A 72,089-nucleotide genomic window follows, 5' to 3' on the forward strand; every position below is an offset into this window, starting at 1 on the left:
GAGAAGGAGAAGTTTGACTGAAAGGAGAGAGAGGAGAGATTAGGGCAAAGATGAGAAAGAGGAGGAGAGAGAGAATAGATCTGGACACCCGACACGCGGTTAATAATAACTATCGACTCCGACCACGGATCAGGGCGCGATTAGTTATTTTAGAAAGCGTACCTCCGGGGCTTCGATTTGATATATTATACGTCACGTGGATCCTCATAGATCGCCAGGAAATCGTCTCAGAAGTGAACGGCGGTTTAGGAGAAAAAATGACGAAAAAGAGAGAAGATGGAGAGACTAGGGTTTTTAAAAGCTTGATAAGGGATCAGAGGTATTTATATTAGGTTAGATTAGTTTGTTCTGGACTTAATGGGTTAGATTAATGGGCTCACAGGAGGTTAAAAAGAGATTAAAAAGATATTAGAATTGGGCTTAATTAAGAATGTTGGTTTAATTTAAATAAACCGGAATTGATTTTTTACTAACAACCGACCGGACGGGTCGGGGTGTTACAATCTTTCCCCCCTTCAATGGGATTCGTCCCCGAATCCTAGAGAAGAAGTTCTTGAAAGAAAATTCGAAAGCTAAAGACCAAGAGAAATAAAAGCACAAGGGAGGAGAGGAGCTTGGTCGCAGAAAAAGAATGAAGTCAGGAATGAGATCAGGAAATGGAAGCAAGAAATGAAATGGATCCAGAAGAAAGAATCGGAATTGGAATCGGAAGGAGGAACATGAAAAAAAGTTCAGAAGGAGATTAGGAATGAAAGCACAGGGAGTTATGGCATTAGAAAAGATAGATGTTAAGAAGAAAAGACAAGAAGGAAGTCGGAAAGGAAACAAGAAGAAAATAGGAATGAAACAAGAAGGAAATAAAGATGAGGTTAGAAGGAAAAGCAAAAATGGAAGCAGAAGTGGGACTGGAAATAAAATCAGATGGAAAAATTAGAAATGAACCATGGCACTAGGATTAATAATGGCTAAGAAGAGAGAACAAGGAGGAAATCATATAACTCATGGTGCCAAGAAGAAGAAGAGAAAGGATTTCAGGAGTAGAACCATAAGGTCCACGCCACCAAAGAGGAAAGGAAGCTCAGACTTAAGATCATAAAAGATGGAAGGATTTAGAGGAGGAAGCATGATGCAGAAATAATACTTTAAATAAAACTCAAAACCATTTCTTTAGTAATTTTAAAAGGAGGAGTAGAACATATTGTTTTTGAAAATAATAAATGCTATAAGAACACCAGCATAGAATATAATCAACTCCTAAGAAACTTAAAAGCAATCAATCAAACAATAAAAACTCAACTTCTTTTATTCGTCTAAGTACAGCTTTGATCATCCATCAAAAGTCATGATTACTTAGAAAGTTTCGTCTACTGCTTCGGGTATATATCTAGCTCTCCTCAAATTAATAATATTATATATGCTCTCTACGTTTTTAATGATTCTAAATTTTTTTTCGTCCATAGGTTTTGATAACCATGCTTATGCTCGCGAGTTAAGATCTATGTTGAATTCATATCGCCAGGATATGTATCAAAAAAAGATACCTGATTATCGTTACATAACTCCATATGTTTTCGTCAATATCACAAAAAAGGTTGTTGTGCCTTTTTAGGTTATTCATGCAAGTTATAATACTTATTAGTAATTATTTTGTATTTTTAGGTTATCCATGCAAGTTGCTTATAGATCTTGCTATCAACGAGTGGACCTTGCGGACATATAATCCTTTAATCGAAGGTTCGAAGTATTGTATATTAATCTTACAATTTTGTACCTTTCGTAGTGTTGTATCTTAATCTTACAATTTCGTATCTTTACTATATATTAATCTACGAACGTATTCATTTTTTATATAGATCTTGATTATACGTATTATATATATATTCTTGATCAGAAGTTTTTGATCAAAGGAGGTATTTCTGCTCTTCATGTAATATAATTTTGTAAATGATGTATATTAAATTTTTTATATGTGTTTATGTTTGTTCTGATGTTCGTTTTGTGCATTTAGGTTCTGATCATGTTAATTCGAGTGATCATGGTCACAAGACCTTTCTTTGGAATTTTGCGAGGAAAGCTTGGATTATAAATAAAGAATCTAATGGTTTCAATGGTTCGTTTTTTGCTTTGAGCACCATTTTTTCCCTTTTTTAATATTTATTTTTAAATTCTAACTATGTTGTTTTTTCATATGTTTATCTATGCAGAAGATAATGAGTATGATGATACCGAGGTGCTATCTGGCCGTGGTACTGATGATGATTATGGTTTTGAGGATTACATGGGGTCTGATGCCGAGTCGCACGATGATACCGATGATATGGACCAAACAGATGAATACAATTCTGAAGATGATTTTATTGACGACGGTGAGTCTTGTGAAGGATCTGATGGTTCAAGTGATAACTCGGAAGGTGATAGTGGTAATGATGAAGATGAAGATGATGAAGATGCTGATTCGACTGATGATGATGAGGATGATGATGAAGATGTTATGTTGGATGATGAGACTGAGAGTGACGATGATAGTGAGGATCACCAAAATGTCGAACCAAATGATATACTCATCGAAAAGAATATTAGTATATCGGGACACCAGAATTTGGTGTGTACTTATACAATTTCTCTTGATTCAATGTGTTTTGGAGGGTGTGTGTCCCGTTGGAGACCTTCCAAAGATGGTTGTACTATCTTTGTTAAGGTTTTACAGACGTGGGTGCATATGCTAATTTTAAAACATTCTTCCATGGAGCTCATATTATCAGATGAACAAGTATTTATTATATTATGAGAAAAATATTATAAAATTGTGTTGATGTCTAATTGACTGTTTTATTCACATGGTGTTAAAATTCAGGCCACTGTTAGAGATGGTGAGATCGATGTCGCAGCGTCTCGCATAGATGTTGGTAGTTGGATTATTATCAGTCGTTTTTCTGTTATCGAGTGTGAGGATAGTTGTAGACTGATTTCTCATAGATACAAAATATTGTTCCTACCATCAACTATCATTGACAAGACTTCACGTGGAGTGAAAACGCTTATTTTGACTTCGTTGATTTTCAAAGGATATTGGATCGTACCCATGATGATGATTATTTAGTTGGTGTGTTTATTTTCGGTTTAGATGTTGAATTTCGTTATTATTATGTTGCTGATGTTAATATGGTTTAGTTTTTATTGTTTATGAAGATTTGATAGGTCGGGTTTTAAATGTAAGTCAATCTGGGACGTGATGTAGTTTACTCTCTGGAGAGCATCATGTTCCTTCTTATGGCAGTCCATGTAATGATGTATATGATTCCAAAAAATGGGGTGCATATTCAACTGTAACATTCTGTCTGAGGGATAAACGGTATTGTCTGCTGAGTGTTGTTAAACTGTATATTATCGTTTATTTGTTCTGTCTAGCTGATTATGTGTGACATGTTTTAATTTAATGGTGTTAATTTGAGTTGTGAATTATCCGGTGAGATTGCTAAAAGCTTTTATGCATCTTGGAGACGCTGTGATCAGGATGGAACGACTTCATCATCAATTCGATTTAAGATAATAGATGACGAGTAAGTATATCTCAAACTATATGTTTGAAGTCTAACTAACTAATTCTTAACTACATTGTTTGTCAAAATATAGGAAATTTATGCTTGAGTGTGTTGCACACGGTGAGTTGGCAACTGAAATAAGAGATAAGTGTAGAGAATACGAAGGTCCCTTTGCTATATGTGTGTTAACCGATTGGTGTGTAGCAATTGACGGGGGTATGTTTTCTGATGATATATCAATATGTTATTTATAAAATCGTAGTATATAATGTAACAATATTCTAATATATATATTTTAGAGAATGTGTCTATCAAGGATAAATTTAAACCGTTATGCATCTTGGAGACGCTGTGAGATGATGGAACGACTTTATCATCAATTCGATTTAAGATAATAGATGACGAGTAAGTATATTTCAAACTATATGTTTGAAGTCTAACTAACTAATTCTTAACTACATTGTTTGTCAAAATATAGGAAATTTATGCTTGAGTGTGTTGTACACGGTGAGTTGGCAACTGAAATAAGAGAAAAGTGTAGAGAATACGAAGGTCCTTTTGCTATATGTGTGTTAACCGATTGGTGTGTAGCAATTGACGGAGGTATGTTTGTTTTCTGATGATATATCAATATGTTATTTATAAAATCATAGTATATAATGTAACAATATTCTAATATATATATTTTAGAGAATGTGTCTATCAAAGATCATGATGATGATGGTGTGTCCCGTTTTATCACTGATTCACCGATTGCTGAAATTTTAACCTTGCACAATAGGTAAGTATGTTTCTCTGTGTTGTCTAAATTGATTTATGAAGAAGAAAAAACAATATTTAGATCTCTTTAAATTGCGTAACAGTAATTTGCCAACCTTATGTATATCTGTTTTTTGTTATTAAAATTTCAAGATTAGGGAGAGATTAGATGGACTGGATACAGATGATGTCTAATGGATTGGACCGAGTATAAGGATTCAAAATTGATAATCTATATGCATTATTAGTTTTGTTAGACATATTTTTTGATATTTACAAGTCTGTTTTGCAATTATTAATAAATAATAATTTATTCTAATTTTGGTTTAAATTACTGATCCTTCTTCCCAACCATTTCTTTGATTTTTTCAAAACATTATCCCCATGGCTACATATAACTTTGTTGATGAGTTACATGCATCGAGACGAGATTGGAAAATCTGTGTCAAAGTTTTGAAAAGATGGAATAAACCTGATTGACAAGGCTTACCAGGGATGAATTTCATTTTAGTCGACGAAAATGTAAGTATTATCTAATATGAATATATAACTGTTTTGTCTATATTAATTGTTTGTTTGATCTCTTTTCAAAATTCATTGTATATAGGGTTGCAGAATTAATGCTTCATGTGGTAACCTCGCCTTTCCATATTTTTACCGTGTTGGGACTGAAGGACCGTGGTTTGAATTGTATAAATTCGGCTTGATATCATTTGAATGGAAGATTGAGAGAATGACAACGAGACACAATTATCATATCGTTCTCACTACTGAGACAGAAGTCTCAAGCCTACGACCATTGACAATGGATCCCTTTATGAAATTTGTCCCTTTTAGTGAGATATACAGAGTTTCTTACGCTCAGTTGTATCATGTTGGTAAGATTAACTTATAATATTCGTTTTAGTGTTTTCATCTATAAGTTTGTACATATGTAGAAAAAAATATATATGAAGTTCATTTATGATAAAATTTTCTCTCATAATTTGATTTGTAGATCTCATTGGTGTGATGGAAAATGTTAGCAACATTGGAACAGAAAATAACCCTGATGGAGAGATTGTTCAGAAAATAACTTTCACCATCACAGATATCGAGTAAGTTATATTTTCTCTCACGATCACTATGTCTTGGTAACAAAGTTTGTAATTTAAATTGTTTAAATCAAAGGGATGTGAAGTTGAAATGTATCGCATACGGAGAATGCGCCGCTGATATCGAAGAAAGAACCAAAGGATTCACTGGTCCTTTTGCGGTTTCTGTTTTAACCGATTGGAGTGTAAATAAAAAAGAAGATATGGATAATCAAGCATATGTCATTATTATTTTCATTTTGTCCCATATATGTTTTCTACTGCATGTATATTTCCTATAAATCATTTTATGCGTGTAGATGAAATAACTATCCATTCACATGAAGCAATTGGTTTTTCCTGTCTTCTCCTTGATCCTAACACTGATGATACCCTGATTTTTAAGAGAAAGTAAGTAATGTGAAAATGATAATTGGAGAATTTTGTATATACAACAACCTTACAATAAGTATATGTCTCTTACACTTCCAGGATTCGGGAGAGGTGGAGCACATTTTAGACACAAGTCGGAACAAGGATAAAAAAGCACTCCTAAACCAAATATATATAACAATACTTAATGAAGTAGTGTTCTCTTAATTTCTTTGTATAAATATTTATATAACTTAAAACTTGCGTGTTGGATCTTATTATTTCTTTTGATATTTCTTTTTATTATATTTTTCATCTACAATTTAATTATTCTTTATTATTATTACTAATTATATTTGGTAGTTGTTTATTATAATATTACTTAATAGGTACATACGATTTTAAATAATCTAATATACGATTGATATTAATCGATTTAAAATAATAATAATAATAATAGATATTTAGTATTTTTATGATTTATGTTTATATAATATTTTAGTCTCAATTATTGAATATAAAAATGTGATGATTATATTACAAGAATTTCTAAAATCAAATTATAAAAAGATTTGTATGTTGATTGTGTCCGCGCGCCGCTGACAGATACCTAATTTGTCATTAAAAATAAAGATAAAATGGTATTTGGCTAAAGAAAAGGTTCTCCCATTAGAGACATAAGAGACTCAAAGAACCCCATACGTGTCACAAGATGATTGGCTGAAGCATTATATATATATTTTTAAGGACAATTCTTGGGTTCACCCTTAGGGGTGAATTCATTCATTCACCCCCTCTCATTTTAACCAATAAGAATCTGCCATATAATAAAATCAATTAAAGTAACTTACCGAAATAGCACATTTCAAATATTTTTTTTTAAAAAATAGGAAAAAACTAAAGCCTAATTTGGAAATAGTGAACCCAAACATAATATTAAAGTTTATGTAAAATTATTTTTAATAAAAATATATTTTTACATAATTATTTGTTTTATTTTCAAAATTTAAATGGAAAAAACTAAACCCTAAAAATGAAATAGTTAACCCAAACATAATATTAAATTACCTTTTTAATGGAAAAAACTAAATCCTAATTTGAAATAGTGAACCCAAGCATAGTTTATGTAAAAATTAGTTTGAATAAAAATATATTTTTACATAATTATTTGTTTTATTTTTGGAATTTTAAATAAAAAAAAACTAAAACCTTAATTAGAAATAGTGAATCCAAGCATAATATTAAATTTTATTTAAATTTATTTTTAATAATTAAAAAAATATATATATATATTATTTGTTTTATTTTCAGAATTTTAAACCCTGATCTCTAAATTTTAATTTTTAAATCCAAATATCTAATTTTTATACTCTAAATCATAATCTATATATTATTAATATTATTTATTATTATATATATATATTTTAACAAAATATTTGATTGAGTATTTAATCTTTTAATTTTAATTTTTTTATTTTCTTTAAAGATAATATTATATGGCAGATTCTCATTGACTTAAATAAAAGGGGGTGAATGAATGAATTCACCCTTAAGGATAAACCCAAAAATTTTCCTTTTTTTAATTATTTTTGCACAAGCGTTCTCTCTTTCTTTCTCCTTCTCAAAATACTGAAAGCAGCTCCATCAGGGTGTCTTCCCATTTTTTAGCACAGTTTCATATGCAAAAATAATTATATTTAAATAAAAAGCCCAACATCTTTTATGGACCGCTCCTTAGCTAAGGAGCACAAGAGACAGTTTCGTTGGTGACGTGGAGGAACATCATTGGTTTTTTCCTTTTTTATATATTTTATTGCTTAAAGACACTTTTTTAATTGGGAAAATCATTTTTTTATTCTGGATTTTTAGAGAAAATTGGCCAAATGGGTAGTTTTAAGTTTTTAATTTGCTGAAAGGGTGTGTTTTGAAAAAGTGTATGTGTTTAGGTAGTTGTTGTGTGTCAATAACAATTCTATCCTCCTAAGTTCAATTTATTTACGTTGTTATGTCATTATAATTAATTAAATAAAACAAAGAGAGAAAGAGAGAAAACAAAAGAAAAGAGAAGAGAGAGATACGTGAGAAAAATTAAGAAAAACAGATTTTTATTAAAAAAAAAATTATTTTCTCTTTATTCTTAACTTTATTTTTTCTTCCTCCTATAATTCATTCATTCCTATATATTATTTTAAATAATAAAATATATATTAATATATATCTTGAAAATATATAGATTTTTTGCTACACATTTTAAAATTTAAATTTTTTAAAACAGACAAAATTTTAATTTTTTCTAATATTTAAGTTATGTATACATTAGTTATGTATAATTCAGTCATATATACTTTAGTTTTATATAAATTTATATACATGTGGTATTTAATTGAAGGTATTAATTTGACTTTCAATCGAAAGTATTAAATTGACTTTTAATTGAAGATATTCACCATTTGGTGTACATCAGATAGTATACTTGATAGTTGTACACCAAATGGTGAATATCTGATAAATGTACACCAAATATTGAATATTTTTGAGTGAATACCTTATAGTTATACACTGCATGGTGAATACTTGATAGTTGTACACTAAATGGTGTATACCTTAAAGTGAATACCTTATAGTGTATACCAAATGGTGAATACTTTCATGTGTACACCAAATAAATGAACACCAAATGGTGAATACCTTTATGTGTACATCAAATAAATGAACACCAAATCATGAATACTTTGGGATGAATACTTTCATGTGAATACCTTCGAGTGAATACCTGATAGTTGTACACCAAATGGTGAATACTTTTGAGTGAATACATTTGAGTGTACACCAAATGATGAATACATCATATTTGTATATAATGCAAAAAAAAAGAAACAAATATTTATCCGTTTTAAAAAATTCAAATTTCAATATGTGTTAAAAAAAATCTTTATATTTTTTATATATATATATATATAAAATAATTAAATGTTTCATTATTATGAATAATGTACAATAATTCAATCAAAGGAAAAAGATAATATAAAAAAAGAAGAAAGAGAAAATAATAATATTTAAATACATACTTTTTTCTCATTTCTGACACTCTTTCTCACGCACTCTCTCTCACGCTCTCTCATTCACTCTCACGCTCTCTCACTCTTTCTCGCTCTCTCTCTCACGTTTTCTCTCTCCTACTTTTGTCTAATAAAGGCTGTATTGCCATTTAAAATTAAAATTACCAGATTTACACATGAATTCACAAACACACCATTTTGACCAATTAAAAACTTAAAACTACCCTATTTGCAAAGAAGCTCTTAATTAAATCCTATGAGACTCAAAATGAGTTACACTAGTAGAACTGCTCTGACGAAAACGTTTTTCTTTTTCTTATTTAAAAACCTCCCATTGGAGGATTAAAAACTTAAAAATTATTATAGAAGCTTTTATAGGTGTAAGTAACACAAAAAATATTAGAAAAATTGGTGAGAGACTCGAATGGTCTTTTACCATTGGAGATGGTCTAATAAGTTATATGAATTTTGTCCTGTAACAAAAAAAAAGGTTTATCAAAAAAAAAAAAGAAAGCAAGCTCATAGAAAACGCAGTAAAAGTTCTATACTTAAGTAGAAAACTGGCACAACAGTAAATATTCGGGGAAGAAGAGGGTAGTTACGGAATAAAGAGAGATAACGGTAACAACTAACTAACTAAAAAGCATAAAAAGCATAAAAAGCATCTTCGCTTCTTCTTCTTCTTCTTCTTCTTCTTCTTCTTCTTCTTCTTCTTCTTCTTCTTCTTCTTCTTCTTCTTCGCTTCCTCTCCAAGAAACGACTTACTTCTTGTTTCCCTCTCTAGATCCGATATTCATTCATCACTGCGAAATCTTCTTCTTCTTCTTCTTCAATCCGATCAATCGAGTTTCATCACTTAAAGAAGAAGGCATGGAAGAAGATCACTCTGTACCAGCTCCAGCTGAAGACGATGATGATGACGAAAGCGAATCAGAAGAAGAAGAAGAAGGCATCACACACTATGTGTTTTCCGAAGATGATAATGAACGATTCGAACCAGAAGACGAGGTAATAATCTCGAATTATCTAAAGATGATGATCAACAATGCTAAGTCTTGGCCTAATCACTACTTCCTCCGAAACGAAGTCGTAGACGTGTACAACCGGAATCCATGGATTTTCTACGTTTTCGTCGAAACCAGAACAGAGGATTGTGGTAGAACCGACGATGGATGTGAAGCGGGTTGCTGGAGGATCATAGGTCGTGATAAAGTGATCAAGTCTGAGGAGACAGGGAAGTTTCTAGGGTTCAAGAAGATTCTTAGGTCCTGTGAAAAGCGGATGAGACGATATGAAAAGAGGACTTGGGTAATGGAAGAGTATAGGCTCTTCGATAAAAGGAAGCAAGATCAAGTGATATGCAAGATTCGGCTTTTGCCCGAACCTGAAGTTCGTTCCTTGCTTGCCAAGCATTTCTCGTTTCTCTCGAGTTCTCGAGGAAGAGTGTTTCCAAGGTGGTATCTCGGTCGACCAGTAGAGGATGAAACATTAGCATACTCTCTGAAGGTGTTGGTCGATGTGGATCCTAAAATCCACACTCAGAGATTTAGTTTTTGGTTTAGTGAGAAAGATGATGGGCAAGAATTCTGGCAGAGACTAATGTAAAGTAAAAGACAGAGCTCGACGAATTGGATTGTATTGATCAAGTAATGAGTTTACAAAGGAGTTTTTTAGCTGGAAATTAGATGATCTTTTACATGGAAACAATGTACTATTTATACTGGGTAGGTCGTTGCGAACTACTACGAGATTTCTGGGATGCTTCGATCTCCTCCTCTCCGAGATCTTCGGGATCTTCTCTTATCCACTCTTCCTTATCCTCGTAGCCTGCTGCGTCCTACCGAATATCCTTGCGAGATCCTCTTTTTGGTTAAGTTTGCAGGCCTTAAAGCCCATAGACGCTTGTGCGTTGATCTGTTTAAAACGTGGGCCGGATCTGGCTAAATCCAACACCAACATTTGCCCCCCAGCCCATCTAGTGAGATGCTTATTGGAAAGCTTCGGCTTCCCTCTTCTTCATGATTTTATATGGACGGTCCAAATCGAGTTTCCCATAAATAGAGGGTCGAGATCTTTTTAGCCGCCCAGGCTAAGATTTTCCTTGATTCGATGTACTCGAATCTTACTCATATAACGAAATCTTGATGAGATATAATGAAATCTTGCTCGCAGATTAAGATGAACGGTCAGGATCCAATTTTCGCGAGAATTTCGTCAATCTCGATAGCGATCATAAGTGCCACTTTATAAAGATCAACTTCCCACGTCTTCTCATCATAATTGCACGCTTCCCACTCTGCTTCAAGGTAACATTTCTCCTTCTGTTTTCATTAACTGCTCTCTTTGTTTTAAGCTCTTTTCTCTATTTCGAGAAATATCGTTTTCGACCTCGTTTCAAAACTTCCGAGAAAACTCCCTTTCACCGAAATTCAACAATGGAGCATCCAGACATTCCGACAATTTTGATCATCTCGTCCAAAGACCTAAATCGTCTCCGACGGATCCACGACATTCCTTCTTCAATCGAGCTCGTCGTCCCAGATAGAGGAGAAACGCCGAAGACGGTTCGGGCTGGCTACAGCATCGCCTACACTCCGTTCTTCGACGTGTGCGGGCTTTCTTTCCCCATCCCTCCGAGTCTTCTCACAATCTTGGCGGATTTGGGGCTGGCGTTTCCCCAAATGAACCCTAACTTCGTCCGTCACGCTTTGGCGTTACTGGTTAGGTCGACCGAAGCAAGAATCCCCTTCGGAGTCGAGCAACTCCACCGGATGTGCTCTATCAAGAGCAATTCCTCTTTTCCGGGGTCTTTCTACCTATCTCCTCGAAAGACTCGCGGTGTTTTCGAAGATATCCCGGCTTGCGATGACCGTTGGAAGGAGAAATACTTCTTCTTCCAGGTTAACGCGTACTCCGTCGGATCTTTCGATTTTAATTGGCTGCCCACAGTTTGGGCTCCGAGAGTTGGTTAGCATTAGGATGCTTAATTTATTTTTTCGTTAGGTTAGTAGGCTCGTTGCTGACTATTTGCTTTTCCTTGTTCTGCAGTTGTTCCGACGAACACCGGCCTAGACAAACCACTGATCGCTGCTCTGAAGAACGGTGATTGCTCTTGGCCCAACTTCACAAGGGAGATGATCCGTTGCGCTCTTGGAACTGATAGTCTGCAGCCTGCTGTTGCTCCGGAGCCTGAAATTGATCCGTTCAACCCGCCGTCCATTAATCGTCCGGCCAACTTTCACCAGATCCCGATTGGTTAGTCCAACCGTCTCATATTCCTCGAGCTATACTTTCGATCTGTCGGACTATTAGATAATCCGTCGTTTTTGTTTCCAAGTACTAGCTGTCGGGAAATTCCGGACGCTACCTCTTCAAGCACTTCCACCATTCCTTGATCTGCAGAGCATCTAAACGAAAAATGACGCGGAGGCCATCAGCTCGCGAGGCCGAAAAGGCAAGGAAGAACCGGGCTCAGGCTGGGAGCTCGGGAGCTGTTCGCACTGGTGAGATTCGTCGCGCTGTGAGCGACGCACTTGAGCAAGCCTCTGGGGCTTACGAGACTCCGGCCACCGGTCTTCCCGCCGACCCCGCATCGAGGGCTATCTCGCTTAGTTCGCGAGATTCTGAGAGGACTTCGCGTCCCAAGAAGCCAATGGTGGAGGACCCAGCTCCGGATAGGAGGTCGAACTCCTCGAACGGGTCAGGTGGATCGATCCCGTATGGTCGGACATTCAACCATACCAAAGGGTGCCCGATCGCTGACGATCCGGAGGGGGTAACCTTCATCTTCCGGCACTTCAAGCCTCCAGGTTGCGTGCTGCCTCCGGTTCGGGATATGGCGGAACGCGCCGCCTATGTGAAGATGATGGCAGCTCACGGCCGGGTACGTGTTTGTTTGTTTTTTTTTGTATTTCTGGTGTGTGCTCGTGCTAACAGGCTTTCTTATGATCAGGCTCTTGAGGCTGTCAACGAGTATTCTGCCATACTCGAAGACAAGTCTTTGACCATGCCTACCTCCGACGAGCTCGAGGTGATGAAAAAGACTGTGTTCGACCTCTCTTCGAAGGTCAAGAACGCGGAAGAGAAAGAGAAGCGTCTGGAGACCCAGCTTCGGTCTGCGAAGACGGTGGCGGACTCTGCAAGCCGACGTGCTGATGATCTGACCGAGCAAGTTTGTGGTCTCAAGGGAGAGGTTGATGCGAAGGTCAGGCGGGCTGTTAGGGAAGCGAAGCGGGAGTTTGCTGAGAAATATCTGGCGATCTTCCATTCTCTCAAGGATAAGTGGGAGAAGAAGAAGGTCGAAGCTGCATGTGAGGCGGAGCTCCAGGAGGTCGAATCCAACTTGGATCTCATTAAGGACCTGATCAGCGGAGCTATCAATGCTCCAGACGAGAAAGCTCGCCTCGAGGAGAAAATTCCCGAGCTCACTCAGAAGCATGCTGACGCGGAGGTGTCCGACTTCTCTCTTGCGAAGCTCGATCTTCCACAAATTTCGGAGGCATCCGTGAGGCCGATGGAGGTCGATCCGGTGTCGCAGGTTCCGCTTGGACTCGACCAGTTTGGAAGTAATGCTGCTGCTGGAGGTGGAGATGAGTTGGCGGATGACTCAGCGATCCCAATGGAGAAGGAGGGTGGCGAGAACGAGCCTAAGGAGTGATCCTCCTTTTTCCTTAGCCCCTCCTCTATTTCTTTTTTTTTTATGAACTCAGTTGCCTGTAAGGCTTTTCTTTTGTTTCCTCGCACTTTCGGTACTCTTATTGCCCGGGAGGATTTTAATCCATACTTGGTCGTTTTGCCTGGAGGGGGCTATTTTATGCTTGCTTTTGAATTAGTTTTTGCTTTTCAATTTCGTCTAAGTTATCGATTTATTTGATCGTCTTTTGAGACTTAGAAAAAGTTTCGAAAAGGCTTTTTGTTTAATTGGTGCCGAAGTGATTACTATGTGATCGTTTGTGAAGATCGCATCATAGTGTTAGGTTGCGAGTAACGAACTGTGGTAGTGACTTTATTTTGTAAGCGCTAAGTCACTCAGCGAGCTACGAGCTGTACGATCATTTTAATGGATCGTTTTATTGATAACTTACTGCGAATGACGGAGTTGCTATAGTTTTGTTTTATTCTTTGTTAGCAGACCTTAAACTATAAGTTATGAGACCGTTTGGTGGTCGTTTGAAAGCTACCTAAAGTTAGCAGCGAACTAAGCTGAGATTGTTCGGCTCAATCGATGCTTAGCGGGGTATGAGCCTCGAGCTGTGAGATCGTTTGAAGAGATCGAAAGAGAGTGTTTGGAACAAGGGTTTTTATTCACAAAACTTTTGGTTACATACATTTTTACAAAGTATTTGAGTATGTAGAGATAATGGCTGGACTCAATGTCGAGCTGCCTACGTACCCCGTCAAGGGATCAAGCCTGAACGTAGTTCGATTATTGTCAATGCTCAGAGATGGTAACGCTTGAGATTCATAACGTTCCATGGTCTTGCCTCTGGCACTCCGGTTTTATTGTTTGCGAGCTTGTACACGCCGCTGCGCACTACTTCGGTGACTCTATACGGGCCTTCCCAGTTTGTGCCTAGCTTGCCGGCGCCTCGCTCCTTAGTGTTGTCGAATACCTTGCGTAGCACGAGGTCGCCAATACTGAAGCTCCGGTGTTTGACTCCGGAATTGTAATAGCGAGCTGCGGCCTGCTGGTAACTCTGGATGCGGACTAGGGCTCGATCTCGTTGTTCTTCGATCATATCTAGCCGATCTCTTAGCATTTCTTCATTGAGTTCTCCGTTATCCGGACAAAAGGTCCGGCGGATGCTCGGTACCGATGCTTCGGCCGGAATAATAGCTTCCATGCCATAGACTAGAGAGAAAGGTGTTTCTCCCGTAGCTCGATGGGGCGTAGTCCTACACGCCCAAAGTACCCCGGGTAGCTCGTCGCTCCACCGAGATTTCTTTGAATCCAACCTCTTTTTGAGATTGCTTAGGACTGTTTTGTTAGCAGCTTCTGCCTGCCCGTTACCTTGTGGGTATCGGGGTGTGGAAGATGTGAGCTTGATTTCCAAGTGTTACAGAATCTTGTGAATTTTCTTGAAGTTAGGTTCGTCCCGTTGTTCGTTACGATCTCGTAAGGGAGGCCGTGTCTGCAGACAATGTTTTTCCAGACGAAATTTTTGACTTCGGATCCGGTGATTTGCTGGTAGGCTCGAGCCTCTATCCATTTAGTGAAGTAGTCAGTTAGGACGAGCAGTAAACGGACTCTAGCGCGTCCTGAGACCACTAGTGGTCCCACTACATCCATTGACCATCTCATGAATGGATTGGGTGCGGATATCGAAGATAGCTTTTCAGCTGGTTGATGGATCATTGGTGCGTGTCTTTGACACTTGTCGCACTTTGTGGCGTAGTTTTCGCAGTCTGCAATGATAGTGGGCCAAAAGTAGCCTTGTCTTTTGATGCAGACTGCCATAGCTCGTCCCCCGGAATGGCTTCCGCACATTTCTTCGTGCATTTCGGCCATAATTGTTAGGGTCTCGATACCGTGCACGCACAAGAGGTAAGGTTCTATCAAGCTACGCTTGTATAGTTTACCTTCCATTATGCAGTATCGAGCACTTTGAGCTTTTAATTTTCTTGCTGCCCATTTGTCGGTGGGAGCTATACCGTTCTGAATATACTCCATGATAGGAGTTCTCCAGTCTGGTCTGTCTAAGAACTCTTCGCAGTCATCCAGTTCAGGCTCGGGCTCTGGATGAGCAGACTGGTTCTCGGGATCAGGCGGTGCACTGATCGAGTTGTCGGGCTGGTTAGTCGTGGCGCCTGGCCCCGGTCTATTGGATGGCCCGGCCTCGTCTGAGGTGGTTACTACGTTGACTGCCTTGGGAGCTAGGTCGATGCTCGGTTTTTCGATTCCTTCTAAGGGAATCACCCTCTTGACCATTGGGTCGGAGGTGGATGCTAGGGCTGCCAAGGCGTCGGCAGAGGTATTTTCCCCCCGAGGAATTCTGGTCAGCTCAAACGAGCTAAACTGATTTGCTATTTGGCGTACGATGTTTAAGTATGCTTCCATCCGTTCGTCTTTTGCTACGTAGTCGCCATGAAATTGGCTGGTTACGAGTTGAGAGTCGCTGAATGCGCTTATTTCCCGAACTCCGATCCCGAGGGCTAGCCTGAGACCGGCTATGAGGGCTTCGTACTCGGCCTCATTGTTGGAGGCCTGGAACCCTAGTCTGAAAGACTGTTCGAGGACTTCATTTTTTGGGGAAACCAGTTTGATCCCAACTCCTGATCCTTGTTTTAATGACGCTCCGTCTACGTGGAGTGTCCACTTCTGGCTAGACGGTGGTGCATCGTCGGGATCTGGGGTAAGCTCGATGACGAAGTCCACTAAGACTTGGGCTTTCGCGCAGGTCCGGATTTTGTAATCTATATCATAATCGCTTAGCTCGATGGCCCACTTCGCAAGCCGTCCGGATTAGCTCGGACTATGCAATATAGTGCGAAGGGGTTGGGAGGTCATTACTACTATGGAATGTGACTGAAAATATGGTCATAACTTTCTGGCGGACATCACGACCGCTAGAGCCAGTTTCTCCATAGCAGGGTACCTTGTCTCGGCGTCTACTAGCGTTTTGCTTACATAGTAGATGGGTTTCTGTTCGTTCTGTTCTTCTCGAACGAGCACACCGCTTACTGCGGCTGAAGATACCGCTACGTAGAGATACAAAGGTTCTCCTTCGACTGGCTTGGCTAGTATGGGCGGTTCACTCAAGTATGCCTTGAGTTGTTTGAACGCTGTTTTGCACTCATCGTTCCATTGGAACTTTTTGTTTCCTTTTAGTAGTTGGTAAAAGGGTAAGCACTTGTCAGTTGACCTCGAAATAAAACGGTTAAGGGCTGCTATTCGCCCTGTTAACCTTTGGACCTCCCTCGCGGTTTTGGGGGATGGCATTTCGAGGAAGGTTGCAATCTGTTTAGGATTTGCTTCTATTCCTCTTTCGGTAACGATGTAACCAGGGAATTCTCCAGATGGTACTCCGAACGAGCATTTGGTCGGATTGAGTTTCATTCCGTACTGATTCAGTATTGCGAAGCACTCTTTGAGCTGTGCAACATGGTCTTCGATATAGACTTCCATGGTCTTACCGAGCTGTTTAGCAAACATTTTATTGACTAGGCGCTGGTAAGTAGCTCCCGTGTTCTTTAGGTCGAATGGCATTACTTTGTAGCAATATGTGCCACGGTCTGTTATAAACGCGGTCTTTTCCTGATCATCAGGGTTCATGAGTATTTGGTTGTACCCTGAGAAGGCATCCATGAAAGACAATAGTTCGTGTCCTGCTGTAGCTTCTACCAATCGATCTATGTGAGGGAGTGGGAAGCTATCCTTCGGACATGCTTTGTTTAGGTCGGTGAAGTCTACACAGACTCTCTACTTTCCGTTTTTCTTGTTTACCACGACTGGATTGGCTAGCCAATCTGGGTACTTGACTTCCCTTATTGAGGCGACTTTTAGTAGTCGGTCCACCTCGTCATTTACTGCTTTGGCTCGGTCTGGACCGAGCTTGCGGCGTTTTTGTTTAACGGGTTTGAAGGTCGGGTTGACGTTCAGTTCGTGGGAAGTTATTTGCAGGTCAATCCCAGGCATGTCCTCTGTGGACCATGCGAAGGTTGCAATATTCTCCTTGAGGAATTTTATGAGTTCGTCGCGGACAGAACTCGAGGGTTCCGATCCGATGTTGACTACTCGGTCGGGGTGTTTTTCGTCAATGCAGACTGGGATGACGAGGTCCTTGCGTGGACCACGAGTTGTGGGGTCGTTTCCCCGTTTTGCCCGCTGCTCGGCGAGCTCTTCTTGTTTTTGTAGTTGCTATAAAGGGGACTGTTCGATCTGTTTGTGTCCTGTCATGTAGCAACTTCTGGAAGCCCGTTGGCTTCCGCGGACTGTCTTGACTCCTTCGGCGGTTGGGAACTTCACGCATTGGTCGTATGTGGAGGGTATTGCTCTCATATTATAGAGCCATGGCCTCCCCAGTATGGCGTTGTAGGGAGCGGAGCGATCTACAACTTCGAATACTGTCAATTGTAGGACTCCGCCGGCTACTTCCGGGAGTGTGATAGTGCCCATCGAATAAGTGGTTTCGCCTGCGAAGCCAGTTAGCGGCGATCTGGTGCCGCAGAGTATGTCGTCACCGAAGCCCATTTGTTTGTACGCGTTATAAAATAACTCGTCGACCGAGCTCCCGGTATCGATCATAATCCTGGATAGCTCGCACCCCCCAACGTCTAGACGAACTACTAGAGCGTCGTCGTGTGGTTTGTCTAGATCGAGTGTTTCGCTTTCAAGGAAAACTACTTTGTGGTTGGGACCTTGTAGGGGAGCACCCGTCTATCGGTCTCGACCCTTCTTTGGTAGGCTTTTATCGAATTTATTGAATTTCGACAGTGTTTGGAGCCTTCCGATACGAAATTTATTCGCTTAGGCTTAGGTTGCTCGAAGAGTTCCAGGATTCCCTGAATTTTGTCGAGTTCCGGTTTTGCGGACTTGCGAGCTTCCACAAGCTGGTTGCTAGTTTTCGGCTTTGCATCCTTTTTGGGAGCGGGTGGAGGTGAGATCACCGACTTCATGGATCCTCCGCACCGAGTTATTCCCCTAAATATGAGATCTAATCTCTTTTTAGGGCCCGGAGGAGGAGAGCTCGGATTTTCATCCGTGGGAGCTCGATCTCTTTTCTTACTTGAAGTTTTTGAGTTTTCCGGCTCCTCGTTTTTCCCTGTGGGCTCCCCCTCTTGTTCTGCGGCCTTCGCGGCGAGTTTAGCCTTTTGAGGCAAAGACTGTGCGGCATTCTTCTGTGGAATGTCCCTTCTTATTGTGATGAGTGCAGAATTTGCTACGGAGAGTCTAAAAGCTTATTTCTCTTCGTCATTGAGGTGAGCTCGGGCTACGGAGAGTCTAAAAGCTCGGAGGTGAGCTAGGGGATCTGCCGTTCCGTTATATTCTGGGAATCGCATTTTCCCGGTGTCTTTGATCTTAGCGTTAGCTATGCGATCGGTGAAGGGAGTCCTTCTGGTTTCGTCCAATACGCGATCTATGTCTGGAGCCGCGCTCGTTGCTTTATGTACTGCGACGTACATGCGTTTAAGCTCGGCGTTGTTTGCTTCGATGTATCGCTGGAGCGCGTCGAAGTTGTTTATCGATTGCGGGTCTATGATCCTTGGAGGATCTTCCACGCGCTTCTTATTGCGCGCATTTCCTTGTTGCTGATTCTCGGTTTGGAAAGTGTCGTCTGCAGCTCGTTCTTCGTTGGATCGCCTGTCTGTAGGCGGGTTAGCATGGTTCGTACTACGACCGTGCGATCCGCGGAAGAGCGGGTCGTGGCGATGGTCAGCTACTGGGGTTTCACGCTCCGCTTGTCCGGATCCGAACACGGGCAGATGATTGGTCACGTCACTAAACAAAGGAGCGTTGTTGCTCCGCGGTGGAGTGACGAACTGCACGGATGGTTCGCCACGTGCGAGGTGTTCGAACTCCAAGCGAGTTGTTGGGAGTGGACTCGGCGTCGGATTCAGATCTTCCTCTTCGGATAGATCGTCCGAGTCCTCGTCGTCGGTTGGAGCTGGCTGTGCCCGCTCCTTTCGGATGTTGGCTATTTCCTTCTCGTTTTGCGCGAGGATAGCCCGTTGTTCGCGAGCTTGCTCGGCTAAGAAGGGTAGCATCCTTCGAAATTCTGCCAGGTCGTCACCGGTTATCGTTTGGGATGGTCCAGTCCGGGCTGGTTCAGTTGGGTCCGAACTGGTGGATCCGGCCTGGGATGTTCCGGATCGTGTCCAGGTCCGCGAGTACGTGTGTATTGGCGGTCTGGGATCCGGGCGAGACACCGTGGTTGTTCCGGCAGGTCGTGTCACGCTTGTGGTAGCAGTGTGAGTCGGGCTGGGTGTTGGACTTACGACGCTCGATTCACCTGTTTGCTTCTGGCGAGGTGAGCTCTGCGCTCCAGTGATTTTGACATCTCCAAGTCGGAGAGCCGATATGCTGGGGTTCAGCGCGGGGCTAGAGCTTGTCTTTGGCCCAGATGTTTCGGTATTTCTTTGATCCATTTCGTTCTTACTTGTCTTTGAGATCGGTCTCAGGTGTAAGAATTCCTTTGTTCCTTCCCCACAGACGGCGCCAAAATATGGATCCTAAAATCCACACTCAGAGATTTAGTGTTTGGTTTAGTGAGAAAGATGATGGGCAAGAATTCTGGCAGAGACTGATGTAAAGTAAAAGACAGAGCTTGACGAATTGGATTGTATTGATCAAGTAATGAGTTTACAAATGAGTTTTTTAGCTGGAAATTAGATGATCTTTTACATGGAAACAATGTACTATTTATACTGGGTAGGTCGTTGCGAACTACTACGAGATTTCCGGGATGCTTCGATCTCCTCCTCTCCGAGATCTTCGGGATCTTCTCTTATCTACTCTTCCTTATCCTCGTAGCCTGCTGCATCCTACCGAATATCCTTGCGAGATCCTCTTTTTGGTTAAGTTTGCGGGCCTTAAAACCCATAGACGCTTGTGCGTTGATCTGTTTAAAACGTGGGCCGGATCTGGCTAAATCCAACACCAACAGTCGATCGTCCAAAATATTGGCCTAGCTTTTTCGTGGAAAGCAAACATTTTTACGGTGTAGTGCCATGGAGACTTATGTATGGTCTTGAGAGCTCTAGCCTACAGGGAGGACGCTTATTCTTAGTTAACCGGACAGAGAATTGTGGTAGAACCGATGGATGCGATGGTGGTTGCTGGAGGATCATGAGACGTGATAAAGTGATCATCTCGGAGAAGAACAAGATTCTTGGTTTCAAGAGGGTTTTCAAGTTCTGTGAAAGCGATAGGTATAAACGGAGTTTCAAGTTGACTTGGATAATGGAAGAGTATAGGCTTGCTAAAAAGAGTACGCAAGGTAAAGTGCTTTGCAGGATTAAGCTACTTGATTCGACTTTACTAAGAAAACTTTGATCTGGAGATTGAGGATTCGATGTTTTGTTTCTGGGGTTTCATGTAGATCTAACTCATACTCCAGATTGATTCTATACCTTTATTTCGTTTTTTTCTCTTTAGATTCTATATAACTGATGAGTCTATTCTTTGTTTTTTTTTTCCTGTAAGTTTTGTTGTGGGTAACACAACTCCTACAAGGCTACAATTTGTAAAACACGCATTGTTTACCTTGATAAAAAACTATGTTTTTTCTGCGATAGAACTACTCTTTTTTTTTATCCTAAATTTACCTTGAAAATGGATACACTGTTGATCATCATCTTCAGAAAATGGATCAAAACGATACAAATAGAACCTTAGCAGAGCTTTCTGCAAGCTAAGGAGTGAAAAGTCTATTGTTTGCCAAGCAAGGAGTTCTCATATTTGAGAAGTGGTCAAAAACAACAATATTAAAAGTGTTTGTCTGCCTGATCAGATGAGCGAGATTTCAGCGTTAAGTGTTACCAGTCATACACAAGGCAACATCAACAGTGTTATGTCTATGTGCTCATAAAAGCCACAATTCACAGGCCTAAATCGCAAAAGCAAAGTTCTGTCTCTTTTCTATGTACACATCTTGTTTCTTTTCATGATTGTTGGTGTTGGATTTAGCCCAAATCCAGTCCATAAAGCACTTTGAGTGAACAAGCCATTATAAGGGAAGTTTTGGGCCCTATAAGCCCGTAACTAAGGCAAGAAAAGCATCTCCAAGGAATATACTCAAGTACAAGTCAATCTAAGAGGACGCGGAAAGCTGGATAAAAAGAGATCGCGGAGATCTCGGAGAAGAAGAGGTCGTGGAGAGATAGATAAGAGGAGATCGCGGAGATCTCGAAGAAGGAGAGAACGTATCAACCCGCGGATCTCGGAACAGTTCGTCTCGTTCTGTTTAGTATGTTTCGTTCTATTTAGTATAAATAAGAGTTGAATCTCTTGTAAAGGGCATCCAATCTTGAACACAAAAACACTTTGTAACATTCATCTTTCATCAATACAATCCAAATTCGTCGATCTTTGTCTTTATTTTTACATCACTCTTACCAGAATTCTTGCCCAAATTCTTCTACCACAAAATCAACACACTAAATCCTTGAGTGTGGATTTTAAGATCCACATTTTGGCGCCGTCTGTGGGGAAGAAACAGAGAAATTCTTACACCTGAGACCGATCTCAAAGCCAAGTAAGAACGAAATGGATCCCAGAAACGTTGAAACAACTGCCTCAAAGACAAGCTCCGGCCTCGCACTAAACTTCAGCATCGCAGGACGATCTGGAGGTGCCGAGATCACCGATCAACAAAGCTCGTCTGCCCATAAACAGATAAACGAGTCGAGCGTCGCAAAACCGACAACCAGCTCGACTCAAACTGTTTCTTCGAGCGTGATGCGAACTACCGGCATGCCCGCCGTGTCACGCTCGGAGTCCGGAACGGCCCCAATATTCACATATTCGCGGACCTGGACAAAATTTGGAATTCCACCGATCGGATCCAGCAGTTCGAATCAAACTGAATCCGTTTGGGTCGGATCGTCTCAGACGATAGCTAGCGACGACCTAGCGGAATTTCGAAGGATGCTAGCCTTCTTGGCAGAACACATTCTCACACGAAATGAGAAAGAGATAGCTAGCTTGCGACGAGAGCGGACAAAACCAACTCAGTCTCAGGGCGAAGATCACGACGATCTATCCGAAGAGGAAGATCGAAGTCCGCCCCTGACTACTCGATTGGAGTTCGAACACCTCACAAATGACAATCTGTTAGCACAGTTCGTCACTCCGTCGCGAACTAACAACACCCCAATATTTAGTGAGATAGTCAATCATCTGCCGATACTCGGATCCGGAACAACGGAGCATGAAACACCTGCGGCAGACGATTGTCGAAATCACCTATCAACACCTCTATTCTTCCGCAGATCCCAAGGTCGTAGTACGAAACGTGCTAACCCGCCAACCGACAGGCGATCTAACGAAGAACAGATTGTCGACGACACTTTCCAAACCGGAAGTCAGCAACAAGGAAACGCGCGTAATAAGAAGCGTGCGGAGGACCCTCCAAATATCATAGATCCGCGATCTATAAACAACTTCGATGCGCTCCAGCGATACATCGAAGCAAACAACACCGAGGTAAAACGTATGTACGCCGCAGTACATAAAGCAACGAGTGCGGCTCCTGATATAGATCGCGTGCTGGACGAAACTAGAAAGACCCCCTTCACCGATAGCATAGCTAACGCTAAGATCAAGGACACTGGGAAAATGCGGTTCCCAGAATATAATGGAACAGCAGATCCCTTAGCTCACCTCAGAGCTTTTAGGCTCTCCGTAGCCCGAGCTCATCTCAACGATGAGGAAAAAGAAGCAGGCTATTGCTGGCTTTTCGCCGAAAATCTAGTCGGATCCGCCCTAGAATGGTTCGCCGGGCTAGAAGAAGGATCCATTGACAATTTCCAACAGCTCGGTTCGGCCTTTCTTAAGCACTATTCGGTGTTTATAATGCCCAAGGCCACGGAAGCCGACCTATGGACCTGCAGACAGAATCACCAGGAGCCCCTGCGGTCTTACTTGGCTAGGTTCAAGGAAATAAAATCCAGGATACCCGAACTAAACGAGGGAGTAGCGCTCTCCGCACTCAAACAAGGGCTATGGTTCGACTCACCTTTCAGACAGGAACTATCGGTTCGCTGTCCGGTGTCTCTAGACGACGCTTTGCATCGAGCTTCGCTCGCTACGAGGAAGAACAAAACGTCCTCCGAGAACAGTTCGAAGCCGGGTTACTAACACCCAACCTCTCTACCTTTGCAGACACGGACTCCCTTATGAGATCGTGATAGACATTAGTACTAAGTATCCGCCGGACCCTTTTGTCCGGAAAACGGAGAACTTAACAAAGAAATGCCAAAAGATCGGCAAGGTACTCCGCACTCAAACAAGGGCTATGGTTCGACTCACCTTTCAGACAGGAACTATCGGTTCGCTGTCCGGTGTCTCTAGACGACGCTTTGCATCGAGCTTCGCTCGCTACGAGGAAGAACAAAACGTCCTCCGAGAACAGTTCGAAGCCGGGTTACTAACACCCAACCTCTCCACCTTTGCAGACACGGACTCCCTTATGAGATCGTGATAGACATTAGTACTAAGTATCCGCCGGACCCTTTTGTCCGGAAAACGGAGAACTTAACAAAGAAATGCCAAAAGATCGGCAAGGTATGATCAAAGAACAAAGAGATCGAACCCTTAATCCGAATCCAAAGTTACCAGCAGGGCGCGGTCCGCTACTATAATTCTGGTGCAAAACACCTGAGCTTTAGTATTGGCAATCTCCTGCTACACAAGGTATTCGATAACACTAAAGAGTGTGGCACCAACAAGCTGTGCTCTAACTGGGAAGGTCCTTACGGGATCGTCGAAGTAGTCCGCAGCGGTGTCTACAAACTCGCGAATATCAGAACCGGGGTGCCAGAGATAAGAACGTGGAATGTTATAAATCTCAAACATTACCACCTCCGAGCACTGACAATAATCGAACTACGTTCAGGCTTGATCCCTTGACGGGGTACGTAGGCAGCTCAACACCGAGTCCAGCCACTATCTTTTCTTACTTACTTAGTCAAAATTATAAAATGTATGTAACATCGTGTTTGTGAATAGAAACCCTTATTCCGAAGCTCGCTCACTTCAAGATCTCTTAAAACGATCTCATAGCTCGAGGCCCCGAGCCCGCTAAGTAACTATTGAGCCGAACAATCTCAGCTTAGTTCGCTATCATATTGGGTAATTAATAGTCATAGTTTATAGCTCGCTAAACGATAACGAATTCTACCAAAGTAGATTAAAAAGTCGTTATCCGCAGTAAACTATCATAAATTGATCTAAACAGAACGATCATCAAGCTCGTAGTTCGCTGAGTAACTTGGCGCCTACAAAATAAAAGTTACTATCACAGTTCGCTACTCGCTACTTGACACCATAATGCGATCTCTCTAAAACGATCGTATGGTCACAACTTATAAAACTTCGGCACATTTTTAACAAAGAGCATTTATAATGCCTTGTTCGAAATCCTGATCCCATGATCAAAAATTACGCGATATAGGTCGTTCAGGTCTCATGGGGTGAAAAATTCTCCATAAAATAGTCCGCCCCTTTAGTTCGTTTCTCACTAAACGGGCTGGGGGGCAATTGTTGGTGTTGGATTTAGCCCAAATCCAGCCCATAAAGCACTTTGAGTGAACAAGCCATTATAAGGGAAGTTTTGGGCCCTATAAGCCCGTAACTAAGGCAAGGAAAGCATCTCCAAGGAATATACTCAAGTACAAGTCAATCTAAGAGGACGCGGAAAGCTGGATAAAAAGAGATCGCGGAGATCTCGGAGAAGAAGAGGTCGTGGAGAGATAGATAAGAGGAGATTACGGAGATCTCGGAGAAGGAGAGAACGTATCAACCCGCGGATCTCGGAACAGTTTGTCTCGTTCTGTTTAGTATGTTTCGTTCTATTTAGTATAAATAGGAGTTGAATCTCTTGTAAAGGGCATCCAATCTTGAGCACAAAAACACTTTGTAAACATTCATCTTTCATCAATACAATCCAAATTCGTCGATCTTTGTCTTTATTTTTACATCGCTCTTACCAGAATTCTTGCCCAAATTCTTCTACCACAAAATCAACACACTAAATCCTTGAGTGTGGATTTTAGGATCCACAATGATTAAGATTCAAAAATTTCCACCTAGATAACTCAGTAAACCCCTCATTGATCTCTGATTTATTTACTCATACTTTCAAAGGGAGACTCTGAGGTGAGAAGGGTACCAAGTCCTCAAAGCAACTTCACCAGGTCGCTTACTTCAAAGGGTACCAAGTCCTCAAAGCAACTTCACGTCGTACTCCGAAAACGCAAACATCGGAGCTCCGAACGGGTTCTCGGGTTACGGATCCGGGTCAAACGTAGTCAAATCGGGTTTTACCGGGTACGGAGAGACCGCGAACGGAGCTGACGACACCGCGAGACGAAACGGTGCGTTGGATCGTCAAATTCTTCCGAACAAAGATGTTTTTGCCCCTAGCTATAGTTTCGAATTTACCTTTTCCATTTTCCGAGAGAGGCAAGATACAGAGAATCTTCGGCGCCGGAGAGAATTCGTCGATGGCGGAATGTGAAAGACCGCCAAGCCACGGCGAGACGAAACGGTGCGTCGGATCGGCGGAGGACATGATAGATTTCGCCACGTCGGGAAATGTCGTCGGGTCAAAGAAGAAGATCGTGATCGGGAAAGTCCAAGGAATCAACGGTGATAATGTGACGAGAGCGGTATCGTGTCACTAGAGTCTCTATACCCGTATTTACCGTATTATTGCCACTCGGTGCCTCGGGTACGGGTTTATGATACGGATATTATCCACCCGGATATCCTATTGAAACGTCAGCATGCAGTCCGAGTCATGCAGCGCTTTGGCGTCGGATCCGGGTCGGATTCAAGTTTTCCATTGGATCTTTGAAAATGATATGACGTGGACTACCGTTGACGTTGAGTAAAATTTTGGCAATTTCTTACCGTTTGGCCATTTTCTTTTCTTGAGATTTGTTTCATCAGTTTTTTCTTTTCATAAATTATGCAAGGCAAATTTATAGAAAACTCTGTGTACGTTTTATACTAAAAAATTGTGTTCACAAAAAAAGTTTATACTTAATTAAAAACTGGCACAACAGTAAATATTCATGGAAGAAGATGGTAGTTACGGGAGTAAAGAGAGAGAGCGGTAACAACTAACTGAAAGCATCCATCTCTAGTCTTCTTGGTCGTCTTCTTCTTCTTCGCTTCATCTCCAAGAAACAACTACTTATATTCATTTCATCACTGCGAAATCTTCTTCTTCCTCTTCTTCTTCTTCTTCTTCAATCGTATCAATCATCGAGTTTCATCACTTAAAGAAGAAGGCATGGGAGATCACCCTGTATTAAATCATCTGAATATGATGATCGATGACTCTTGGCCTCACGAGTACGTGTACAACCTGAATCCATGGATTACCTTCAACAATACTACAAACCCTAAATACATGGTGTTCGTCAAATCCCGAACCGAGGCTAGTGGTAGAACCGATGACGGATGCGGAGCGGGTTGCTGGAGAATCATAGGTCGTGATAAGCTGATCAAGTCTGAAGAGACCGGGAAGATTCTAGGGTTCAAGAGGATTCTTAAGTTCTGTGACAAGGAGATGAACCGATCAGATAAGAGGATTTGGGTAATGGAAGAGTTTAGGCTCTTCGATAAACGTAAGCAAGATCAAGTGATAGGCCTGATTCAGCTTCTGCTCCCACCTGCGGTTAGTGCCTTGCTAGCCAAGCATTTCTCGTTTCTCCCCAAGTAGATGATTGCTTGGATAATCCTAGGGTTCCTCTCACTTAACTACCATGGTTCGACGTTACTTAGTATCTTTACGCTGGAGATTGAGGATTCGATGCTTCTTTACGTTACTAGGATTCGATCCTTACGTTTCTAGATCAAACTCATATTGCAGATAGTTTTTTACTTTTTTTCTTTAGACTCTGTAGAACTTGATGATGACTGATAAGTCTGGTGCTTCTTGCTTTTGTATAGTTTCTTAGTTCTCTACTCAATTTGGCTGCGGTGGTGAAATACACCTCATGCAATTTGTCAAACACACATTGTTCACTTTGTTAAAGAAGTATACGATAGAGCAACACTCTTTTTATATTTTTGTGAATGGTTTTCGATTTAGCTTGAAAATGGTTACAATGTTGCGATCAAAACGGTACAAATAAACTCTCAGCAGAGCTCTCTGCAACGAGTAAAAAAAAAGAAAGACAGCAAACGGTACAAAATGCGCCTTGAGAGTGAGTGTTAGGCAACCAAGCATTGAGCAGTTTCAGAAGCCAAATAGAGATACTTTAGTCGATGTTCTGTTTCTGATATGAGTTTAACTTCAGCGAGCTGAGGAGTGAAATCTTATTGTTTGCCAAGTAAGAAGTTCTCATATTTGAGCAGCTGAGAAGTGGTCAACAGTGTTTGTCTGCCTGATCAGATGTGCGAGATTTCAGCGTAGAGTGTTACCGATCATACACAAGACAACATCATCAGTGCTTTTCTCTGCGCTATTATTAGCCTCAGTTCTCAATACACAGCCCCAAATAGCAAAGCAACATTCTGTCTCTTTTCTATGTACAAATCATGTTTCTTTTCATGATTAAGATTCAGAAATTTTCACCCATTGATCTCTGATTTCTTTACTCATAACACACTTTCAAAGGGAGACTGAGAGGTCAGAAGGGTACCACACTTTCAAAGGGAGACTCTGTTGGCAAGTCCTTGAGGCAACTTCACCAGGTAGTACTTGCCATGTGACTATCTCTGTAAAGATCGAAGATGATTGAGCTGATGCATACCACAAATTCTCCTCGTCTGATCTGTCTTCTCCAATGCATACCACAAAATTCGGTGCCTTCCCTTTTTGAACCATTCTGCTAAGAACTTTCCCAGTGACAAGACCTTTGCTTACTCCCTGTTCCTCCAAAGATATTAGTTCAGGTCTAAGTAAAAAACCAGACAATATAAGGATTGCGTTGACTCTATGCAATGAACCAGGGACATTATAAATCATACAAGATTTGGTGATATTAACAAGGCATTAGTTTAGGTCTATGTGAAAACCAGAAAATATAAGGATTGCTTTGATTTATCGCAATGAAAGAACGCCGCAATGAAACAAGGACACTGTAAAATCATAGAAGATTTGGAAATTTCTCTATGGATCATTGTGTTTTGGGTTCTTTATTGCTTATCATCCTTTGCTTGACAAGAACCAAAGACTGCATTTTGGTGATGCCACACCAAAGAACTTTCTTTCGCTTCTATATTGGATCCATCAGTAGTTTCTGTATATAGTATCAGATAGGTTCCACGATTTTCTTCCATTCAAGGTCATCAGATAAGCCGCTTGTTTCCCAGTCAGAAGACATATTCCACCTGCATTACAACGATTGTGTTCTTACTTTTATTCTCTGTGCAAGAAAAGTTTCAGGACACTATCAGAATTAAGACAAACCAGCAACGTGCCTTGTGGAAGTATCCGTGGTAAGACGCTATTCCAAGATTCTCACACGGCGCAAAGCACTCACTTAAAAGAAACTTCACCCTCTTCCTAAATGTAGTGTCTTTAACTTGAGCAGACATATCGAGGTCTGGTAATCAAGAAATACTAACACTGTTGCTCGGATTTTGAGAAAGCACTAACAGTTTTCTCAATGTACAGCCTTCTGAGACTAATGGAGAGGGCGAGGAGCCTAAAACCCATACTCCAACCTAAACACGAGATGCCCTATCCACATCCTGAAAAAATCTGCGGATCCAATATGCTACATCATGTTTACTAATGAAGTTACAGTGTTTTTTAAATGTTGTAATTGCTTCTCAAAATCAAACATGGTAATGGCAGAATATATATCTACAGCATCAACGTCCCAAGGATTAACCTTAATCCTCTTCAAGAAGGTTAGCAAGCAATGAACTCTGACAGAACAAGTGTGGTTTGTGTTTATCACTTACTCCTAGAGATTTATATCACCAACAACGCATGTATACGAATGAATAAGATAAAAAAAAAAATTCTAGAGAAAACCATCTAAACAGTCAACGAACCAGAAATTTCCCAAAACTTCACCATCCCGAATCGTTCACAAAACCAGCAAACTCAACTTATCATTTCACAATCAACACAAGTGCTTTTCCAAGTTCGCTGTTAAATTCGCAAAATTTGAAAACTTTACCTGAGTAAAAGACGGTCTATCAGAACCCAGAATCTCGAAGTGCAATCACGTCTAATTCACAAATAAATCTACCGGAAAACTCCGAATTGCGGCGAATAAGATTCTTCTGATTCAGGGAAGAAAACATGTGTCAGTCTATTTGGGATTAGTTGATAGAGGTGAGCAAACGACAGCGTATTAGGTTTTAGATTAGTAGATGGAGCTATGAAAACGACAGTGAAGTTGTTTATTGCGTCCCACATTGGTAAAATAAAGATAGAACGTGGTGTTTATAAACGTGTGAGAGGAAAGCTGAGTTCATGACCTTACTTGAACAGGATCTAAGCTATAAACTCGTACCTCTGTTAAAATTTTTTTTTTATTCTTGCCTCTTAACTTTTTGTTTCTTCCATTTTCACCTTGAACTTTTTAATGGTAACGAAAAACCCCTTCTGCAGTTGGATCGTGTCAATCCCATAATCTTTTTTTTTTAAAAAAAAAAAGGAAATTGTAATGAATAATAGTCTGTAGAAAAAAATTTGTAAGAATAAAAAGTAATTTTTTAACTCTTGTGCAAAGACACTGTTCATTCCCAGCTTCCAATCTCATGTCATAAAAATTGCATCATAACAATAAAAACTTTGCACGTCTGACACAATTTTATCTTTTTGTTTCGTCATTTTCTTTTTAAATTAAAAATTATTTCTTCCTTTCATACACAGGATTTCAAAATCTGAAATCAAATTCTTAATTTCCAAATCCTTTTCTTATATCCTCTTTCTTCCGTCTACAGAACCATTTTTCACTTTGACGACATGTATCGAAACAACGTTTTTAATCCTGAATCCACTTCGCCGGAGAATCATTCCCAATCTTTGCTACCAGTCGAACGTGAATTCTTACTATCTTCTTTGTCGAGCAGCTGTCCTCCAATCCTCAACATCTTCGCATCTTCTCCTTTGGTGTCTGAACGCAGGTTCTCTAATCTACTAATTCTTTCACATTTTTTAGTTATGTAGTAGAACTGATGTTTGTTTTCATCTGAAATCCTCAATCCTCTTACATTTGATTTCCGTAGAAGACCCATAGTCTTCGTCTTTTCTTTTCTTTTTTTCAGCTGTGCCTAAAATCTCATACCTCTTCACCAGAATTTGTCGTTTTTAATTTTTTAGTTAGTTAATTAGATAAAATCCAAATCCAGATTTACAAAACTTCCGAGCCACAATTACTTGTTATATTGTAATTAAATAGTCGCCTTCTAGTATTGCTGAAGTCCAATACAATAGCTTCTATTATATAGTCAACTTCTTTTGTTAAGGTAAACACACTAATGGGTATATTGTTATAAAATAGTTGTCTACTTATTAGACAGCTAAGTATAGTCAACTTGTTTGCATATAAGTAGTTCTTAACTTGATACATGTAGGGTCTAGGGAACAATTCAGGAACAGATCTCTGTGTCATTATTTGTCTATTAATAGTTGTCTACTTTTCATTTAGTTTTCAGAATGGCCAACATTCCTTTAGGTACAGACGCATCCCCTACTGAAGCTCTATGTGTCTCGGTGAATCATGTGCTTCTAAATATATTGTGGTCAACTTAGATGTTAGTTGTTGTCTATTAATAATTATCTACTTTATTTTTTTTCAGCCGCTTAGATCTGATTTACAGATGTGTTTTCTCTGATTTACGTTTTCAAATATATTGTGGTCAACTACAATCATATAGTAGTGTTAAATCTGCATTTTTTTCATATCCGTCCATTACAAAGTAGTGTCATATCTGTCTATTTATGTTAACATTGCTAATCAACTACAAAAGCGAAACCAAGATGCAGATCATATGTTATTTATTGTCTACTAATAGTTGTCTACTTTATATTTATTTATCAGAATGAACAACTTTCTACTAATAGTTGTCTACTTTAGATTTATTTATCAGAATGGACAACCTTCCAACAAAAGACACATCCACTTCTGAACATCTCAACGTCTCAGCAAATAATGTGTTTCTCCAGATTCGGGATGTACTGCTTGATGTCTTTGTAAGGCTAAGGAGAGAATGGGTGGCCGATGCTATTTCTTTTGGTTGTTATCTGGAAAAAGCATGTTAAACCAGTTCTTTTATATTTAGTTGTTGTCTCTTGTTTTAGTAGAATACATATGGGTAGATGTCTATGATTTACATTATAATTATGAACCTTTTACATATTTTGCAGTCAACTACTATTATGAACATTCGATTTTGAATTTGTAGCCAACTATTTATTAGATTATGTTTCAATTTAATTTTCAATAGTAGTTGGTATTTTTGTGTAACTGACTACTTGGAATTACTATTAAGAGATATCCTTACTCAGAAAGTCAGAAATACCTCTTATTCTATTGTTCACACTAGCCTCCTTCAAAAACACTAACATAGCGATTTCTCCTTTGATCAAGTTCGTATTCATATAATTGAAATCAAATATGTTGTAGTCTTATATTTTTATTCATGTCAGATTACTTTACATGTTACCGAATATATTGCAGACCTCCCAGAACCGAATTCGGAGTCTGGAAAGGTCAATGTTCATAACCATCTACTAGTAGACATCTACTATATAGTCAATTTATTTCATGGGTGATGTGTTAATGTCAACCGAGGAGATTTCAGACCTCCCAGATCTGAATGTCGAGCCCGCTAAAGATCAAGTTCGTATTCACCTATTAGTAGCGGCCTATTTTATAATCAATTATTTTCACTTATCTTGTGTTACTGTTTAGTCCACCCTCGAAAATGCAAATATCCCAGACCCAAATTCCGAGATTGATAAAATACAGGTTCGTATTTAGTTATTAATAGTTGTCTATGTAGTTGATATATGTACGCGACTATCTTTTCTATTTTATTGTGTTTGTTGACAACCAAGGATAATGCAGACATCCCAAACCCGAATTCCGAGATAGACAAAAGACAGGTTTGTAACCATATATTAATAGTTGTTTATCTAATTGATATATGTATTTGACTATGTCTCTTATTCTTTTGATCGTTCAGACTACAGATGTGAATGTTGGTCTCCCCGATCCCAATTATGAAGTAGCTAAAGAACTGGTATGTAATCGACTTTTAATAATCGTCTATTTATGTAAGACCTGTAATCGAGTGTCTCTTATTGTAGTACACTATTTTATAATCGATTATTTTTACTTATCTTGTGTTACTGTTTAGCCCGCCCTCAAAAATACAGACATCCCAGACCCGAATTCCAAAATTCATAAAATACAGGTTCATATTTAGCTATTAATAGTTGTCTATGTAGTTGATATATGTACTCGACTATGTTTTCTATTTTATAGTGTGTGTTCAGACAAACGAGGATAATGTAAACATCCCAGACCCAAATTCTGAGATAGACTAAAGACAGGTTAGATAGACTGAAGACAGGTTTGTATCCAGCTTTTAATAGTTGTCTATCTAATTGATATATGTATTCGGTTATGTCTCCTATTTCTTTTGATCGTTCAGGTTACCAATGTGAATGTTGGCCTCTCCGATCCCAATTATGAAGTCGCTTAAGAACATGTATGTATCGACTTTTTATAATCGTCTATTTATGTAAGACCAGAATCCAGATTTTTTTATTGTAATACATTATGTTTACATATTTTACATATATATTACAATTCTCAGTTCAGTATGTAGTTAACTATATTTTAACGATAATCGACTACTGTAAGGGATATTGAACCCAGTACTAGACGATCCTCTAGCTTTTCTCATTCATAGTCAATCCTCCAGCTTTTTCCCTTAGTTTTTTTCTCTTGGATTATATTTTAATCATAATCGTATACACTCTAATCGATGCATAAAAGTAGCCACTGCTACCGTTCTAAATTTGATGGTAGCATCTTCAACTTTACAAAAAGTAGACGTCATTTTCATGTCAGGAAAAAGCATTGTTTTGGATAAGGAAGCAAGGGGTTTTTTATATTTTCCCCAACTTCTAGACGGTTGACTACTGCTATTTAACTAATTAACTGTTCTTGTATATTATTTATCTAACTGTCAGTGTAAAAGGTATTATTTATGCAAATCACCTTTTTAAAAAGAATTAAGTTACATTTCGCTTTCTTCCTCGTTTACAGAGCAGTCGAGTGTGCAAATTTGCTGAGAGTTTCGTTTTGTTGCTTTGTTACTCTCTCAAATTTGAAATTTAGATGGGGTTTTTTTTTTTTTTTAATTTTGATACTTGAACATACTTATGGGTTTTGTTATGGAGAGGGAGAAATCTAAGGACCTTGTTATGAAGAAGCTTTTAAGTTTTACCCAAGAAGGACCTTTAGTTTGAGAGTTGAGACTATTGATGATTGTCAATACAGTTTTGAGATGATTGTCAATACTGTTCTGAGTTCATTATCCTCTCACTTTCAAACTCATTCAGACTATCTTGGACTATAATGATCTAAATGGTTAGTTTCAGCGACTATGCAACCTCTACAAGGCTAATTGGGAATGTTTTCTCTGGAATTACTGAACAATTTGATTATTGGTTTGATGTTTATGTGTTCTTGCCAAACATTTAATTATAGCTCTAAATTTGAGAGGATTATGAGACTCAGATTTCGAGTTTAGAGTATAAAGAGTTGATCTGTTTGGACCTTGAGAATATGTCTTGCTTGGAAAAAAGAGACGTATCTTGAAACCAAGATAATTTAAATATCTGTAATTGGTTCACCAAAGGTAGTATGATTGGCACAAATCTGAGAAAACGAGCGTTCCAGGCATGAGCCTCAACAAAAAGTTCACAAGAGCCACCGCATTTATTAATTATGGGTTGTGCAGAGAAGCTATGTGATGTTCTTTGTGTTTCTTGTTATAGAGAGAAGGAAAACGATTAGTGCAATGACTGATTCAAATGATGTATTTTCTTGGAAAGACACATAATTTATCCTTTTAAAAAAATAAAAAGGACACATAACTTAACATTTTTGCTTTGTGTCATTGCCTGATTTCCTGACAGATTCTTAGGACATTCTTACACATTAAGTATGGAGATCCTGGTACACTTCATCGAGCCTTTTCTTCTGAAATAATTGTATTCAGTCAAAAAAGTACAAGGCAAACAAAAATGTAGGATAGTATTTAAAATGAAAAAAAAAAAAAAAAAAAAAAAAAAAAAAATCCTAACTCAACCTCTAACATGTGAGAATGTCCATGATGTTTTGAGTTAACTTCTATATATAAATTTTACAAAAGATATAACTCAAAATTGTAACTCAAACATAACACACAACAACTTAAACTCAAACTTAAAAAGTTCAAACTCAAAATTTTTAAACTAATTCATTATTGGTAACATTTTTGATTATTCAATGAATTACACCTATATAACTCAAACTAATGCAAATATAGCTCATGTCAGAAATCAAAGCCTAGACATACAGTAAAGCAAATTTTATGACTAAGAAAAAAGAGAGAAAGCAAGTTTATAGAAATCTCAGTGTAAGTTTTATACTAAATATTTGTTCCAAAAAACAAGATTTCTAGTACTAAATAGAAACTGGCACAACAGTAAATATTCGTGGTAGAGGAGGGCAAATACGGGAATAGAAGAGAGAGAACAGTAACAAGTAACAACTAACTATAAAGCATCTCTTTTCTTATTCGCTTGATCTCCAAGAAACAACTTACTTCTTTGTTTCTCTCTAAATATTCATTTCATCACTGCGAAATCCTCTTCTTCTTTTTCTTCTTATTCTTCTTCAGTCCGATCAATAGAGTTTCATTACTTAAGCAGAAGGCATGGAAGAAGATCACTCTGTATTATCTGTAGACGATGATGACCAACGAATCGAACCAGCAGACGAGGTAATCATCTCATATTATCTGAATATGATGATCAACAATGGAAAATCTTGGCCTAGCCACTTTTTCCGAGACGTATACGGGCACGTGTACAACCGGAATCCATGGATTTTCTTCAATGCTCAGAGCCCTAACTACTTGATTTTCGTCCAAACCCGAACCGAGGCTTGTGGTAGAACCGATGACGGATGTGGATCAGGTTGCTGGAGGATCATAGGTCGTGATAAAGTTATCAAGTCTGAGGAGACAGGGAAGTTTCTAGGGTTCAAGAAGATTCTTAAGTTCTGTGAAAAGGAGAAGAACAGATCAGAAAAGAGGATTTGGGTAATGGAAGAGTATAGGCTCGTCATTAAACGGAAGCAAAATCAAGTGATATGCAAGATTCGGCTTTTGCCCTCACGCAAAGTTAGTTCCTTGCTAGCCAAGCATTTCTCTTTCCTTGATAACCGAAACGATTGGCTTAGCGATTTCTTCGTGCCGTGGAGGCTTGTGCATCCTCGTCAAAGCTCTTACCAACTACACAAGGGAAGCTTCTTCTTCGTTAACCGGATAGAGAACTGTGGTAGAACCGATGGTGATCATCTCGAAGAAGAACAAGATTCTTTGTTTCAAGAGGGTTTTCAAGTTCTGTGAAAGCGATACGTATAAATTCGTCAAACCGGTTTTTAAAAATACTTGGATAATGGAAGGGTATAGGGTTGCTAAGAAGAGGATGCAAGGTAAAGTGATTTGCAGGATTAAGCTACTTGATTCGACATTACTAAGAAAACTTTACTCTGGAGGTTGAGGATTCCATGTAGAAAACTCAGTGTAAGTTTTATACTTTTAAAATTTTGTTCACAAAAAAAAAAAGTTTTAGACCTTAGGTCCTTAATTGAAATTCGGCACAAGTTACAACAGTAAATATTTGTGGAAGAAGAGGGTAGTTACGGGAATAAAGAGAGAGAACGGTAACAACTAACTGAAAGCATCTCTCTTCTTCGTCGTCGTCTTCTTATTTGCTTCATCTCCAAGAAACAACTTACTTCTTTGTTTCTCACTCTACAGATCCGATATTCATTTCAACACTACGAAATCTTCTTCTTCTTCCTCTTCAATCCGATCAATCGAATTTCATCACTTAAAGAAGAAGGCATGGGAGATCACTCTGTATCATCCGAAGGCATGGGAGAAAACTCTGTATCATCCGAAGGCATGGGAGAAAACTCTGTATCATTCGAAGATGATGATGACCAAATCGAACAAGCAGAAGAACAAGGCATGAAAGTAGAGTACTATATATCATCTTCAGAAGATGATGATGAACGAATCCCAGCAACAGACGAGAGAGTGATCTCACATCATCTGAATATGATGATCAATGACTCTTGGCCTCACGAGTACGTGTACGACCTGAATTCATGGACTACCTTCAACAATACTCCAAACCCTAACTACATGGTGTTCGTCAAATCCCGAACCGAGGCTAGTGGTAGAACCGATGACGGATGCGGAGCGGGTTGCTGGAGGATCATAGGTCGTGATAAGCTGATCAAATCTGAGGAGACCGGGAAGATTCTAGGGTTCAAGAGGATTCTTAAGTTCTGTGACAAGGAGATGAACCGATCAGAAGAGAGGATTTGGGTAATGGAAGAGTTTAGGCTCTTCGATAAACGTAAGCAAGATCAAGTGATGTGCACGATTGAGCTTCTGCACCTACCTAAGGTTAGTGCCTTGCTTGCCAAGCATTTCTCGTTTCTCCCTAAGAAGATGATGCTTGGATGATCCTAGGGTTCCTCCCACTAGACTACAATGGTTCGACGTTACTTAGTATCTTTACGCTGGAGATTGAGGATTCGATGTTTGTTTCTGGGTTTCATGTAGATCAAACTCATATTGCAGATAGTTTTTTTTCTTTAGACTCTGTTGAAGTTGATGATGACTGATAAGTCTTTGCTTTTTGCTTTTGTATAGTTTTCTTAATTCTCTATTCGATTTGGCTGCGGTGGTGAAATACACCTCATGCAATTTGTCAAAACATACATTGGTCACTTTGTTAAAGAAGTATACGAAAGAGCAACCCTGTTTTTCTATTTTGGTGAATGGTTTTCGATTTAGCTTGAAAATGGTTACAATGTTGCGATCAAAACGGTACAAATAAACTCTCAGCAGAGCTCTCTGCAAGGAGTAAATAAGAAGATGACAGCAAACAGTAAAAAATGCGCCTTGGGAGTGAGTGTTAGGCAACCAAGCATTGAGCAGTTCAGAAGCCAAAGAGAGATACTTTAGTCGATATGAGGATGCTCTGTTTCTGATTTGAGTTTAACTTCAGCGAGCTGAGGAGTGAACTCTTGTTGTTTGCCAAGTAAGGAGTTTAGCATATTTGAGCAGCTGAGAAGTGGTCAACAGTGTTTGTCTGCCTGATCAGATGTGCGAGATTTCAGCGTAGAGTGTTACCATCGTGTTATGGGTTCTTTATTGCTTATCAACAAAAGATGGGGGTGAAAAAAGCGTATTACCTGAGGCTTAACATCAACGATCTGGTGGCCTCTGTTGACAACAACCGGTTCATTCAGGAGAACGGTTTCTAGATGGTTCGGTAGTTCCTTTGCTTGACAAGAACCAAAGTCTGGGTCTGCATTATGACGATGCCACACCAAAGAACTTTTTTTCGCTTCTAATATTGGATAAGCACTTTGTTTCTCCGTCAGAAAACTTATCCCCCCCTGCATTATAACGAATGTGTTCTTAGTTTTATTCTCTGGCAACATAAAGTTTTAGGGCAATATCAGAATTAAGACAAACCAGCAACGTGCCTTATGAAGTATCCGTGTTAAGACGCTATTCCAAGATTCTCACCTAAATATGGTGTCTTTAACGCTGACATAACTTCAACAGACATATCGAGGTCTGGTAATCAAGAAATACTAAGGGTTTTCTCAATGTACAGCCTTCTGAGACTAAAACCCATACTCCAACCTAAGCCCAAGATGCCCTCTCCAAATCCTGAGAAAATCTGCGGTTCCAATATGCTACATCATGTTTACTAATGAAGTGAGTGTTTTTTTTTAATGTGGTAATTGCTTCTCAAAATAAAAAATGGTAATGGCAGAATATATCTTCAGCATCAACGGCCCAAGGATTAACCTTAAACTTATTCAAGAAGGTAAGTAGCCTATAAACTCAGACAGAACAAGTGTGGTTTGTGTTTATCACTTACTCCTAGAGATTTATATCACCATAATCACCAACAACGCATGTATACGGAAAGTATTGAGATGAATCCAGTTATCCCATTGTTTTGCCTCAATTCAGACCTTCGAATGAATAACATAAAAATCTAGTGAGAACCATAAAAAACAGTCATTGAGCCAGAAATTTCTCAAAACTTCACAATCTAAATCTTTCACAAAAGCAGCAAAATCAACTCATCACTTCACAATCAACAAGTGCTTCACCAAGTTCCCTGTTTAAATTCGCAAAATTTGAAAACTTTACCTGAGTAAAAGACGGTCCATCAGAACCCAGAATCTCGAAGTGCAATCATGGCAGATTCATAAATAAATCTAACGGAGAACTTCTAATCGCGGCGAATAAGATTCTTCTGATTCAGAGAAGAAACCTCCGTCAGTCTATTTGGGATTATTAGTTCATAAAGGTGAGCAAACGACGACATATTAGGTTTTAGTGCATTGAGGTTCTAAACGACGACGTATGCAGGATTAGTACATGGAGCTGTGAAAACGACAGCGTATCGGTCCTATCGGACATGTGAAATTGTTTATTTCGTCCCACATCGCTAAATAAAGATAAACTGTATTGTTTATATACATGTGAGAGGGGAGCTTAGTTCACGACCTTACTTGAACAGGATCAATTCTATAGGCTCGTACCTCTGTATCCTTGATTTCTAAGGAGACAGGCCCTCAATCCTGGTTGATGATTCAAAACCGTGCGATCTGAGTGTGATTGACGGCCACGATTCTCTTCGGAGTCTCTGCGCTGTAGAGGATCGCTACCTGGTCTGGGCTTGACCTAGTCAGGGTGGTCGCACGGTTGTCTGACAGGTTCCTTTTTTTTTTTTTTTCACCTCATAACTTTTGGTTTCTTACATTTTCACCCTGTAATTTTTTAATCGTCACAAAAAAATCCTTTCTGGAATTGGATCGAGCCTGTCACATAATCTTAATCTCCATTAAAAATAACATAATCATAATGTTTAAGTTCCTTTTCGCTTTCTTCCTCGTTTACAGAGCAGCCGAGTGTAAAAATTTGCTGAAAATGTTAAGAGTTTGTTTTGTTGCTTTGTTATTCTCTAGAATTTTGAAATTCATATGGGCTTTTTTTTTTAATTGCTGATAATTGAACATACTTATGGGTTTTGTTAATGAGATGGAGGAATCTAAGGACCTTCTTATGAAGAAACTCTTTAAGTTTTACCCAAGAAGGACCTTTTAGTTTAAGAGTTGAGACTCTATTGATGATTTTGTAGGAATCTGTGCTGAGGTATATACATTTTTATGTCGACTTCACAAATTAGGGATGATTGTCATTACAGTTTTGAGTTCAGTATCCTTTTAAGTTCAAGCTCATTCAGACTATCTTGAACTAAGTGTGGTTATATAACTTAAGAAATCTCTCTAAGGTTAATTGGGAATGTTTCTCTGGATTTACTGAAAATTTTGATTATTGTTTCGGCATTTATGTGTTCTTGCAAAACATTTAATTATAGCTCCAAATTTTAGGATTAATGAGACTTAGTTTTCAAGATAAGAGTATAACGAGTTCATATATTGGTTTGGACCTTGAGAAGGCCAAAATATGTCTTGCTTGCCAAAAAAAAATAATACATATATTGAATCCAAGATAATGTAAAGATCTGTTTGGTTCAGCAAAGGTAGTATGGTTGGCACCAATGTGAGAAAACGATTGTTCGAGGCATGAGCCTCAACACAAAGTTCACAAGAGTCACTGCATTCATTATTGGTTGTGATTGCAGAGAAACTATGTGATCTTCTTTGTGTTTTTTGTTATAGAGAGAAGGAAAACGATTAGTGCTATGACTGATTCGAATGTTAGTATTTTCTTGCAAAGACGCATAACTTAACATTTTTGCTTTTCTGTCATTTTGAAAGGTTCTTAGGACCTTCTTGCATAGGAAGTATGGAGATTCTGGTATACATTTCATCGAGCCTTTTCTTCTGAAATAATTGTATTCAGCCCAAAAAAATAAAAAAATACAAGGAAAAACAAAAATGTAGGATTGTATTTAAAATGAAAAAGAAAAAAACTCCTAACTCAACCTCTAACATATGAGATTGTCCATGACGTTGAGTTAACTTCTAATTTATAAATTTTACAAAGTATATATCTCAAAATTGTAACTCAACCATAAGACACAATAACTTAAACTCAAACTTAAACAGTTCAAACTCAAATTATTTAAACACACAATAACACACAATAAATTTTGCCCTCACGCAAGGTTAGTTCCTTGCTTGCCAAGCATTTCTCGTTTCTCCCTAAGAGGAAAAGACCACGTCCTCGAAGAAGACGGGATCTCTATGGACCAAGAATACCAGAAGATGAGAGAGATTTGTTAACCGGACAGAGATTTGTGGTAGAACCGATGGATGCGATGGTGGTTGCTGGAGGATCATGAGACGTGATAAAGTGATCATCTCGATGAAGAACAAGATTCTTGGTTTCAAGAGGGTTTTCAAGTTCTGTGAAAGCGATAGGTTTAAATTCGCCAAACCGGATCCAAATGGAAGAGGATGCAAGGTAAAGTGATTTGCAGGATTAAGCTACTTGATTCGACATTACTAAGAAAACTTTACTCTGGAGATTGAGGAATCGATGTAGATTCTATTGCCATTTCGTTTTTCTCTTTAGATTCTGTATAACTGGTGATGACTAATGAGTCTCTGCTTCTTCTTTTTTTCTGTAAAGTTTCTTAAATCTCTATTCAATATCGTTGCTGTGGGTCAAGCCATGATCATGTGACACACATGTCTCTGCGATAGAGCAACTCTTTTTTCTTTCTTTTTTTTAGTGAACGGTTTTAGATTTACCTCTTACAAAGATAACTGTTACGATCAAAAATGGTACAAATAGAACTTGGAGCAGTTTAGAACTTCAGAAGTAACTTGAAGCAGTTCAGAAGAGAGGTACCTTAATTAGTCAATAAGAGGATGCTCTGTTTCTGATTGTTTAATCGATAGGTTTCAAAGATTTTGAGTTTTACTTGTGAAAGCTGAAGAGTGAAGTCTATTGTTTGCCAAGCAAGGAATTCTCATATTTTTAAGACTCAGAAATTTTCACCTAAGATGTCTCAGTAAACCTCCATTGATCTCTGATTTCTTACTCATACCACACTTTCAAAGGGAGACTCTGAGGTGGCTTTGGGCTCCAAGTGCTGTTGGCATTGGCAAGTCCTTGAATCAGCTTCACCAGGTCGCTTAGGCATCAAGGTAATCCCATAGTTTTGCCTCAATTCAAAACCTCAAGAATGAATAACATAAACAATCTAGAGAAAACCACAAAAAAAAAAGTCATCGAGCCACTATTAATGGAATTTTGATTCAAAAACAAATCTTTTAATCCTGAGCCGAGTTCACATCAATGGGCTGAGCTCATATCAATAAATTGTCCGCTCCTGATATTAATATATATATATAAAAGGGGACAGCTTCAACAACAAGCACCAGTGGTCTAGTGGTAGAATAGTACCCTGCCACGGTACAGACCCGGGTTCGATTCCCGGCTGGTGCAACGAGCGGTGAGGATTTGGCTTTAGCGATGGTTGGGTCCTTCGCACTACTCTGATATCTCGGATGTGATATAGCCCTTTGTCTGAGCTCTCTTTTTGTAAATTTTTTTAATTAACTGTATTATGAGTTGACTAAAATAAAAATTAATCTATAAGTTAATGCTAATAGGCTATCTTACAAAATTTCAAGAGGAAAAGCCAAATCTTAACCAGCGAAAGAGGTAAACAAAAGGGTGATTTTGAAAAGTATTATAATGTCAAGACTCCTCTCCAATGTTATTTGGGACAGTAAGGCTTGCTTAACCAAGTGTACCTAGGGGCAAGTCTATCTCTTGATAGATGGTCTCGGTCCACTCTTGTGGACACATCAAGCGGTTGTATGATCTCATGAGCGCCACCTTTTGGATTCAGTGAGTTTGAATGTTGAACTCTGTAACAGAGACTTAACGTTAGTAATGGACAAATTCAATAAACCCATCGACTTTGTTTCTTTTTTTTTTGGGTACATTCTGCCATTAACACTCATATTTAGTATGTCGAAACTTTTGATATTGTTCATCACTGTTTTCCAGATTAATTGGAAGAAATTTTTGAGGAAACCAAGTGGTTAGTGGATAAGGTTTATGATACACCGCATCTTGATATGGGGTCACGTTTAATTTTTTTTTAGCTTTTGTTCTCTATGAGCTTATTTCAATTGAGTTTTCAAGTGTTTTATGTTTGATATTATCTTCTTCATAAAGTTAGGGTTTATTCGAGTCTTCCATTTGGTTATTTTCAGTTTACGTGAGTTGTAGGTGTCACACTGATTACTTCACTTGAATGAGTTATTAGAGATCTAATCGTTTATGCTCTGTTTCGTATTTCAGGTTTGTGCAGAAAAGAAAAGAAAGAGAGACGAGATTTACAAGTTCGCAAGGCCTAAATACCGGCCGAGGTACGTCTTGGAGAGCTTAACGTCAGCTCTCAAAGCTTTTACTATGTGTATTCCGAGTACAAGAAACCAGGAGAAGAGATACTATAGAGATTACAACCTTGAGTGAGATCAGCTATGGAGAAGATACACTTTCTCTCTCTACTCTCTCTCTAGTTCTAACTTTCTCTCCTGCTTGTCACTCACACAACCGTCACACCCACCTGAGTAACGTCGTTATTCCTTTTGTATCAGGTCCAACTCATTCTCGTTGAGCACCTTGCTTTTTGGCTGTTTCCGTAACAAACCTTATCACCAGCTTCAAGCATCTTTGACCTGTTGACCAACAAACAAAACGACTCACTCCGTGACCAGGTACTGGGCTCCTTTTAAGCTCTATCCCGTTGGGCCTATATTTAATTCACCAGCCCAACAAATAAGCTTAAACCCTATAGCCTGAAACGCATCGTTTCTTCACATTCTCCACCTCGATACGATTCAGACCACCAAAGTAGATCTTGACCGACCCACTTCACTCTTCCTCCGACACTTTCCCTTGTCGGAGATCTAACTCGATTCCGAGCTAGATTCAGTCTCTGAGTACCCTCAGATGACTCCTTCCATCTTCGAACTTCGCAACTGGTACCGGCTTCGTAAGAATATCCGCCGGATTTATCTTCGTGTCAATCTTTGACACCACCAAATCACCGTCATCGATCACATCTCTGATAAAGTAGTAGCGAGTTTGGATGTGCTTCGTTCTCTCGTGGAAGACGGCATTCTTAGCTAAGCAAATCGCGCTCTGTGAGTCACAAAAGATTTCAACCATCTTCTGAGGAAAACCCAACTCACTGGTAAGTCTCTTTAACAATAATGACTCCTTTGTTGCTTCTGCTAATGCCATGAATTCAGCTTCCGTTGTTGACAAAGCAACGATCTGTTGTAGGCCTGAGCGCCAGCTCACAGTATTCCCTCCGACCTGAAATGCATATCCAGTAACAGACCTTCGACGATCCAGGTCAGTAGCATAATCACTGTCGCAGTAACCCCTGATGTCAAACTCTTGTGACTTAGTGAATGTTAGTCTGTAGTTCGAGCTACCTTTCAAATAGCGTAGAATCCATTTAACCGCATTCCAGTGCTCTTTGTTAGGTGCATTCATGAACCTACTGACCACTCCCACAGCAGGAGCAATATCCGGACGCGAGCCAACCATGGCGTACATCAGACTACCGACGGCACGAATAAGGTACCTTCTTCATCTGCATCTCAGCCTCTGCTCTATCTTATGTGCTAGTGCTAGATAACTTGAAATGACATCCCAAAGGGGTTTGAACTGTCTTTAAGTCATTAACACTAAAACACTTTAGGATCTTGAAACACCCCATCCCGAACTCTAAGCCCGCGGAGGTTGTTCCCGGTCGGACCGCTATACGGCTCCGACCCCAACAGTCCAATTTTACGGTCAAGTCTTTTGTTTAAGTCATATTCGATATGTGTATTCTTAGAGTCGATATGTATTATTAGAAGACAGAAACGGATATTTTATTGATAACTAAAAGGATTCATTACAACTTATGAGTCTGCATATAAGCTATTATAAGAGTACATGATCCTATCCATCCGTTTCAATACACCACTCATCCGCTTGGCTAACTGGTCCGCGCGCCTAGGCCAAATCCCTTCCTGGATCACCATCCTTTCCTGAAAGGTCAATAGTATAAGTCTATGCAATTTTGATTAAGTATCATTCATGCACATGAATGCATTTCATGCTTATGATTCCCGACCCTGTTTCTAACCCACGGCGACTACTTCTAATCCGGTTCATAGGTCGACCTTGGGCTGACCGAGTTTGGCAAGAACCGTTCTGTCTCCCAAGCCACTCGGCTGCCGCACCAACCGGATTCGGTCAATAACTAACACGACTCTATGCGTACCATCACCGGCCCAGTCTTAATTCCATGGCCGGCGATCTTTTGAGATTTCGGCCGAGATACATGGTCGGATCGGCCTAGCCCATACTTCGGCTGATCGTCGCATATCTTCGGTCGAATCCGTTATTCCTTCCACCGCCACTAACCATCCGTTCGGCCTAGCCCATACTTCGGCCGATCATCCGAATAGCGCGCTGAAATAACAACTTAACCGTACGCTCCTATCTATGAACGCACCTTAGAGATTCACAGTCGTTTTTCCCTTGCCGCACCGCGCTCTCTCGTCCTTCTTTCCTACCGCGACCCGAACCAGTCGCTCCGCGCGGTTTCCCTTCTGCCGGACTCTCGGTCACTGCCTTCGTTCTCTCGGTCACTCGAAATTTGGGCAGAGTTTGTCCCTTAGTTTGTGCGTGCCCGAAAATGTGGCCCAAGGGGTCTATTTATAGACTTTCCCTTGCGGTAACCACTTTGGGCGAACAGGTGCGAGTTTTTGGCTGAAGAGGTACATTGATTGGACGCTAGACTTTTCAACCCTTCGGCCATAACCGCCCATAACTACCCCAGTCCAGCTAGTTCACTGGCCTCTCAGCTAGACCAACTGTCTTACTCTTAATCCAGCTGAGCTGAGCTTCCCGGCAGCTGGTCCAGCTAGCTTAGCTCACCTTTCCAACTCTTTTTAGCTCGGCCCTCCTTACTGAGCTATCTTTCTCTCTTTTTCCTGGCTAAGTCCCACATTAACTAGACTTAACCCTCATTCCGGACCATGGCTCGTATTTTCCTTAGACTCTCGGTCACTATTCCCCACTTCACGGCCATGGTCTGTCCCGGCGACCCTATTGCGGATCGGGGACGTTACAGATCTTCTCAATATAAGCTTCCTGAGACAAATATAACACACCTTTGGCTCTGTCTCTAATGATATCCATGCCTAGGATCCTTCTTGCTGGTCCTAGGTCCTTCATCTCAAATTCACAGCTCAACATATCTTTAACTCTTTGAACTTCCTTCAAACTCTTAGCCACAACTAACATGTCATCAACATAAAGCAGCAAATACACGTACTCACCATTACCATAGCCCTTGAAATACACACAAGTATCCAACTGACTTCTAGAAAACTTCTGTGCTTTCATAAATCTGTCAAACCTCAAATTCCATTGACGTGGAGACTGTTTAAGACCATACAGGGATCTCTGTAGTAGACAAACCTTGTTTCCCTTAGAGTATCCTTCCGGTTGTTCCATGAGAATCCTCTCATCAAGATTACGTGTAGAACGCAGTTTTCACGTCAAGCTGTTCTAACTCAAGATCAAAATTAACCACCATCAACAAAACCAACCTGATAGTAGTATGTTTAACCACTGGTGAAAACACTTCATTGTAATCAATACCTTCAACCTGAGAAAACCCCTTTGCAACCAGTCTTGCCTTGAACCTTGGTTCCTCCAACCCTGGAATCCCAGGCTTAAGTTTGAAAACCCACTTGCAACCAATAGTTCTCTGTCCCAATGGTCTATCAATAAGCTTCCATGTATGGTTCTTATGTAAAGAATCCATTTCTTCATCAGTTGCCCCCAGCCACTTATCTTTGTCTCTACTTCTCATAGCTTCTTGAAACGACTTCGGTTCTTCAATCTCCATCATTTCTGCTACACTTAGGGTATAAGCAGCTACGTCTCCATCGTCAAACCTACTTGGAGGTTTAATGTTAACCCTTCTTACTCTATCCCGAGCAAAGAGATAATCATCAAGTCCAGATGACAGATCCTCAGACTCAGAATCTTCCTCTGAGTCATCCCTGACTTCCGACTCTAAGACAACTCCACCTTCACCCGAAGTCCCTTCTTGAGTCTCATCCTTTTCTTTGCTTACAATTGTCTCGAAAGTAACATTTTCTTTTCCAGCCTGTTTACTTTCTTGACCGGCAATATCATGCTTCTTCTCAATGTCTTTGAAAAGAGTGTTTTCCCAGAAAACAACGTCACGACTAATGACACATTTCCTGTCTTCATAACTCCAAATTCTATAACCTTTGACTCCTTGAGGATATCCCATGAAGACACCCTTTTTAGCCCTTGGCTTCAGTTTACCCTGATCAACATGGTAGTATACAAGACACCCAAACCTCCTCATATGAGAATAACTTGGTTTCACACCGGTCCACACCTGTTCTGGAATTTCCAAGCGCAGAGGTATAGACGGAGACCTGTTGATCATATAAACCACCGTGGATGCAGCTTCTGCCCAAAATGCTTCACCCAAACCAGTCTCACTTAGTAGACTTCTGGCTTTCTCTAGGATTGTTCTATTGAACCTTTCTGCAACTCCATTCTGTTGTGGAGTATATGGACAAGTCTTATGCCTCAGAATCCCATGAGTCTTGCAATGATCATCAAAGGCCTTATTACAATATTCTAACCCATTATCGGTCCTTAAGGCTTTAAGTTTCTTGCCACTTTGATTTTCAACAAACACCTTCCACTCCACAAACTTTCCGAATGCTTCATCCTTAGTCCTGAGGAAATAGAGCCAAACCTTTCTCGAGAAGTCGTCCATAAAAGAAATATGGTACTGGCATTTGGATAGACTCGGTGTAACATTTGGAGAACCCCACAAATATGAGTGAACATATTCCAATTTGTCTTTTGAAATATGTTTACCCTTTTGATAAGACAATTTATGAGACTTACCAAGAACACAATACTCACATTGTTTTAGATCACCAACATCTTCTGACTTCAATAGCTCTTTCTTGACCAAAACTTGTAAGCCTCTTGCACTCATATGTCCCATTCTACTATGCCATAGCATTGTCTTATCATCCGACTTGAATGCTGCATTAACCTGCTCATTTACTGGTTTTCCATCAAGGATATAGAGAGTATCTCGATAATTTCCTGCGATGACTTCTTTCTCCTTATAGAACACTTGTAGCCGAAAGTTCTTAGACTGAAACCAACAGCCCTGAGATTCAAGTTTTCCTAGTGAGATCAAATTCCTCTTTGCAGTAGCTGAAAATCTCACTTTTGTTAATACAACAACTGTGTCGTTGTAGTTAACTATTTTCATACTCCCCATAGCCGTAACAACACAGTAAGTATCATTTCCCACAATGATCTTACCACCATCAATTTCTTCAACATCAAACAACAGATCCTTCCTATATGTGAGGTGATACGAGCAGCCGGAATCAAGAACCCACTCATTCCTGGTATGGACTTCTGAAGCAGTTAATACTAATGGTTCATCTACCAGGACTTGTCCAACATTTGCCTGAGAATTACTCGTTTGACCCTTCTTTGGACAGTCTTTTTTGAAATGACCTTCAGCTCCACAAATCCAGCAAGCCTTCTTGTTTTTGACTTTAGCTTTCCCTTTGTCTTGCTGTTTACTCTTAGCATTATTCTTCTTGTCAGCCTGTGGTTTTGACTGAACGTACAGGCCTTCATTACTTGTTTTTGACAGGTAATTGCCTTTCTGCTTCAGCTCAGTCTCCAGAGAATAGGCGGCTGTTGTGACTTCCTTGAGAGTTATAGTTTGCTGTCCACCTCTGTACTTGAGTGTGTGAACCAGCTGAGCAAACTGTGAAGGCAAACCGTTTAGAAGTATCACGGCCTGGTCTTCATCGCTCAACTCAACATCTAGACTAGCCAGATCTGAGACCAGTTTGTTAAAGGTATCAATATTCTTGTCTAGATTCTTTCCCTCCTCCATCCTGAAGCTATAGAATCTCTGCTTTAGGTAGAATCTATTAGGTAGAGACTTATCTTGGTACTGAGATTCCAATGAGTCTCACATAGCCTGAGCCGTTTTGTGCTTTAGTCCAACTTTTCTCAATACCATATCCGATAGGCTCATGCTTAACAGATTTCTTACCCGACGATCCTTTTCTACTGCTTTAGGATCAGCTTTCTTGGCATCCTCATCTTTATCCTTTGGATCTGGTAATATCGATGATGACGAATCTTCGTCAGTCCTTAACACCGAGTCAAGGCCAAGAATCTCCAGCTGAGCAAGCATTCTATGCTTCCAGATCGAGAAATCTCCATCTCCATCAAATTTCTCAACCTCCCATTTACCCTGTGTCGGCTTCACCATTTTGCTTGATCAGATCCGATCTCAAACCACAAACAAAATACCAACAACAAGCAGATCAACCACAAAATAAAACCGGATGACCACACAAACTAGGAGACGACTAGAACACCACAGATCCAGACTCGGAAACCAGGTAAAAGATTCTTTACCTGCCGAGCATTACTTGATCTGAAAAAAACTAGATAACCTTCAGGTAATCAGTAAGTCGCGAGAATAAACGTCCCTACGCTGCTCCAACCTTGAGCTCTGATACCACTTGTAGCGATTCTCACACTGATTACTTCACTTGAATGAGTTATTAGAGATCTAATCGTTTATGCTCTGTTTCGTGTTTCAGGCTTGTGCAGAAAAGAAAAGAAAGAGAGACGAGATTTACAAGTTCCCAAGGCCTAAATACCGGCCGAGGTACGTCTTGGAGAGCTTAACGCCAGCTCTCAAAGCTTTCACTATATGTATTCCGAGTACAAGAAACCAGGAGAAGAGATACTACAGAGATTACAGCCTTGAGTGAGATCAGCTATGGAGAAGATAAGTTTTCTCTCTCTACTCTCTCTCTAGTTCTAACTCTCTCTCCTGCTTGTCACTCATACAACCGTCACACCCACCTGAGTAACGTCGTTATTCCTTTTGTATCAGGTCCAACTCATTCTCGTTGAGCACCTTGCTTTTTGGCTGTTTCCGTAACAAACCTTATCACCAGCTTCAAGCATCTTTGACCTGTTGACCAACAAACAAAACGACTCACTCCGTGACCAGGTACTGGGCTCCTTTATGCTCTATTCCGTTGGGCCTATATTTAATTCACCAGCCCAACAAATAAGCTTAAGCCCTATAGTCTGAAACGCATCGTTTCTTCACAGTAGGGTTCAACAGCTTTTAATTAGTAAACAAAATAGAACATTCATGTCCACGGTTCATCAATCATTTGAGCATCGTTTCGATCCTCATGTCTTGTTCGGCTATCCTTTGTGAATCAACGATCTGTTACATTTATGATGCGCCAGTCTGTAACGTCTTGTCAAATTTATGATAATATGTAGTTTTGCGTATCTTATCGCAACAAGTATTGATCTTTGTCATGCTTGGCTCCTTTACTACTAATTTTCTGAATCAAACTACAAATAGTGTCAATATGCAAGAACTTTTGGTTTCATTCGTGGCGAAAATTATTCCTTTAGCGCCAAGCAACACTGGAGAAAAACACACAACATTTAGGAATCGTAGATTGAAATAAAAGTTTACCAAGAGTCCAAGACAGTGGAGTGAGAAGATATGCACGTCACTTGAGCTAGGGTTTACCGATTACTTATTGTTTGAAAGGATATTGTCGGCACGACTTTATTAGTATGCTTTTTGCGATAGTTGTGGGATGGGTTAAAGTTGAATACTACTAAAAAAAGCTGGTGAAAGACCCACAGGTTCCAGCAAAGCCAAGGAAAGAGGGGATTTTTAGATATACCTGATGGAGGAAGACCTACTAAACGATGAGCACTAGCGATGAAACCTATTGTCGTGCCATCTTCCTTAGACTATTATTAAACCAAACTTGCTCCCATGCTGCAAACAGTCAAATTAGAACTGAACCTTGTCGCTCTTCTTTCTTTCCTCGCGGGCAGGAAGCACACCAGCAGCGTGCGGGATGGGACTGACCGCCTCGGAAATAGATACAACTGCTTGGTGATCCTCGGGGGCGGGCAGAAGCAGCATTCTCAGGGGCTTGGGTAACCATCAGATAAACGCCAGACTTTATGTCGACTAGATGTTTTTCACCTATAATGAGGCGGACTGGTTGAAAGCTAAGCCGGAGTGGATGGAAGATGCTATTGGCTATGCCTTTCTTTACCAGCAATCCAGTAGGTAGGAGTAGGTCAGCTATTAACGTACCGGTGGCGAAGGAAAGAAGAGGGTCTAGCTCAATATTTTTTTCAGGAGTTACCTTTTTTGTGTATGGTTTAGGCACATTTAGAAGAAGTGGTTGTCTTTACTTCAATTATGAAATCAGCAAAGAAGATTGATATGGCATCCTAACATAGTAACATATGATTGAATCGTCCATATTATTAGATATATATACGGTTTAGGAAATTTTATTGGTTGAATTGGTTGTGGCGAAGTTAATTTTAATCTTAACACAATAAAATCTAGTGTTTTATATGAGTCTTGTAAAGTAAGCTTTACTTAAGTGTTTAAGGAACTGCGTTTCCAAGGCAAGTCCGAGTGTAATTTTCTTTTATTTTGAATAAAAAGCAGGGAGACTTCCATCTCCCTGTCCAATTACCAAAAAAAAAAAAAAAACTCATATGTTTTAGCCTTTTAGGACTTATTATGTTGATAAGGGAATATAAACATCGATAATAGTAAGTTTGACAAATACTGTTGTGAAATCTTACAACGAAACTCATATGTGTTACGATTGATTATCTGAATCTCTACAACGCAAGTAATATAGAGAATGAGTTTCCGAATGGATTCAGAAGTATAGGAGTTAAATGGCAACCAACTTATTCTCGTATATTTTGAGATTCCAAAAACCAAATGTCAAAGTACAGATTCTTTTCTGTTCTTTCCTTCTTAAATCAATAAAGACAACCACTTACAAAAGTTTAAGTAATGGATAATAACACATAAGTTTACAGAGCAATGCTACTCTCGGGAAGGTGATGGACAGAAATAGATACCAACGGCACAGGCACCAGTTTTTGACACAAGTAGAAGAAGAGATCAGAAAGGCTCATCAAGGAAGACTAAATGGTACAGAAGATATTCCACTCTGGAGAAGAAAAGAAACAGGGGACTTGCTGAGAAACCCGAACGCCAATTGGGACCCCTCTCAAAGTATTTGGTTCTCTAGTGCCACCCCTAAATACTCATTTGTGACCTGGTTAGCTGCCAAAAAAGGCTCTCAACGGGCACTCGTATGCAGAAGTGGAATATAAATATAAGCACAAGTTGCTCTTTTGCGATGAAACAATGGAAATTCGGGAAGATATTCTCTTTACTTGCCCTTATACAAAGGCTGTATGGGAAGAGCTCGTTAAGGGACTCATGGGAGCAGCATTTACGTCAAAGTGGTCGAAACTGCTAACCTGTATAACTCGCCCACCTTACAACGCATTTATACTGAGGTATGTACGTCTTCCAAGCATCAATTAATCCACACCATTTGGTGCGAAAGGAACAGCCGCAGGCATGGAGAGAAGCCAATACCTAGTGAGCTTCTAATAAAGAAGATAGACATCATGATGCACAATAGGCTCAGCACTTTGCGAAGAGAGGGTGTAAGGAAATATGAGGTTTGGCTTGTGCACTTGGTTTGCTAGAAGAAGGAACTTATAGCTCTTTGTGTTTTTATGCTTCAAAATTTCATCAAAACGTTAGAATAGAGTTGTAAAAAGTGTTTTTTTTTTGTTTCCTTTTGAATAAAATTTAACATTCTGTTTTAAAAAGCACATATGTTTATAGTTTTATAATAACAGTTTTGAGTCGAGGACAGAAGAAACGTAATTAATTAGTCATATGATTGCGAAACTAAGCACGAGACAGAGTATGACGACAGTGTGCAAAAGATTCACAAACGCTTAGCTTTGAGACCCATATCATACTTTTCAGCAAAGATGCTAAAAAAAATTAGTCCTTACTCCTCAGAAACACCAAAAACTGACTTATTTAATGAAAAAAATAATCGAAATGAATTATCAGAAGGAGCAGCTTTGCACCCTCTCCTTATTCAGTTCAACTCTGAGATTCCAAACAGTCTCCTCCAATGAAAAAGCTTTAGTTGAACTCTCTCTTTGTTCAGCTTCTTGTTCAAATCAGCTTTGAGGTTTAACACCGTCTGCTCCAGCGACAGGAATTTAGCAGCAGATTTGTCCTTCTCCTTGTTCAGTTCAGCTTTGAGATTCTTGATTTGTTCCTCGAGTTCTTGGACTTGAGTACTAGCAGCATTTGCTTTCTTCCTCTCCAAGGAAACTTTATCAAGCTTTTCCTTCAACCAGTCTAGCTTGAAGCCTGCTTCAGTTAGATCAATCAACTCGTTCTGAGCATTGCTAAGCCCAGTCTCGGATAAGCTATGTGGAGTTTTGTTCAGTGTATCGATGAGTCCGAGGAGGATATTCATGTATGTCGTCTTCACCAATTGGGTCTTTGGTTTGAAATTCACTGCAATGTCCGGGTGTTCCATGAAAATCCAACTTACTGGAATAGCCTGTCAACAAGAATCTTCTTATAATTAATAAAATAAAACAACAAGAAGAAGTTTCATCTTCATAATAGTTAGTTATACCTGAGAATAAAGAACTTGGAAACCTCTGACATCTAACAGCTCCTTCCCAGTTACTTGTGCTTCATCAACAACTTCAATTACTTTTACTTGGACTTTTACGATCAGTTTGTTCTTCTCCAAAAAACCTTTTTCTTGAAGCTTTTTAAGAGGCACCGCCTTTGGAAAACCCCATCCTTGTACCTGAGCGCAGAACAAGATGCACGATGATTCTGTAAGACAAAAACAGAATGATTAATTTAAGTTTTCTTCTTCATCAATCATATATATATTTTTTTGGTTAAATCAATCAATCATATATATGCATGGAAGATAAGATAATTACCACTAGTTCTGTGAATCTCTTTGCCTGATTGATTCAACAGAACGAATGAATAACTAGCTCGCCTTTTCCATCCAAGTCGCAGTGATTCAGAATTCGCGACATAGAGGAACAGAAGTGATCATCAATACGATATCCTTTGGGATAGACTTTGACAAACCTGAAAAAAAAACAGATTTAATTACACAGTTTGTAAGTTGAACATCTTATAACATCTAGCTTTAAACGAAACAAATTATTTATTGAATTAGAGGGATAAGTGCTTTTATTTTTTATTTTTTGACGAAGGGATAATCTAGACAATAAGTTAAGAATCAAAACACAAAACACATATAATATTTTATTTTATACCATTCGCAGCCGCCGCTTGAGAATTGTGGAGAAGGTATCACAGATTCCTTCTCAGAGAAGTTATCTATTTTAAACGTAAAACTCGTCTGCTTTTGATCCTCCATATTCTATTCTTAGGCTTTGTAAATTGGGTCTTTGTTACTTCTTCACCCATAAACCCGTATATTTATAAAGTTTTTCAAAATCTTAATTCGAAAGAACTAAAGAAAACATGAAAAAAGAAAATTACTCCCTCCGTTTCACAAAGAGTGTCATTCTAACATTTTTCACATTTATTAAGAAAACTATTAAAAATACTACTTTGCCCTTTATTAATACATTAAATAACTTTTTTTCTTTAATTAATACATTAAATCAATGAGGTCAAAACTGGAATATTATTTTAAATTCTGCATTGAAAATATAAAACGATACTCTTTATGAAACAAAAATAAAACCTTAAAACGACACTCTTTATGAAACGGAGGGAGTATATATTAGTTAACTTTTCCGTGCCTTGCGCGCAGTGCCGTGCCTAAAATTTTAGAGGTCTTAGGCTAAATTTAAAATGTGGTCCTTTCAATGAAGTTATATAAAAAATCACTAATCAAATATACAGTAGTATTAAGATAAATTAGTGAAAAATGTTTATACGTTTATGGTGCAAAGATCAAAATTGAACAAAATAAACATATGCACCAGACAAATAACCAAAGAAACTATAATGCACTTGTAAATGTGGCCTCTAAACTTAATATATAAGATGTGGCCTTAGGCAATTGCCTTTTTCATTCCATTGTAGGCACGGCTCTGCTTGCGCGGACTGATATAATTTTCTATTTAATTGTTTGAAAATCTAATAGTAGTTTAGATTCATTTATTTTTTTATTTTTTATTTTTTAATATATTTGTTTGTTAAATTATTATGCATGTTAATGTTTGAAAATAATATCGTGAAAACAATATAAAAGAGAGTAAATAAAAACATATTAGTATACAAATAATTTAGTTTAAATAGTTTTGAGATCTTTTGACATTATTCTATGTATTTTAGACATAATTTTTTAAATACCGTACGAACTTATTCGATTTTGATCACTGTTTTATATATTTTAGACATCACAAATACCATCATTTTATTAGATATTCCACTATTTGATTTTTACTTTTTCGTTAGAATCGACTAGATATCAATTTTATTAATTATAAAAAACAGTATTGACAATAAAGTGAATTATTAAACCATATAATTTAGACCGATATGATTTAAGTTATTTCTTATTGAATACTTATTTAAAAAAATATTAGTATATGTTTACCTGATGATTCCATGAATTTTTAGTTCGAATGAAGAAGAAGGAAGAGGTTAGACAATTTTGAAAGTTGTGAAAGAATTAGAGAAAAGTGGTTGATATTTATACTAAATTATAAGAAATCGAAAACTATATAAACTTTTTTTTAAAAAAAAATTTGTTAGATTTTTTTTGTTAAATTTTGTTTTTTGTTTTTATTGTTTACATACGATATTTCATTAATTTTTAAATAGATTATATTTTTGTTTCTTTTAACATTTTTGTTAGTTTTTTGTAAATTTTGGAAATATAAAAATGGTAATCACTAAGAGATATAGTTTCCATATTTTTTTTTTTAAAACATTTTTGTGGTTTTTTTAAAAATATTTTTATTAGTGGCTGATATTTATACTAAACTATAAGAAATCGAAAATCCTATAAACATAAGAAATCGTAAACACTATAATATTTAGCGATATTCTAGCCTAAATTTCCTTAGATTTTAGTTAACACTTTAGTTAGGTTTTTTGTTTATTTGGAAGACATTAGAAATGGTAAATTTTTATTTTTTTTATAAAAACGTTTTTGTTTTTTTTAATAGAGTTTTTGTTTATTTTGAAGAAATTAGAAATGATAAATTTCTAGTTTTTTTATAAAATTTTTTAACTTATTTCGAAGACATTATAAATGGTAAATTTCTATTTTTTCTTATAAAAACGTTTTTGTTTTTGTTTTCCCTAAATTTCTGTTTTATCTCATTTTAAAAACACTTTGATTCAGTACGGAATTCAGCATTAAACCATAATAATTTAGATCGGTTGGTTTTAAGTTTTTTTTTTATACGTCATCAGATAAGAACCAATAGAAAAATGACATGTAATTGGAAAATAGGGCTAAACGGTCTTTTTACGGCCGAAACTCATTCTGGAACTGGCACTTTATACTAAACTATAAGAAATCGAAAATCCTATAAACAAAAGAAATCGTAAACACTATGATATTTAGCGATATTCTAGCCTAAATTTCGTTAGATTTTAGTTAACATTTTAGTTAGATTTTTTGTTTATTTCGAAGACATTAGAAATGGTAAATTTCTATTTTTTTTTATAAAAACATTTTTGTTTATTTTAATAGATTTTTTGTTTATTTTGAAGAAATTAGAAATGATAAATTTCTAGTTTTTTTTTTATAAAAACATTTTTGTTTATTTTGAAGACATTATAGATGGTAAATTTCTTTTTTTTTATAAAAACGTTTTTGTTTTTGTTTTCCCTAAATTTTGGTTTTATCTCATTTTTAAAACGGTTTGATTCAGTACGGAATTAAGCATTAAACCATAATAATTTAGATCGGTTGGTTTTAAGTTTTTTGTTTACACGTCATCAGATAAGAACCAATAAAAAAATGACACGTAATTGGAAAATAGGGCTAAACGGACTTTTTTACGGCCGAAACTCATTCTGGAACTGACACGTAAGCGAAAGACTGTGAAACTCGTTGTGAGCGCAATATGTAAGCAAATCACTACACAAATAAGTATATAGATAACCTATTTTTTTTGTTAATGACAAGATTAGAGATTGCTGAATGAATTGTGTTATTGATTATGAGAAGTTTGACTACAATTATAGTAGCCTTGCTTAGCCCTCAAGCTTAAAATAATACGAATATGTAAATATTCTATATTTCAGGATATTTCATAACTCATAATCTTATCGCATACTCCCCCTCAAGTTGGCGAGTGTAGATCCCGAACTCCCATTTTGCCAAGGAGATATGAAAACTGAACTCTGCCGAGAGCTTTAGTAAACAAGTCTGCTAGTTATTCTCTGGTGCGAACATGAGCTGGTGCGAGTTCGCCTGCCTGGAATGCATCACGAATAATGTGACAATCATTTTCAATATGTTTTGCGCGTTCATGGAATACTGGATTTCGAAGGATATCAAGAGCTGTTTTGCTGTCACAATAGAATGAAACTGGCTTGGGTGCTTGATGTTAAACACAGGGAGAAGCTGTAAAAACCATTGGATTTCCGAAAACCTATAGGACATCGCTCGATACTCTACTTCGGCGGAAGAATGTGAGACAACCTTTTGCTTCTTCGTCTTCCATGAGACAGAGAATCACCGAATAAAACTGCAAAACCAGTGAGCGATCGCCAACTAATTGGACAAGATGACCAGTCGGAATCATAGTAGGCAGAAATATGAAGATCCGGATTCGAGTTGAGAAAGATACCTCTTCCCGGTGCACCTTTAAGGTATCTCACTACGGGAGTCGCTGCATCCCAGTGTTTCTTCCTTGGTTTTCTCAGAAATTGAGCAAGTATGTGAACCGCATAGCTAAGATCAGAACGCGTGAAAGCCAGGTAAACCAATCGTCCAACAAGTCGACGGTATCGTAATGGATTGTAAAAGTATTCACCTTCGTCTCGGGCTAGCGTGTGATTTTTCTCAAGTGGTGTATCGTACGGTCGCGAACCTGATAAACCATACTCAGAGATAATATCCAGAGCATATTTCTGCTGTAAAACATAGATACCATCCTTTCTTCGAGAAATTTCCAAACCCAAAAAATACTTTAACACGCCAAGATCCTTCATATGAAAACATGTGCATATAAGCTTTTAATTTGGAGATAAGAGCTGACTCATTACCGCCTATTACCAGATCGTCCACATAAACCAGTACGTAGATACAAGAGGTGCCTCGGTGATAGGAGAAGAGAGAGTAGTCCTTCTTGTTTTGCACAAAACCAAATTTCAATAGCGATGCAGACAACTTTGCAAACCAGCATCGTGGGGCCTGTTTAAGACTGCAAAGCGATTTTCTCAGCTTACACACTTTATTCTTATCAGCTGAGGTGAAACCGGGCTTAGATAAGACTACAAAGCGATTTTTTCGATTTTCTCATCGAGATTTTCTGAACTTCACACGTCCATCTGGTGAAGTTCTCAGTTCTTTGATGCTGCAACTTTTAAGAAGACATGAACAGTAGTCATCTTAATTACAGGGGCAAACGTAATCGTAATCAGTACCTTCTTCTTGACTATTCCCAAGAACGACGAGCCAAGCTTTATATCGTTACAGGGTTCTGTCTGATTTAAGTTTAATCTTAAACACCCATTTGTACCCCATAGCGTGTTTACCTAGAGGTAAATCCACAACATCCCATGTGCGATTCAACTCTAATGCATGAACCTCGTCCTTTGAGGTCAGGCGCCAGTGTTCGTGCTTCATTGCTTCTTTAAAGGACTTTGGTTTGTCACACGCACTAACTGCTCCCAAGAACATTTTATGCAGAGATGAAAAATGGTCAAGGGAGACAAAATTTGAAAAAGGATGTAAACACTTACTTGAAGGCATTTGAGTGGAGTTTGATGAAGGTGAGGCGCGAGAGAGTTTATCAGTTGCTTTTGTGCCATAGACAACATAATTCTCGAGATGCACTGGTGGTCTCGAAACTCTATGACCACGTCCAAGTGGTTCAGCAACCTCAACTGCTTCAGCAATACCAACGCCGGAAGAAATATCAGGTATCTTGCTGGGATCAGGTGGAAAATTCACAAGATTTTCTTCGTCCATAGGAGCATCAGAGGAGGTGTTGACCAACACTGTAGTAGTGGCGACCGATACAGGAGTGGTGTCGACCGACACATGAGTGGTGGCGATCAACACGGTATTCTCATCGTTTCCAAATGATGTATAAGAAGCGACATGCTCTGATGGGTGTTGCACAGAAACGATAGATAAAAGAGATGACTCCTCCTGAGTTATAACATCCTTGGTCATCGAAAATGATCCAAGTAAGGGAAAATTCCTCGTGAAAAATCACGTCACGCGAAACAAATGTTTTCTCAGTATGAAGATCAAGGACCAACCATCCTTTCTTTACAAACGAATATCCCAAAAATATGCAACTTGTGCTGCGGTCTTCAAACTTATCATTAGATCGTCGAACTTTTCATGCATAGCCCAGGCAGCCAAAGGTACAAATCTCAGCATATGATGGAGCTTTGTTGAAAACAAGCTCATAAGGTGTTTTTCCTCCGAGCAACGGAGAAGGCATCCGATTTATGCGGAATGTAGCTGCTTGAATGCTCTCTCCCCAGAACTTTGTTGGTAATTGAGCTTGAAACAATAGAGCTCGTGTGACATTAAGAATGTGGCGATGTTTCCTTTTTGCTCTTCCATTTTGTTGAGGTGTATTCACGCACGATGTTTGATGGATAATCCCTTGCTCCGCAAAATATGCCTTCATGCAAGTGAATTCTGTTCCATTATCTGTTCTAATTGTTTTTACTTTCTTTCTGAATTGTCTTTCTATCCAAGCAAAGAAATTTCGGAGAACTGTAGGGACAGATGAGTTTTCAGCAAGTAAGTGAGTCCATAAAGCTCTAGAAAAATCATCCACAATGGTTAAAAAATATACTGATCCACATGTAGACTTTGTCCGATATGGACCCCAAACATCGCAGTGAATCAAAGTGAACAAATCATCGGCTTTATTCATACTATCAGAAAACGAAACACGAGGTTGTTTAGCTCGAAATCAAATGTCACAACAAGAATCCAAAACACTTGAACTATGCGGAAAATCTTCAATATCAGAAAGCAAACTTAAAACTTTAGAAGAGGGGTGTCCCATCCTGCGATGCCACAAATCTCGACTATCCACCTTGCAGGTTTGATTTGCCTTAGGAATGATTGCACCAGCCAAATGATAAACCTCGTCACGCTCCTCACCCGCTCCAATCAAAGTCTTCGAAGCTTGGTCCTGTTTTACACAAAAACGCTTTGTAAATACAACAACACTTGCAAAATCCCGCAACAACTGAGCAACAGAGATCAAAGTAATAGACAGTTTTGGTGCGTAGTAAACATGACGAATAATCAGTTTCCATCCAAGGGAGAGAGTTCCACGTCGTGTAGCCCAAGAAACCCCATTGTTGGGCAGTTTGATGGGACATGGAGCGATTTTGGTAAGCTCGGTTCATATGGTGAGAGGCGCCAAAGTCTATAATCAAATCAAAACGACTATCAGTTCCATATAAAACAAGCTTTTCGGTGTTACCAGAAAGCTTGTCAGACTGTGCTGAAGGTGCTGATTTGCGTGATGCAAAAAAATCGGCTAGGGTGCTCCACTGAGTGTCCGTTAAGGAAGGAATTCCCCCGGAGACATCAGCAGCTGTGTTGGCTCGAGGCTGAGATGAACTGCCTCCAAGATTTCCTTTACCTCTGCCTTGTCCGCGTGTGTTTGAGCTTTTGTTCGAACTTGCTTGTGGATTCTGCTCAAACCATTCTGGATATCCAATAATTTTGAAACATCCACTTTTTTGATGACCCACTCGACCACATTGAGTACACACTAACGATTGTCAAGACACCGATGGAGAGGCCTTGGTGGAAAGACTGGTGGGGATGTTTTCGATGAGCGTAGCATTAAGATGTCTTTCTTCTTGAATAATCTGGGAGTATACACTATCCAGATTCAAGTCATGGGGTGAAGAGATTAGACCGTGTCGTCCCAAATTTCTGACTAGACAAACCCATCAAAAATTGATGAATCTGCGCATGTTCCTCTTTCTTATTGTATTTCCTCATCGCGGTACAACTTGACGTGCCACAGCAACATGTGAAACCCTTGTCGCTATTGGCTAAGGCATCTCAAATCAACTTAAGACGGGCAAAGTAATCTTCAACATAGTCGTTGTTCTGCTAACACACTGTCAAATCAGTGTGTAGTTGATGCACCTTTGTTCCATCTTCTACTCCATATCGATTCCGTATGCTGGACCACATGACGGAAGCTTCATTAACAAGTGATATCGATGAGCAAAGTTTCTCCTCCACGCTCGCGTATATCCATCTGATGATCATGGAATTTACCATATCCATCGTTCTGCATCATCTCCTTCTGCTGGTCTCTTAAGAGATCCATCGAGAAAAACAAGCTTGCACTTAGTTCTCATGGCATTGGTGAAGAGTTTTGACCAAATTTCATAGTTTGCACCATTCAAAAGAATTGTTGTTTGCACATGTCCCGTGCTGTTGGTGGTGTTGAGAAAGTACGGTGAGACAAGGGCAACTTCTTTGTTTGCAGTGGTGAGCTGACGATTGTCTTCCATGGTGGCTGCGTTAGGTTTAGGGTTTTGTTTATTTTTTTTGTTTGTTTTTTTTATCAAGCAATCTTAGCACAGGCCAAAGGGAGGCTCTGATACCATGACAAGATTAGAGATTGCTGAATGAGTTGTGTTATTGATTATGGGAAGTTCGACTACAATATATAGAGAAGCCTTGCTTTGCCCTCAAGCTTAAGATAAATACGAATATGTAAATATTCTATATCTCGGGATATATCTTATCTCCTAATCTTATCGCATAGTTAAATAATTATATATAGCCTAATCATCTCTCTTAATATAACAAGACTAACAAGAGTTGTAATAAACCATATAGATTAAACCGGATTTGTATCGGTTTACTGACCCAACAATTTTCGCGGGACATGGTAGCTTGGGACAAGAAGGTTTGCTTAACCAAGTGTATACTATTATGATATGGAATGGAAATCGTGTGTTTGTATTGATACATATAGCTTTGTTATATACCCAGAGTGAGCTGTACAAGTAAGGTAATATAATATACAATAGTAATGAAGGCATAATCAGAGGGATTCTAACGTAAACACTAACGTATACTTTCTATGAATACTATCTTTCCTATACACCCCCTCAAGACGGACGTGGAGATGCAAGTCCGATCTTGACTGTAAGTAACTCAAACCGAGCTCTTGATAACGCTTTTGTGAGTGCATCAGCCAACTGATCCTGCGAAGAAACATGAGAGACCCGAAGCTGACCTGATTGAATATAGTTTCGAACGAAATGGTAATCCAAGGTCAAATGCTTCATACGTGAGTGAAAGACAGGATTTGCGGCTAAGTACGTCGCACCAATATTATCACAATAAATCACCGGAGACGTATTGTTGTTAACCCCAAGCTCAGATAATAACGATTGGATCCAGATAACTTCCGCTGTGGTGGAAGCAAGTGATCGGTATTCCGCCTCTGTGGATGAACGAGCTACACCAGTTTGCTTCTTTGATGACCATGCGATGGGATGACGTCCGAGATAAACAATGTATGCACCAGTGGATGTGTAATCATCTTTGTTTCCAGTCCAATCTGCATCGGTGAAAGCATGTAGAGTTGTAGTGTTCTTGGCATGAAGAAAAATTCCCTTCGTCGCGAGTGGAGGATTCTTTTAACGGCGTTCCAGTGCTCTGTGGTTGGTTTATGCATGTATTGAGAGAGCTTGTTAACTGGAAACGAGATATCAGGGCGTGTAAGCGAGAGGTATTGTAAGCTCCCAACAACCATGCGATATTCTGTTGGATCCTCCAAAGGTGTACCCGAAGTCAGTGTGAGAGAAAAGTTCGGACACATTGGTGTTGTCACCGGTTTGCAGCTTTCCATCTTTGTCCGGTGTAGCAAATCTGCAATATAACGAGTTTGTGTCAGATGCATCCCGGTTTCATTGCGATGAACTTCAATACCAAGAAAGAAAGAGAGATCTTCAAGGTCCTTTAGTGAAAACCATTTTGACAATGATGCAATAAAACAATTTGTATATGAACTATTATTGCCTGTGATAACTAAATCATCAACATAAACAAGCATATAAATTAAAACTCCCTGTTTGTTGTAGATGAATAGTGATGCATAGGCCAAAGAATTCGAGAAGCCAGACTGTAGGAGAAAGCTATGCAGCTCATTGTACCAAGCTCGCGGGGCTTGTTTTAAACCATAAATAGCCTTCCGTAAGCGACATACAGCGAGTGGATTATCTTTGTCGACAAAACCTGGAGGTTGCATCATATAGACTTTATCAGAAAGAGTCCCTTGAAGGAATGCATTGTTAACATCAAGTTGACGAATAGGCCAATTGTGTGTGACAGCAACACTAAGAACGGTCCTTATTGTGGCTGGTTTCACAACAAGACTAAACGTGTCATGATAATCTATCCCTGGCCGTTGCGTGAATCCTCTTGCAACCAGACGAGCCTTGTAACGAGCAATTGTTCCATCGGGATTTCGTTTAATGGTGAAAATCCACTTGCAACCTAAAACATTAAAACGAGAATCAGTAGGTAAATTTTCAAGATCCCAAGTTCTATGGCCGATTTGAGCATTATACTCCTCACTCATGGCTTTTCGCCAATGAGGACTCTTAAGTGCTTGTGCCACCAAGGTTGGAGGTTTCTCCATTGTTTGTGTGACGGAAGTGTGAAGATTTAACTTCTGCACTGGTTTCCTTTGTCTCGTGCTTTGCTGAACAGGAGGTGTAGGAGCTGTGACAGTGATGACAGGTGAAACAGCCTGAGATGGAGGTTGATAAGCCTGTGGCTGAGACTGTTCTGTTGAAGCTTCTGCGGTCTTCTCAGGTGAAGTCTGTAAAGACTCCTCTGTCGGAACTGTTGTGTGAGCTGATGATGACAGAGTTTGCGCAATTGTTGGTGACGAGTTAACTGGTGTTGTTGTTGTTGTAACAGGGGATACATTTTCCTGAGTTGGTACCTGTACTGAAACGAAAGGAGAGAAAACTGGAACAACAGAAACAGACGGTTGGCTAATATCGTTAGATTCATTAGACTCTTGCACTTCTAAGTTGGATGAAAGTGCAAAAGGAAAAACCGATTCATGAAACACTACATGTCTAGATGTGTAAATCCTTGATGTAGTACGATCTAAACAAAAATATGCACTTTGCGTGTTGGAATACCCTATGAAAACACATGGAGTTGATCTTGCGTTTAATTTATTTGATGCATACGGCCTAAGCCACGGAAAACACAAGCACCCAAATGAAGACGCTGAAAAGGATTTTCATAATTAAGAATTTGTGATGGCATTCTATTGATTAAATAAACTGCCGTCGCAAACGCATACGTCCAGAATGACCTAGGCATAGATGCATGAGAAAGCAGAGCAAGCCCTGTTTTTACAATATGTCAGTGACGACGTTCTGTAATGCCATTATGCTCAGGCGTATGCGGTGGACTTGTCATGTGAGAAATACCATGACGTGAAAGAAATTCTCGTAAACCAATGTATTCACCCCCATTATCTGTATATAAAGTTCTAAGCTTGCTTTGAAATCGATTTTCAACCAATGCTTTGAACCGGGTAAATATCTCAAAGACCTGAGATTTTAATTTCAATGGATACAACCAAGTGTACCTAGTGTAATGATCTACAAATATCATATAATATTTGAAACCATCAACTGAATGTATTGGAGATGTCCAAACATCAGAAAACACTATATCAAGAGGCTGAATAGATTGTAAAGACGAATTTTGAAAAGGTAACTTATGCATTTTATTAATCGAACATGCATTGCAAGGCTGAGCCATTAAAGCATTGGAAACAATCGGTAATTGAAATTTAGAAACTAATTTTTGAAGAATTGGAAATGCAGGGTGTCCTAAACGAGAATGCCAAGCAGATAAACTAGTTTGAACTTTAGAAGCAAATGCTAATGAGGGTGGTTTTGCCGACTTTGTTTTCGGCCACTCATACGTCCCATCTTTAGGTTTCCCTTCTAGACGAAGAGCCCCCGTTTGCAAATCCTTCACCTGAAAGTATGTTGGAGTAAACGTAACAGCTACGCCATTAGTAGAACATAATTGAAACACAGAAATCAAGTTCTTGTCAAGTGCAGGAACACATAAGACGTTATTTAAAAAGAATGGACGAGTATAAGAGGGAAGAGATAAAGAACCAGAGTGTGAGATGTGCAAACCAGAACCATCACCAAGAAGAACCCCATCACCTCCTTCATATGGATTATGCATGGAGAGATTGGCCAAGTCTGATATCATGTGGTGAGAGGCTCCAGAATCCACCAGCCATGTCGACGAATCTGAGAGCATAGCTGGATTAGCACTCGGCTGCCATGTCTGAAATTGCGGAGCCGCATTCCATGCATTGTTGTTTCGTTGTTGGTGTTGTCTCTGTGGTGTCTGTGATGGTCCTTTGACAATGCGAAAGTCAGGACAGTACTTCGCACTATGACCTTGTATCCCACATACTTGACAACGTCCCAAATACGGTTTGGAGAAACGTTGCTGGTTGTTGAATTGCTGTGGACGAGCTTGATTATGATTTTGATTGTTGGTGCTGTTGTTGCGCCATTGTTTACGAGGACGAGTATCAGTAGTATTAGCCACGATTGGAGTAACCGCCGTGGAGCTGTTGCACATAATCATTGCTTCACGATTAAGGAGACGTTCATACAGCTCAGCATAAGAGATGGTAGAGTCACGCCCATGAATAGCATCGATCTCTGGTTTGTAATCTTCACTAAGACCAGCCAAAATCTTCTCCGTAAAGTCATCAGCATCCATGGGTTTCCCAAGGAGAGCAAGATCATCAAATTTAGATTTCATGTGATGAAGATATTCACTAATCGTCTTTGTACCTTTAACGCCAGTGTCGATCTGGTGCTTCAGCTGACGAACATGGCCACGAGACCCAGATCCAAAGGTAGTAGCCAATATGGACCACACCCCTTTGGTTGTATTGGCACTGGAGACCACTGACTGAACCGGCATGGAGATCGCACCAATGAGCGAGCTATAAAGCAAACGATCTTGACGTTTCCATGGAACATACGCAGGATTGGTTGACGAAACTCCATTCTGCGTCACCGTCGGTGCCGGAGCAGCTCCGGTGTCCTCAATGAAGTGATGTAACTCATGTCCTTCAAGTAAGGCACGTACTTGTCTACTCCACATAAGATAGTTGAGATTGGTGAGTTTTGTGATACCCAACATATCGACGGAAAGAATCGTGCTTTGTGGATCTTGAGCATTAAAAACAGAGGTACGATCTGCTGTGGATTTAGAAGCCATGATGATAAGAAGAAGAAACAAGAAATAGAGAAGAAAAGTTTGGACGAAGAAGAAGAAGACAAGAGAAGAAAAGATGCAGCGGTGAAAAAAAAATTATAGGTTCAAAGACCTAAAAGTACTCTGATACCATATTATGATATGGAAATCGTGTGTTTGTATTGATACATAGAGCTCTGTTATATACCCAGAGTGAGTTGTACAAGTAAGATAATATAATATACAATAGTAATGAAGATATAATCAGAGGGATTCTAACGTAAACACTAACGTATACTTTCTATGAATACTATATTTCCTATATATACCAAGTGTTCCCATACAGGTACATACTCCCTCTAGCAAAGGGTCCTAAGGGCAAGTCTATCTCTCTTGATAGATGGTCTCGGTCCATTCTCGTGGACACATCGAGCGGTTGTATGTTCCCATGAGCGCCACTTTTTTTTAATTTTTTTTTGTCAGTGATTGAATGTGTTGAAACTGAATGGAGACGATTCTTGTTATCTCAATGGAGATCACAAGTACATTTGATTATAAACAAAATGCTTTAGACAAGTTTTTGAAGGAGAAGTTGAGGTGAGAAATGTACATAGGCTTTGGGTTCAAAGCTAGTGATGTTTAAATTTTATATACAAAAAATATAAGAAACCCTATTGTCCGGAGGGATGTCTTTCCTCACAAGCAACCTAAACCTAGCAGTAGAGATTGCCTGTGAGAGTTTCGTTATGATGAGCATACAATATATACAAACTAAAAAATTGCACAACTTCGTTTTTTTTTTGTCATGGTATATATTCAAATTTAAATTTAATTCGATGGATACATGAATATAAGTTTATATTAGAATATATTATATATTATATATATGAATATAAGTTTATATTAGGATATAAATATCTTACTATTTTTAGCTAGTGTGTTTTGCCTTCTCGTTAACAAATGTGATCTAGGGAATTACTCCTCAAGCGGTTGTACAATCCCATGGGGCCACTTTTTTTTTGTGTGTGTAAATCATCTTTCAAGAATATCTTTCTAACAAACAATTTCTTGAGATTGAAGATTCCGTAAGATCTAATGGGATGAGATTATGACACTAAGAAGGATAGGTTGATATTTGAGATTTTGACATATCATATCAACAGTAGATATAGTCAAATCTCTATTTCATATAGAAATATAAAAGTGAAAGATAGTTATCACTGATGTTATCAATAGACAATCATCATCACTGCAAATTTATATAAATAAATATAAAATGAAAGATAATTACGCAACAAGCACCAGTAGTCCAGTGGTAGTGGTAGAATAGTACCCTGCCACAGTACAGTCTCGGGATCTATACCCGCCTGGTGCATTGAGCTATGAGGATTTGGCTTAAGAGATGGTTGGGTCCATTTTTTTGTCCTTGACAATAAGAAAGTTGTTGTCGAGCCATCTCAAGCCACATATATAAGCGACATCTTTAAACTTATCCACCAATGTCATGGCTTTAAATTTCAGTGTGAAAATAGAAGCCACCAGAGGAGAGAAAAAGGCTTTCCACTAGCACACTCTTTGACTTTATCTAATACCATTTCTTAAATCTTCTCCTCTACTTCCACCATAGTTTCATCAGCATCAATTATCTGCATGCATCGCCACAACCATTTCAAGATTTATCTGATGAGAAAGCTACACCAGAACATGGATAATGATCAACGATAAGAGTAGTTCCTGATTTAACCTTTTCCTAATAACCTGTAAATGTTGATAATTTACTCAGTCATAAGCATTGAATTAAGAAGAAAGGGAATCTTAAATATAGATAAGCTAAAGAGAATATGAGAAATCTCTTCTCCCAACGATTGGCACTGAAAAGGAGATGAATTATATGATCATCTGCCCGATACTAGTCTCGCTGTCAGGAAATCTCCAGAGTCGGATGCCCTAAACCCTCCAAGAAAGAGAGAAGCTTTGCGCACTGCATTGATTTCCCGCTGCGATCAAGAGTCAAGACCTTCTACAACTATCAATGCGCCTCTTGGCTTTGCACCACTGAATCCACAAGAAAAGATGCGTTTCTCCATCCAGCGTACGGTCGGATAGTTCAAGGATCGTGGTTCGAAGCTTCTAGAAACTAATAGACATAGATTAGACAGAGGCATCTAGAGTGTAATCGAGCCAAACATATGTTAAGATTCATTAAAAGTTTGAAACTTTATGAACAAGTCATTAGTCTGTTAATAAGTTTCCAAATTGAAAGAAAATGTCAAATTTTAATAGCACAATGCGAAATGGAAGGGAAGCGTTAGTTTGCTTTACTTACATAATTGAATACTTGAAAACAAGGTGATCTGGTTCATGCACTTTCCAGCTGAAACCTGCGCGTGAAACCGAAATTCAGGTTCTCAAAATTAAAGTTACACACACAACCTTCTTTTAAACCCTGAATTCATGATAAGCCGATCAAGCATTGTGGCCGCCGTAGAATTTAATATTAATTTACAGAATTAATTTGTCTAAAGGAAACGAAGAAGATCGCAGATTGTTGAGAGTTCGCTCTGATACCATGACAAAGAGTCGAAGAGAGAAAAAGTGATTCTGTTATTAATTGTTGAAAATGATGATTACATTGGTTTTCTTTATATACCAGAGGACACACTCTGATTTACAATGAATTACAATGAACCAAATCTAATTAGTCGGCTTACATAAATCAACTATTCTTTTTTTTTTTGGTAGGAACATAAACCAACTATTCTAACTAGTTGGTTAAGATAGTCTATGAAAAACGATCATGCTATTATTTCCTAGTAAATATAGTAATCAGTATTCAATATTAGTTAGCAGAAGCAAAAAAAAGTGTTTTTCTTATCGTTTAGTAAGTGTTTTAAAAAATTTATATACTTTAAAGAGCTAAGAAGCCAAACAATTTTTTGTGTGAAGAATATTGTGTTTCTTATACAAGACCTCATCGACTAGGTCAGCCTCGTCAATGATGGTAATGATAAAGATGACGATGATGACAATGATGGTTTTGAAGATCAGGTTGTTGAGTATGTCGATGATAATTTTGAAGATCAGGTTGTTGAAAAAGATCAGTTTGAGGATGAAGATGATGTTGCAGATGAAACATGTGCATGGTGATCAGTTTGTGGATTACCATGCGTTTGAAGCTGGCATTCAAAGCTGCGTTCGAAGCTGGCATTCAAAGCTGCGTTTGAAGCATGGGGTGACCAGGTAATGCTCAAGGAGTAAGGGGGATTTGCGTACTTCTACCAGACACTTCACAATGACTCAGAGGATGCTAGAGTCTATGGAACAACATGACTTGAAGGATTCTGAAGAAGAGGGAGGACAAGATGGAGACTGGAATCCTCTTTCTAATGAAGAAGAATAATTTGAAGATATCGACTCTGAAAATGACTACTTCTAAGACTCTGTTCAAAGAGTTTTTTTTGTGCGATAGAAATTAAACGATTACAACGTTCAGGCCCATCAAGGCCCGTTTTGCAATTGAATCAGTGTTGACATTTGCTGTTCTGGGAATGAAACTAAACACAACTGAGGATAAACAAGGGATAGAAAGATAGATATCGGTGAGTATTCCATGGATCTCAGAAATCGAATCGCCGGCAGTGATCGATCGAATCAGGGATTGGGAATCTGACCGGATAGTTACTTTGTTGAGAAACAAAGATTTCACACAGAACATAGCAGCTCTTATAGCCAATGCTTCCACCATAAGGGGAGATGTAACATTGGATGCTGAGGAGGAATGTTTCGAGTAATCGGACTGGCTTTTCTCAAAGGTCCAGCCAAGTCCTGCTAATCCTGATTGTGCATGCTAAGATGCATCAGTGTAGCAAATATAGGTCCCTTCACTAAGTGGCTCGGGATTTTGGGGTAGAGGCGGAGGAAAAGTCAGACTTGAGGGCGAGGCTTGGATCTGCGCAGAGCTCCACTCACGAGCATGGGCAATAGCCTTCACCGCCGTCTCCTCAGCTGATAGTCTGTGATTATTAAAGATGTGCTGATTTCTCGATGTCCATAGGGTCCATCAAATCCAAGAGGATAAGGTTCCTTTATCCAGCCCTGTCGGGGGGGAGAGAGAAGCACTCTCTTGCTTTGCGGATGCCTGATATGGTGTCTGAGATCGCTGTCGGGTCAAAACCATTCCACAAGGAGAGATTTTGCCAAACCTCGACTGCAAAGGGGCAGTAGAAGAGCAGGTGAGTTACTGTCTCTATTTCATTACATCTGCCGCATCTTCCTTCCACTGAAATTTGCCTGATTGCCAATTGATCTCCAACAAGAAGTGCATTATGGATTGCTTTCCAGAGGAACAGTTTGACCTTTGGGACTGTTTTCAAGTTCCACACTTGCAAGTTCCAGTCCGAAGGGGAGATATTACAAGGTAAGAAGGCTCTTTCTCCCTTCTCTGATGCAGAAAAATAGCCCGACTTGGTAGTGTATTCTCCTGAAGGGTGCCTTAGCCATATTCTTTTATCCTTTGCCCCTAGGATACTCGGTTTGATAGCTAGGATGGCTTGTTTAAAGTTGGGGAGGATTAGATCAATAGCCTCCAAGTTCCAGTGTGCACTTTGATTTTCTATTAAATCTTTAACCTTGGTGGATTGGAGGGACTCAGGCGGAGGTCCCATGGGTTAGACCCTCTCCTTAGATGACAGCCATAGATCAGACCAGATATTGATGCTGTTTCCATCTCCTACAGCCCAGTCTAGCTGCTTGAGAAGGAGTTTTCGGCCAATTAGAACACTTTGCCAGTCATGTGAGGCCTCAAATGGTAGTGCGCATTCCAGAAAGGGAGCCTCCCAGCAGTACTTTCCAGTCAGAATTCTCGCTAGCAGACAGTTCGGGCTTCTGATTATCCTCCAGCTAAGTTTTGCCAACAAAGCATCATTAAAGTTGTTTATGTCTTTAAAACCCAGTCCTCCCATTGATTTTGGTTTCGCCATCTTGTTCCAGGAGATCCAGCAGGTTTTTCTCTTTTCAGAGTTTGAATCCCACCAAAAGCGGGTAAAAGCTGATTGGATCTTCTTACAGAGAGATTGAGGTAATTTAAAGCAGGTCATTGCATAGGTGGGCATAGATGCTATTGCAATCTTGAGCATAACTAACTTTCCTGCATTTGATAGGAGCTTCGTGGACCAGCTGACTGCTTTTAGTTTGATGCGCTCAACAATTGAACTGAATAGATCTTTCTTCGACCTTCCAAAATGCTCTGGGAGTCCAAGGTAATTTCCTATCCCTCCTTCTGTCTCAATCTAAAGCAGTTGCTTTATTCTGATGTTCTTTGTGAGCGGCGTTTTGTTTGAGAAAGAAACTGAGGATTTTTGGAAGTTTATCATCTGACATAAGACTGATGAATATTTGTTCAGGATTTCCTTCAACGCCTTGCAGCTTTTTACATTCGCCTTGCAGAATATCATCGTATCATCAGCAAGAGTAGATGGTTGATCTGCGGGCTACCTTTGGCAACCCGAATGCCTTGGAGTTTTTCTTCTCTTGCGCCTTGTAGCAAAGGCCAGACAGCACTTCACTACACAAAATAAAGAGGTAAGGTGATATTGGATCTTCCTGCCTGATTCCTCTTTGTGGTTTGACGTATCCTCTTGGTGAGCCATTGATTAGAAATGAATAGGATACAGTTGAAACACATTGCATGATCCAGTTTACTGCTTTCTCATGGAAACCCATTTGTAGGAGGACCTTGTTGATGAAATTCCATTCCAGCCTATCATAGGCTTTACTCATTTCTGTTTTTATTGCCATTGAACATCTTTCCTCAGCCTTAGATGTCTTTAGAA

The 72,089-nt window shown here is 39.2% G+C and overlaps 3 protein-coding genes, 1 long non-coding RNA gene, 3 other non-coding genes and 3 pseudogenes across 9 annotated transcripts; 6 read left to right on the forward strand and 4 right to left on the reverse strand.

The window, feature by feature from the left end:
- Positions 1-14,243: 14,243 nt before the first annotated feature.
- On the reverse strand, positions 14,244-17,440 carry LOC112082186 (annotated as a pseudogene).
- Positions 17,441-26,762: 9,322 nt separating this feature from the next.
- LOC18009558 (protein CUP-SHAPED COTYLEDON 1) lies at positions 26,763-27,194 on the forward strand. The gene has a single exon (XM_006392109.1). It carries the CDS (start codon positions 26,763-26,765, stop codon positions 27,192-27,194), a length of 432 nt encoding a protein of 143 aa, XP_006392171.1.
- An 8,183-nt stretch (positions 27,195-35,377) lies between these two features.
- LOC112087871 (protein CUP-SHAPED COTYLEDON 1-like) lies at positions 35,378-36,073 on the forward strand. The gene has a single exon (XM_024157979.1). It carries the CDS (start codon positions 35,378-35,380, stop codon positions 36,071-36,073), a length of 696 nt encoding a protein of 231 aa, XP_024013747.1.
- A 501-nt stretch (positions 36,074-36,574) lies between these two features.
- On the forward strand, positions 36,575-37,204 carry LOC18009593 (protein CUP-SHAPED COTYLEDON 2). The gene has a single exon (XM_024157983.1). The coding sequence runs from the start codon at positions 36,575-36,577 to the stop codon at positions 37,202-37,204; it is 630 nt and encodes a 209-aa protein (XP_024013751.1).
- A 324-nt stretch (positions 37,205-37,528) lies between these two features.
- Positions 37,529-39,073, reverse strand: LOC112089287. 3 transcript variants are annotated; one of them, XR_002900933.1, is made up of 5 exons: positions 38,918-39,073; positions 38,640-38,736; positions 38,279-38,435; positions 37,939-38,145; positions 37,529-37,839 (listed from the first exon to the last, which is right to left on the reverse strand). It is a non-coding gene; the product is annotated as an uncharacterized LOC112089287 (long non-coding RNA). The 3 variants fall into 3 exon arrangements; XR_002900934.1 differs by having other exon boundaries at positions 38,279-38,451; positions 38,918-39,067; XR_002900935.1 differs by lacking the exon at positions 38,279-38,435 and having other exon boundaries at positions 38,918-39,067.
- Positions 39,074-39,272: 199 nt separating this feature from the next.
- On the forward strand, positions 39,273-39,489 carry LOC112082505. The gene has a single exon (XR_002897183.1). It is a non-coding gene; the product is annotated as a small nucleolar RNA U3 (small nucleolar RNA).
- Positions 39,490-42,122: 2,633 nt separating this feature from the next.
- On the forward strand, positions 42,123-42,193 carry TRNAG-GCC. The gene has a single exon. It is a non-coding gene; the product is annotated as a tRNA-Gly (tRNA).
- Positions 42,194-42,195: 2 nt separating this feature from the next.
- On the forward strand, positions 42,196-42,282 carry LOC112082483. The gene has a single exon (XR_002897161.1). It is a non-coding gene; the product is annotated as a small nucleolar RNA snoR114 (small nucleolar RNA).
- A 10,584-nt stretch (positions 42,283-52,866) lies between these two features.
- Positions 52,867-54,195, reverse strand: LOC18009616 (annotated as a pseudogene).
- A 13,580-nt stretch (positions 54,196-67,775) lies between these two features.
- Positions 67,776-68,345, reverse strand: LOC112087874 (annotated as a pseudogene).
- Positions 68,346-72,089: the final 3,744 nt, after the last annotated feature.

This window comes from Eutrema salsugineum, unplaced genomic scaffold, assembly GCF_000478725.1.
Source record: "Eutrema salsugineum unplaced genomic scaffold, Eutsalg1_0 scaffold_8, whole genome shotgun sequence".
In the NCBI taxonomy this organism is placed as follows: domain Eukaryota; kingdom Viridiplantae; phylum Streptophyta; class Magnoliopsida; order Brassicales; family Brassicaceae; genus Eutrema; species Eutrema salsugineum.

Coding starts and splice junctions, on each gene's coding strand:
- LOC112087871 (XM_024157979.1), top strand. CDS start 35,378: ATGGAAGAAGATCACTCTGTATTATCTGTAGACGATGATGACCAACGA.
- LOC18009593 (XM_024157983.1), top strand. CDS start 36,575: ATGGGAGATCACTCTGTATCATCCGAAGGCATGGGAGAAAACTCTGTA.
- LOC18009558 (XM_006392109.1), top strand. CDS start 26,763: ATGGGAGATCACCCTGTATTAAATCATCTGAATATGATGATCGATGAC.